We start from the raw sequence: 72,089 nt of genomic DNA, 5'->3' as shown, positions 1-72,089 counted from the left end.
CTAACAGAGAACCAAAAAAAACATTTTTTATATATTTAGCTTCAATAATGATTGCACAATGAAATATTTCCATAATAACTTTCATCCCCCGTTGAATTTTCAAGGACCCTGAAAGACGTATTTTTTACTTGTAATTGAAAATCAAATATAAATTTTCATAGATTTAGCTTTAAAAATGGTTTCGTAGTAAAATATTTTCATAGAAAGTCTCATCCCCTATTTCACCCCCTTAGGGTTGCAATTTCGGAAAATCCCTTCTTAAACAACGCCTAGATCCACAACTTCTCCAAGATCCACAACTTCTCCAAACTGCAGGTTACTATCCTTCGCTGTTTGTGCTGGGCGCTGATGAACCAGTCAGCTAGTCAGTCACGATGTGAACTTTTATATACAGAGATACGGTGACCGCGTGCTCAGCTTAGTCGTGTTTCTGTCCCCAAAAACTGCTTAGGACAAATGAGCCACTGCAGGCGTCTCTCATTAACGTCACTCCACGAGGTAGTCGAGACACTGGCGGTGAATCTGATGGTGCCCTCCTCACAATGATCACTCTAGATTTAGGGTCATCTAACAGAGATGAAAATAACCTTTTACAGTAGAATTCTAACTTTATACGTAAATTGAAAGTGGAGGGGGAGAGAAAGGAAAGGGAGGGGCACACTGCTGTTAGCTGCATCGCGACGTTACGCAGAATCAGCGACGAAGACTGAATATGTGTACTGGACTGGGATTCGAACCTGGGATCTCTTGCTTACTTGGCAGTTGCGTTAAGCACTGCACTGACAGCAGTGATCCGTTCCCTTTCCTATCCTTTCTCCCCCTCTCCACCTTCAGTTTACTTATAATGTATCACGGCTGCTGATTCTGCATGGTGTCTGTTCTTTCGGACATGTCCGAAAGGACATACACCACACGTTCATATAAAGAATTCGAGCCATCCAATTCATGCTCTGCCTTCATGTACGTTACCGCCCTCGGCTACTGAAAAGGATGCTCAGGCAGTTACTTCCCCCCCGTTGTAACGTGTATCAACATACGCTTACCGATTTATCATTGAAAATAATTCTACACCCCTTGTCATTGTTAAACATAAAGAGTTAAAATATTAATATTGAACTGACGAGTTTCACACTCTACAGATCCGACGGTCTTAGGATAGTTTCTGCAACTAGTGGCTTCCTTCACCCATGACAATGGTCTGTATATCCGAAGTGCGATGTTGCGCCGCCATCCTGAGTCAACTTTAAACTGCAAGTCACCCTACAACTGGCCGCATGGATCAGCGCAAAGGCTATCAGAAGACAGCGGCATGTATGTACGTATGTATTAAACCGGGGACACAGAAACGACCGAGATGCTTCGTCACGCCGTAGCCCTCATTGGTTCACAACCTCTCACAGGCCGCAGAAGTCCACCCACCCCATCGCCGCCCCACACCGAACCCAGGGTTATTGTGTGGTTCGGCCGCCAGAGGACACCCCTGGGAACATCTCATTGCAGACGAGTGGAACCCCAAACGTTGCCGTGGTAGAGTAATTATAGTGTACGCGCACGTGGAAACGGTGTTTTTCAGCAATCGCCGACACAGTGCAACTGAGGCGAAATAAGGGGAACCAGCCCGCATGCGCCGAGCTAGATTGAAAAACGCCTTACAAACCATCCACATGCCGGCCGGCACACCGGACCTCGACACTAATCCGCCGGGGGTTCGAGTCCTCCCTCGAGCAAGTGTGTGTGTGTGTGTGTGTGTGTGTGTGTGTGTGTGTGTGTGTGTGTGTGTGCCTGTGTGTGTGTCTCTGTGTGTGTGTGTTCTTAGCACAAGTTAGTGTGTAAGTCTAGGGACCGATGACCTCAGTAGTTTGGTCCCTTAGAAATTCACCCAGATTTAAACATTTGAACATCTGCAGTGCGTCAGACCGCGCGGCTAGCCAGGCGTGCAGATGACGGCTTACCACCCCGATCACTAGAGCGCTTGACAAGGAAAGGGATCCACACTAAACGACATTTCACTGTCTCAAAAGGTACTATACTACACACATCCAAAAAAAGTTTTGCATCATCCCTGTTCCCAGAACTCCTGAAGATGGCTATGGGTATTGTATCACAGAAATATTCCCTTTGACTGTTCAGAGATGTCACAAAAACAGCCCAAAGATGTAAACAACCCTGCATAACCAGCGCCTATTACACGGAGGGGGTCCGACAGCCGATCATTTCCAGTCATTCCACCAGGAAGGAAGTACACGGCTCGTGTTGTCTGTAGATCAACCACGCCTAGACTGTCAATACCGCGGTTCGATCGCGTCCGCATTGTTACTTTGTGGCAGGAAGGGCTCTCAACAAGGGAAGTGTCCAGGCGTCACGGAGTGAACCAAAGCGATGTTGTTCTGACATGGAGGAGACACAGAGAGACAGGAACTGTCGATGAGATGCCTCGCTCAGGCCACCCAAGGGCATTTCTGCAGTGGATGACCGCTACCTACGGATTTTGGCTCGGAGGAACCATGATAGCAACGCCAACGTGTTGAATAATGCTTTTCTTGCAGCCTCAGGACACAGTATTACAACTCCAACTGTGCGCAATAGGCTGCTTGATGCGCAGCTTCAACCCCGATGTCCATGGCGAGGTCGGTCTTTGCAACCACGACGCCATGCAGAGCGGTACAGATGGGCCCAACAACATCCCGAATGGACCGCTCGGGATTTTCTTCACGGTCTCTTCACCGATGAGGGTCGCGTACGCTTTCAACCAGACATTCGTCGGAGACGTGTTTGGAGGCAACCCGGTCAGGCTGAAAGCCTTGCACACACTGTCCAGCGAGTGCGGCAAGGTGGAGGTACCCTGCTGTTTTGGGGTGGCATTACATGGGCCCGACGTAGCCCCTGGTGATTGTGGAAGGCGCCGTAACGGCTGTACGATACATGAATAGGGTCCTCCGACCGATAGTGCAACCATATCGGCAGCATATTGGCGAGGCATTCGTCTTCATGGACGACAATTCGCGCCCCAATCGTGCGCATCTTGTGAGTGACTTCCTTCAGGGTAACGATATCGGTCGACTAGAGTGACCAGCATGTTCTCCAGACCTGAAACCTATCGAATATGCCTGGAATTGATTGTAAATGGATATTTATGGACGACGTGACCCACCAACCACTCTGAGGGATCTACGCCTAATCGCCGTTGAGGTGTGGGACAATCTAGACCAATAGTGCCTTGATGAACTTGTGGATGCAAAACATTTTTTGATATGTGTATGTCGGTGATTACAAAATCGATTGAAAATTTACAAAGAACTTGGCAGTATGAGCTTACTTTGCACTATAACGTTGCGCACACTTGGACTTGGGTGCGTGTTCTGATTCGGTTGGGAAGGTTGACATAAGGCTGTTCTACAGTATCCTGAGTCAACGTGGCGCACAACTATTGTAACTAGTCATTGACATCTGTCAGTTTGAGAACATTTCTCTTGGAGAACAGCGGTTTTCCTGACTATTTTAAAATGAACATAGCACAGTATCGACCGCAAGGAACCTTTAGGTTGGGGGTTACCGGTTTCGGTTAGTTATTGACCATCTTCAGACAGCATACCATGTTGGTAGCGGACCATGAGTACGAAACGGGGGCGGTCATGTGGTTAGCGTTCAGGCTCCGTAACATATTGATCACTAATTTATATTTCTTTGAACGCTAGTCACATTATTCGATATACATTGTATTTGAAAAATAAAATGATGAAAAAGTACGTGTATTTGCACGAAATTTTATTGGATATCGACTGTTATTTGGTCGTTTGTTAATTTGTATTACCTTAACAAATATTACATTCATAACTAACGAAAAGTAAACGACCAAACGCAAAAGTTTTCCCGGAAATGTATGCATGTCGTGATTTCCGAAATTCCTTATACCTCCTATTGGGTAGGGTGGCGAGAACTACTTTGCACCAGGTCGCTTCCATTTGCAGCCGTAAGTATTAATCCAAGTCCATTTCAATCCCTATTCAATGGCAACCTTTTAAAGGAGGACGCCGGGCGAAATATGAACAAACCATGTAATTCGTGAGATATAAATTTTTGACCGAAATGATTCATGTTATTGTTACAAGGAACTAATGAAACTTTCATTGTATTTGTTACATGTCCGCGAGATTGGGAATGGTAAAACCACTGAAGGAGCAAATTAAGGGGGGAAGGAAAAAAGCTTTTGTTACACTTTCGTATTTTTATCTCATTGTAAAATTTGCAAATTTCCGAATAAAGAAATGCACATATCACTTATAAACTCACATGATAAGTATTTAAAATATTTTTTTAAACATTATCTACACCAGTTGAAAACGGTAAAATTTTTACGTGCATTACTTCGAGATCTAATGAAATCGGTTAATTTTTTATATAGAAGTCTGTGGCTTGCTGTGTTAACAAAGGTTAACAGTATTTGTCATGTCCAGAAGGGGACGGCCACCAGGTTGAGGAAGCTGAAACAAAATTTGAGAGACAAGAAACTTTTAGATGGTAAAACCATAAGAATCAGGTTAACAGATAAAATGACTGATGAACTACAGCAGTAATGTGGTATAGCCATTTGAAATAATACTGAGGATTTGTTGAAAATGAAGCAGGCAGTATGGGCTACCTTCATGTACAGACTGTCAAGTGATGAAAAACCAGTACACCACCTTTGCCCTCCTGGACCTGATTCATGGTGCAATTACCACAATGCCGAGTATTCAAACAGTTCATGCAGCCATAAACATTCAATCCCAGCAGCAGACATGGATATCATGAAACCTGTTCACAGATACCTGTCAAATCCTGAATCACTGAAGAAGTGTCTGCATAATAAGACGCAAAATCACAATGAGTCGTTCAATAATCTCATATGGACTCAATTACAAAAATGTGTTTGTTGGAATGAAGACACTAAAGTGGAGGTCAGTGATGTTGTTATTTCTCTTAAGGATGGCAACACTGTTAGGGTGCAAGTATTACAGCGTATCGTAATTAATCCGGTAGCAAATTGTATCAAAGAACTTGAAAGGATGTTCAAGGATCGCATGGATAAATCCCACCTAATCCAATTAATAATTAATCCCATCTGGTAAGGATCCCACAACGCGCAGCAATATTCTAACAGAGGACGAACGAGTGTAGTGTAAGCTGTCTCTTTAGTGGACTTGTTGCATCTTCTAAGTGTCCTGCCAATGAAACGCAACCTTTGGCCCGCCCTCCCCACAGTATTATCTATGTGGTCTTTCCAACTGAAGTTGTTCGTGATTTTATCACCCAGGTACTTAGTTGAGTTGACAGCCTTGAGAATTGTACTATTTATCGAGTAATCTAATTCCAACAGATTTCTTTTGGAACTCGTGTGGATCACCTCACACTTTTCGTTATTTAGCGTCAACTGCCACCTGCCACACCATACAGCAATCTTTTCTAAATAGCTTTGCAACTGATACTGGTCTTCGGATGACCTTACTAGTCGGTAAATTACAGCATCATCTGCGAACAACCTAAGAGAACTGCTCAGATTGTCACCCAGGTCATTTATATAGATCAGGAACAGCAGAGATCCCAGGACGCTTCCCTGGGGAACACCTGATATCACTTCAGTTTTACTCGATGATTTGCCGTCTGTTACTACGAATTGCGACCTTCCTGACAGGAAATCACGAATCCAGTCGCACAACTGAGACGATACCCCACAGGCCCGCAGCTTGATTAGAAGTCGCTTGTGAGGAACGGTGCCAAAAGCTTTCCGGAAATCTAGAAATACGGAATCGACTTGAGATCCCCTGTCGATAGCGGTCATTACTTCGTGCGAATAAAGAGCTAGCTGCGTTGCACAGGTCGATGTTTTCTGAAACCATGCTGATTACGTATCAATAGATCGTTCCCTTCGAGGTGATTCATAATGTCTGAATACAGTATATGCTCCAGAACCCTACTGCAAACCGACGTCAATGATATAGGTTTGTAGTTCGATGGATTACTCCTACTACCCTTCTTAAACACTGGTGCTACCTGCGCAATTTTCCAATCTGTTGGTACAGATTTTGCTGACGCTGGAAGGTTGCTAGTCCTGTTGACATGAGTATTCAGAGAAGAGTTGCAGGCATTCAGATGAAGCAACAGGGTACTGGTACTGCCACCACAGAAAGCTAATAAATGTTCCAATGTGTGTGAAATCCTATGGGACTTAACTGCTAAGGTCATCAGTCCCTAAACTTACACACTACTTAACCTAAATTATCCTAAAGACAAAAACACACACCCATGCCCGAGGGAGGACTCGAACCTCCGCCGGAACCAGCCAAACAGTGTATGACTGCAGCGCCTAAGACCACTCGGCTAATCCCGCTCGGCAGAAAGCTAATAACTTACGGGAGGCACTACACTCTGCGTAGCCTACTGATTTATTTTCACAATCTTCAATCTGTGTAACGTTTTGCCATACCACGCTATCTCCTAATTTCTTCCAACGATTGTAGGCTCCCTCCACCAGTATCAAGAAAACTTGTTTCTTCTCTTCCTCACGTTTTCTAATTTTTGGACTTTGGGAGGATATTTCCTGTTCGGTATGTTTTTCTGACATAATAATGATAATGTTTTTAAAAAACCAATAAGCTCTATCAAGATGACCACGACAATTACGATGTTCTTGCGCCCTGATCACTTCAGTGTCTTGCGCCGAACTGCGTGCATCCCCCTATTCCCGGCGCCGTCCGTGCCGCTGTTGCTGCGGGCCCTGTTGACTCTCCGGGCTCGCCGGGTACCCCGGTGCAGTAGAGCTCGACTAGAGCGGTGCGGGCAACAGCAGGTGAGCTCGGGCGGGTAAATGTGGCGCGGTGCACGGCTCTGGTCGCAGGTTCGAATCCTGCCCCGGGTATGGGTGTGTGATGTTCTTAGGTTAGTTAGGTTTAAGTAGTTCTAAGTCTAGGGAACTGATGACCTTAGATATTAAGTCCCATAGGGCTCAGAGCCATTTGAACCTTCTGAAAAGTAGCGATAGAGACAAAATTTCAAGTTTGAAAAGTTTTGTTCATAAATTTGTGAAAAACTATTCACAATGGCGTCAAAGGAAATGGTCATTGTTGAAAATTCATTACAAAATGCAGTATGCCAAGACATCGGAAATCCAAGCTTGGCAACGGTTGCAGGTAACGCGCCAAATTGTGAACTGGCTGATGGCAACCAAAATAACGAGGTTGCCGCCCCACTATTAATAAATGATGACACTCGTAATATAACTAATTATGATGTCATTTTTATGACGCTCGATGAGACAATTTCTCAGTTTTCACCGGCACACGGTTTTTCAAATACTGAAATTGAAGGGCGCGACAGCGAAAATTCATTTGATTACTTGCTCACGACACCGTGAACACAAGAACGCGAAACAGTTCGTAAAAACAGCGTAAATACTAACGAGACACACAATTTGACAAAACTCATGCAACAAATAACACAAGTTTACAAAACAACAGAGATTTCAGGGAAGTGTAACGCTACTACTCCATCATTTGGCAACGTCAAAAGCTGACCTGTCGCTTTTTCCTGCATTACTTAAACGTTCTTAATTACTTTTTGATATCATCTCTTAATTACTTACCCTCTCCTGCCACTGATAGCCGGCCGCGGTGGTCTAGCGGTTCTAGGCGCTCAGTCCGGAACCGCGCGACTGCTACGGTCGCTGGTTCGAATCCTGCCTCGGGCATGGATGTGTGTGATATCCTTGGGTTATTTAGGTTTAAGTAGTTCTAAGTTCTAGGGGACTGATGACCACAGATGTTAAGTCCCATAGTGCTCAGAGCCATTAGAACCATTTTGAACCGTCACTGATAGATATTGTCAACATATCTCTTGAGGTTCTCTACACATTGAAACGTTTCCTCGCAATCAAGATGTGCTGTATTATGCTACAAATACAGTCGGACAGCTGCACGTGCGTAATAACGTACTTCGCCCACATACAACTTTATCTAAGTGGGAGACGAATGTTCTCTTCGATTGCATTTCTGTGGTACTTAAAGAAATAATTGTTTTAATAAGTCATCTGTCTCCAGATTAAACTCTGGTGTCGTTTCCCGTACGTCGTGTTTCAAACTTCCTTCTCTTGAGAGGTTCGTACTGGCATGGGCCAGCAGCTCTGTTCGATTGTTATATGGTGTATCCTTACACTTCAAGAGACTTCAGCCCACGTATGTCCGGAAATGATCAGTCAGTGGAGATTCATCAATAAAATATCTTGCGCAATGCAAGCAATAAAAATCTGTGCTTTTCTAGGTTTATCCAAATCTATATTTTGATTTAGTAGCCGTCTTGCATTCTTTTCTTCGATATCCCCATCAAACTCGTCAAAGACTTTCGTTCGGTGCTTAGTTCTCGAATCCTTCTTAAAACATCTATCGCCTTTATGATGTTTTTTTTTCCCTATATCATTCTTTGGCGTAGGAACGCTTCAGTATGTCTGACGATATAACAAAAATTCACAAAATTGCTATCGAGGTGTCAATTACGACCAGGATTCCCCCCACCCCTCCCCCACGAAAGATTCTATTTTGACTATATGACTCTCCTATTTTCCATACTACCCACCTGCGTGCCTCCCTGGACGAGAACTCTTGAAAGAAAGGATCGGTAACCGGCAAGGAAATTCCATAGCAGCGCCGCCACTGCCACAAGTAAATGATCCAATATGGAAACAATCCTTAGGACGAGACAAAGCCATTCACTGGGATATTCTTTCTTTGAGGAAGTCGAGTGAGTTATGCGTAAGAGCTTTAGTGAAATCTGAGAAGCAGGAGATACAGTAAGTAAACAGGCAGAATACGGCGCTGCGGTCGACAACGCCTTTATAAGACAAGTGTCTCGCGCTGTTGTTGGATCAGTTACTGCTGCTACAATGGCAGGTTATCAAGATTTAAGCGAGCTGGAACGTGATGTTATAGTCGGTGCACGAGCGATGGAACAAACCATCTCCCAGGTAGCGATGAAGTGGGGATTTTCCCGTACAACCATTTCACGAGTGAACCGTGAATATCAGGATTCCGGTAAAACATTAAATCGCCGACACCGCTGCAGCCGGTAAGGGGTGCTGCAAGAACGGGACCAACGATGACTGAAGAGAATCGTTCAACGTGACATCAATGCAACACTTCGGTAAATTGCTACAGCTTTCAATGCTGGGTCATCAACAACTGTCAGCGAGCGAACCATTCAACGAAACATCATTGATACGGGCTTTCGGAGTTGAAGGCCCACATGCGTACCTTTGATGACTGTACAACACATAGCTTCAGACTCACCTGGGTCTGTCAACACCGACACTGGACTGTTGATGAGTGGAAACATGTTGCCTCGTCGGATGAGTCTCGTTTCAAATTATATCGAGCGGATCGACGTGTACGGTGTGGAGTCAACCTCGTGAATCCATGGTCCCTGTATGTCGGCAGGGGACTGTACAAGTTCGTAAAGGCTCTATAATGGTGTGGGACGTGTGTAGTTGGAGTGATATTGGACCCCCGATACAGCTGGATACGACTTTGACAGATGACACGCAAGTAAGCATCCTGTCTGATCACCTGCATCCATTCATGTCCATTGTGCATTCTGACGGACCTGCTCAAGTCCAGCAGGACAATGTGTCACCCCAAAAGTCGAGAATTGCCACAGAGTGCCTCCAGGAACACTCTTCTGAGTTTTAACACTTCCGCTAGCAACAAACTCCCCAGACATGAACATTATTGAACATATCTGGGATGCCTTGCAAGGTGCTGTTTAGAAGAGATCTCCACCCCCTCGTACTCTTACGGACTTATGAGCAACCCTGCAGCATTCATGATGTCAGTTCCCTCCAACACTACTTTAGACATGAGTCGAATTCATGTCACATCGTGTTGCGGCACTTCAGCCTGCTTACGGAAGCCTTACACGATATTAGACAAGTGTACCAGTTTCTTTGGTTATTCAGTGTATAATTACTTTCAGTTTCGTCAGGTAAATCAAGGAAACCTAATACTTTTATAGTATTACTGCTCTAAAGAAGAAATTAATGTTTTTCAAGCTGGTAATATTATCTCGTTGTTATTAAACGTGTGTGTGTAGTGTCTCTGTTTGTATCTCTGTGAAGGACAATATCCCAAACAGTGTTGACTTCTCCCACAGCATACGTAATTTCGTACACGTAGACAAGTTAATCTTGTGGGGGAGGAGCAGCTGCCGACACCGACGGTTGCCTGTAAAATTCTTTGAAATGCAACAGACTGTATTCTGACCGTTACTAAACTCCACATTAACATTACATGTCGCTTGTGCACCTCAAAAAACACCAATTATACAATATGGTGGCTAACAATTACTGTTTCATTGCACACACTCCTACGTGTCCTCTCGATACGCTGCTCGTAACGAAGCGCGGTCAGATTCCGATTTTATTACTATTCTTCGCTCGCCATGGAGCAACGCAAAGTCAAGGAACAAATATTTCTCTCGACCACGCTAAGCCAACCAACTGGCGATATATATTAGCTTTGAATCGTGATGGGAAGGTTGTTGTTCGATTTACGATTTATACCGACCAGTACGGGCAAACGGGTTTTATTCTTGACTGTTAATCCCGCTTGTTCAAATGGCTCTGAGCACTATGCGACTTAACTTCTGAGGTCATCAGTCGCCTAGAACTTAGAACTAATTAAACCTAACTAACTTAAGGACATCACACACATCCATGCCCGAGGCAGGATTCGAACCTGCGACCGTAGCGGTCAAGCGGTTCCAGACTGAAGCGCCTTTAACCGCACGGCCACACCGGCCGGCAATCCCGCTTGTAATAAGGAAGTACCGCACTAGCGTGTTACGAATACTTTCAAGTCCATATGGTCTGAAACATTTGTACATACACAGATAACTTTCACACACGTACACTTTTCTTCAAAATACTTTTGAATTAGTTTGTAACTGCATTCCATCGAAAGGTCTCTATATATATCTTGTCTGTCGCCGTGAGCAACGGGAACTATGCCGTTACATATATATTGCATCGTACTTCAAGAAGTGTCACATTTCTTTTGCAAAAAAAGGGACATATTTTGCAACTTTTTGGAGAGTTCACAAATTAGCTTTTTTTAACGACCGCGGCATTGCTAAGAAAACAAAGAAATATTTTAGCCACACTGCATGAAACACACTAACAGAAGTTAGCAAAGTCGCGTCATTGCACGCAGTAATTAAAAAGCTGAGAATTGCCACTACTGGCGCTTTTTGATCCTAATCAACAGTCGTATTTTTGCTTTATGGGCATCAGTGGATCAGATGTCTCTAGCAACAGAAGACGAAACGTCACGCCGAGTGCTAATGACTTTCACCGAGGACGCGAAAGACCGTGCATGGTAAGAATGGTGCCTGTTGTATTATATCCCGATGCAATTTCTGTGATTCGTCGTCAATGTGAAGATCCAAAAGATACAGTAAACGTGCAGTGGTACATGTGAAACAACTACTGGACTCCCAGAAAAGGTACAAAGCAGATACGGTGTGAAGCGTTACTCACCTGGACGGAAGTCGGCATGTTGCCTGTTGTATTCAATACCAATGCTATTTCTCTGTTTCCTCGTCAATGTGAAGGACCAAGGGTTACAGTAAACCTCCAGTGGTCCATCGAAAACAACTATTGGACTCCCAGAAAAGGTTCCAAGCAGATACCGTTGGAAGCGTTACTCCACTGGACAGAAGCCGGCATGGTGACTGTTGTATTCAATTCCGATGCTATATCTGTGTTTCGTCGTCGATGTGAAGGTCCAAGATTTACACTAAACTTGCAGTGGTGCGTCGGAAACATCTACTGGACTCCCAGAAACGTTCCAAACACAGAACGTTTGAAGCGTTACTCACCTGGACAATAGTCGGCATGGTGCCTGTTGTATTCAATCCCGATGGAATTTCTGTGTTTCGTCATCAAAGTGAAGGTCTAAGAGTTACAGTAAACATGCAGTTGAGCATCTGAAACAACTACTGGACACCCAGGAGAGGTTCCAAGCATAGACCGTTTGAAGCGCTACTCACCACCGATGTAATTTCTGTGTTTCGTCGTCAATGTAAAGATCAAAGCGTTACAGTAAAACTACAGTGGTGCATCGGAAACAACTACTGGACTCCCAGAGAGGGTAACAAGCAGATACTGGGTGAAGCGTTACTTGCCTGGCCAAAAGTCAGCATGGTTCCTGTTGCATTCAATCCCGATGCTATTTTTTGTTTCGTCGTCAATTCGAAGGACCAAGGGCTACAGTAAATCTCCAGTGGTGCATCGGAAATAACTACTGGACTCCCAGAAAAAATTCCAAGCAGATACAGTTTGAAGTGTTAAAACCCTGGACACAAGTCGGCCTGGTGCCTGTTCTATTCAACTGATGCAATTTCTGTGTTCCATCGCCAATGTGAAGGTTCAAGGGTTTCAGTCAACCTGCAGTGGTGCATCGGAAACACCTACAGGTCTCCCAGAGAAGGTACCAAGCAGATACCGTGTGAAGCATTTTCCCACTGGACCAAAGTCGGCATGGTGCATGTTATAATCAATCCCGATCCAACTTAAGTGTTTCGTCGTCAATGCGTACGTCCAAGGGTTACAGTTAACCTGCTGTGGTGCATCGGAAACATCTCCCACAAAAGTCCCAAGGACAGAAAGTTGAAGAGTTACTCGCCTGGACTGTATTCGGGCATGCTGCCTGTTATATTCCACCGACACAGTTTCTGTGTTCCATCGTCAATGGGATGGTTCAAGGGTTACAGTCAACCTGCCGTGGTGCATCGGAAACAACTACTGGACTCCCAGAAATGTTTCCATATCACAGACCGTTTGAAGCGTTGCACCCCTGGCGGAAGTCGTCATGATAAGTGTTGTATTCAAACGCGATGCTATATCTCTGAATCATCGCCTTTGGTTGGTCAAAGGGTTACAGCATTCCTGCAGTGGTGCATCGTAAACAACTACTGGACTCCCAGATAATGTTCCAAACAGATACCGTTTCAACCATTACACCCCTGGACAGAAGTCAGCATGGTACCTGTAGTATAAAATTCCGACGCAGTTTCTGCGTTTCATCGTCAATGTGAAGGTCCAAGGAATACAGTAAACCTGAAGTTGTGCATCGGAAACAACTACTGGACTCCCAGGAAAGGATCAAGCACAGACCGTTTGAAGCGTTACTCACCCGGACGGTAGTCTGCATGGCGCAAGTTATAGTCAATCCCGATGCAATTTCGGTGTTTCGCCTTCATTGTGAGGATCCAAGCGGTACAGTAAGACTGCAGTGGTGCTTCGGAAAAAACTACTGGACTCCCAGAAAAGGTAACTAGCAGATATCAGGATAAGCTTTGCTCCCCTGGACAAAAGACGGGATGGTGCCAGTTGTATTCAATCCCGATGAAATTTCTGTCTTTCGTCTTCAATGTGAAGATCCAAGGAGTACAGTAAACAAGCAGTGCTGCATCGGAAACAAGTACTGGACTCCCAGAAAAGGTTCCAGTCAGATACCGCTTGAAGCGTTACTTCCCTGGACGGAAATCGGCATGTTGCCTGTTGTATTCAGTCCCAATGCAATTTCTGTGTTTCGTCGTCAATGTGAAGGTCCAAGGGTTACAGTATACCTGCAGTGGTACTTCGGAAAAACTGCCCGACTCTCAGAAAAGGTTTCAAACAGATACCGTGTGAAGCGTAATTCCTCTGGACAGAAGTCGGCATGGTGCATGTTGTATTCAATGCCGATGCAACTTCTGTCTTCCGTCGTCAATGTGAACGTACAAGGGTTACAGTTAACCTGCAGTTGTGCATCGAAAACAGCTACAGGACTCCTAGACAAGGTTCCTTATTACAGACCGTTTGAAGCGTTGCTCCCCTGGACCGAAATGGGTATGGTGAGTGTTGTATTCAATCCCAATGCAATATCTGTGTTTCGTCGTGAATATGAAGGTCCAAGGGTTGCAGAAAACCGGCAATGGTTCATCGGAAAAAACTACAGGACTCTCATTAAAGGTTCAAAAGAGATACCGTGTGGGGCGTAGTTCCTCTGGTCATTAGTCGACATGGTGCCTATGGTATTCTATCCCGATGCAATTTATCTGTTTCGTCTTCATTGTAAGGTCCATGGGTTACTGCAAAACATCTGTGGTGCATCGGAAACCACTAATTGACTCCCAGAAAAAGTTCCAAGCACATACCGTATGAAGTGTTACTACCCTCGACAGAAGTGGGCATGGTATCTCTTGCATTCAATGCCGTGCAATTTCTGTGTTTCGCTGTCAATGTGAAGGACCAAGGGGTTCAGTGAACCTGCCGTGGTGCATTGGAAATATCTACTGGACTCCCAGAAAAGTTCCAAGCACAGACCGTTCGAGACCTTTTGCGCCTGGACAATACTCGTTATGATGCCTGTTGTATTCAATCCCGATGCGATTTCTGTGTTTTCTCGTCAGTGAGAAGGGTGGCAGTAATCCTGAAGTGGTGCATGGAAAACGACTACTAGACTCCCTGGAAAGGTACTAAGCTCAGACCGTTTGAAGCGTTACTCACCTGGACAGTAGTTTGCATGGTGCCTGTTGTATTCAATCCCGACCCAATTTCTGTGTTTCGTCGAGAATGTGTAGTTTCAAGGGTTACAATAAACCCGCAGTCGTGCATCGGAAACAACTACTGGTCTCCCAGAAAAGGTTCCAAAGAGATACCGTGTGAAGCGTTACTTCCCTGGGTTGAAGTTTGCATGGTTCCTCTTGTTTTCAACGCAGAAGCAATTTCCGTGTTTCTACGCCAATGTCAGGGCCCAAGGGTGACAGGAAAAATGCAGTGGTGCATCGGAAACAACTACTGGACACTCATAAACGGTTCCAAGCAAATACCGTTCGAAACGTTACTGCCCTGGACTGAAGTCGGCATAATGAATTTTGTATTCAACCCCTTTGCTATTTCTGTGTTTCGTCGTAAATGTGGAGGACCAAGGGTTACAGTAAACCTGCAGTTGCGTATCGGAAACAACTACTGGACTCCCAGAAAGAGTTCCAAGTAGATATCGTGTGAAGCGTTTCTCCCCAGGCTAAAAGTCGGCATGGTGCCTCTTCTATTCAATCCCGATGTCATTTCTGGCTAGCGTCGTAAATGTCAAAGTCCAACGGTTACAGTAAACCTGCAGTGGTGCATCGGAAATAAGTACTGCACTCGCAGAAACGGTTCCAAGCAGATGCCGTTTGAAGCGTTACTCCCCTGAACAGAAATCGGCATGCTGCCTGTTGTATTCAATTCCGATGCAATTTCTGTGTTTCGTCGTCATTACGAAGGTACCTGTACTGGTACATCAGAAACAACTACTGTACTCCCAGAAAATGTTCCATGCAGATACCGTATGATGTGTTACCCCCATGATCTTAAGTGTAAAAGGTGCCTGTTGTATTCAATTCCGGTGTAATTTCTATGTTTCGTTGGCAATGTGAAGTTCCCTAGGGTTACAGTGTATCTGCAGTGGTGCATCGGAAACTACTACTGGTCTCCCAGAAAAGGTTCCAACCAGATACCGTTTGAAGCGTTACTCCCCTGGACAGAAGTCTGCATGATACCTGTTGTACTCAATCCCGATGCAATTTCCGTGTTTCGTCGTCAATGTGTACGTCAAAGGTTGGCAATAAACCAGCAGTGGGGCATCGGAAACAACTACTGGACCTCCAGCATAAGTTCGAAAAACAGACCGTTTGAAGCGTTTCTCGCCTGGACAATAGTCGGCATGGTCCCTGATGTACTCCATCCCGATGCTATTTCTGTGTTTCGCCGTCAATGTGTTATTCCAAGGATTGCAGAAAAAATGCAGTGATGCATGGGAAACAACTAATGGGCTCCCAGAAAAGGTTTCAAGCACAGATAATTTGAAGCGTCACTCATCTGGACTGTAGTCGACATGGTGCCTCTTATATTCAATCCCGATGTCATTTCTATGTTTCGTCGTCAATGTGAAGGTCCAACGGTTACAGTAAACCTGCAGTGGTGCATCGGAAATAACTACTGGACTCCCAGAAAAAATTCCAAGCAGATACAGTTTGAAGTGTTAAAACCCTGGACTCAAGTCGGCATGGTGCCTGTTCTATTCAACCGATGCAATTTCTGTGTTCCATCGCCAATGTGAAGGTTCAAGGGTTTCAGTCAACCTGCAGTGGTGCATCGGAAACACCTACAGGTCTCCCAGAGAAGGTACCAAGCAGATACCGTGTGAAGCATTTTCCCACTGGACCAAAGTCGGCATGGTGCATGTTATAATCAATCCCGATCCAACTTAAGTGTTTCGTCGTCAATGCGTACGTCCAAGGGTTACAGTTAACCTGCTGTGGTGCATCGGAAACATCTCCCACAAAAGTCCCAAGGACAGAAAGTTGAAGAGTTACTCGCCTGGACTGTATTCGGGCATGCTGCCTGTTATATTCCACCGACACAGTTTCTGTGTTCCATCGTCAATGGGATGGTTCAAGGGTTACAGTCAACCTGCCGTGGTGCATCGGAAACAACTACTGGACTCCCAGAAATGTTTTCATATCACAGACCGTTTGAAGCGTTGCACCCCTGGCGGAAGTCATCATGGTAAGTGTTGTATTCAAACGCGATGCTGTATCTCTGAATCATCGCCTTTGGTTGGTCAAAGGGTTACAGCATTCCTACAGTGGTGCATCGTAAACAACTACTGGACTCCCAGATAATGTTCCAAACAGATACCGTTTCAACCATTACACCCCTGGACAGAAGTCAGCATGGTACCTGTAGTATAAAATTCCGACGCAGTTTCTGCGTTTCATCGCCAATATGAAGGTCCAAGGAATACAGTAAACCTGAAGTTGTGCATCGGAAACAACTACTGGACTCCCAGGAAAGGATCAAGCACAGACCGTTTGAAGCGTTACTCACCCGGACGGTAGTCTGCATGGCGCAAGTTATAGTCAACCCCGATGCAATTTCGGTGTTTCGCCTTCATTGTGAGGATCCAAGCGGTACAGTAAGACTGCAGTGGTGCTTCGGAAAAAACTACTGGACCCCCAGAAAAGGTAACTAGCAGATATCAGGAGAAGCATTGCTCCCCTGGACAAAAGACGGCATGGTGCCAGTTGTATTCAATCCCGATGAAATTTCTGTCTTTCGTCTTCAATGTGAAGATCCAAGGAGTACAGTAAACAAGCAGTGCTGCATCGGAAACAAGTACTGGACTCCCAGAAAAGGTTCCAGTCAGATACCGCTTGAAGTGTTACTTCCCTGGACGGAAATCGGCATGTTGCCTGTTGTATTCAGTCCCAATGCAATTTCTGTGTTTCGTCGTCAATGTGAAGGTCCAAGGGTTACAGTATACCTGCAGTGGTACTTCGGAAAAACTGCCCGACTCTCAGAAAAGGTTTCAAACAGATACCGTGTGAAGCGTAATTCCTCTGGACAGAAGTCGGCATGGTGCATGTTGTATTCAATGCCGATGCAACTTCTGTCTTCCGTCGTCAATGTGAACGTACAAGGGTTACAGTTAACCTGCAGTTGTGCATCGAAAACAGCTACAGGACTCCTAGACAAGGTTCCTTATTACAGACCGTTTGAAGCGTTGCTCCCCTGGACCGAAATGGGTATGGTGAGTGTTGTATTCAATCCCAATGCAATATCTGTGTTTCGTCGTGAATATGAAGGTCCAAGGGTTGCAGAAAACCGGCAATGGTTCATCGGAAAAAACTACAGGACTCTCATTAAAGGTTCAAAAGAGATACCGTGTGGGGCGTAGTTCCTCTGGTCATTAGTCGACATGGTGCCTATGGTATTCTATCCCGATGCAATTTATCTGTTTCGTCTTCATTGTAAGGTCCATGGGTTACTGCAAAACATCTGTGGTGCATCGGAAACCACTAATTGACTCCCAGAAAAAGTTCCAAGCACATACCGTATGAAGTGTTACTACCCTCGACAGAAGTGGGCATGGTATCTCTTGCATTCAATGCCGTGCAATTTCTGTGTTTCGCTGTCAATGTGAAGGACCAAGGGGTTCAGTGAACCTGCCGTGGTGCATTGGAAATATCTACTGGACTCCCAGAAAAGTTCCAAGCACAGACCGTTCGAGACCTTTTGCGCCTGGACAATACTCGTTATGATGCCTGTTGTATTCAATCCCGATGCGATTTCTGTGTTTTCTCGTCAGTGAGAAGGGTGGCAGTAATCCTGAAGTGGTGCATGGAAAACGACTACTAGACTCCCTGGAAAGGTACTAAGCTCAGACCGTTTGAAGCGTTACTCACCTGGACAGTAGTTTGCATGGTGCCTGTTGTATTCAATCCCGACCCAATTTCTGTGTTTCGTCGAGAATGTGTAGTTTCAAGGGTTACAATAAACCCGCAGTCGTGCATCGGAAACAACTACTGGTCTCCCAGAAAAGGTTCCAAAGAGATACCGTGTGAAGCGTTACTTCCCTGGGTTGAAGTTTGCATGGTTCCTCTTGTTTTCAACGCAGAAGCAATTTCCGTGTTTCTACGCCAATGTCAGGGCCCAAGGGTGACAGGAAAAATGCAGTGGTGCATCGGAAACAACTACTGGACACTCATAAACGGTTCCAAGCAAATACCGTTCGAAACGTTACTGCCCTGGACTGAAGTCGGCATAATGAATTTTGTATTCAACCCCTTTGCTATTTCTGTGTTTCGTCGTAAATGTGGAGGACCAAGGGTTACAGTAAACCTGCAGTTGCGTATCGGAAACAACTACTGGACTCCCAGAAAGAGTTCCAAGTAGATATCGTGTGAAGCGTTTCTCCCCAGGCTAAAAGCCGGCATGGTGCCTCTTCTATTCAATCCCGATGTCAACGGTTACAGTAAACCTGCAGTGGTGCATCGGAAATAAGTACTGCACTCGCAGAAACGGTTCCAAGCAGATGCCGTTTGAAGCGTTACTCCCCTGAACAGAAATCGGCATGCTGCCTGTTGTATTCAATTCCGATGCAATTTCTGTGTTTCGTCGTCATTACGAAGGTACCTGCACTGGTACATCAGAAACAACTACTGTACTCCCAGAAAATGTTCCATGCAGATACCGTATGATGTGTTACCCCCATGATCTTAAGTGTAAAAGGTGCCTGTTGTATTCAATTCCGGTGTAATTTCTATGTTTCGTTGGCAATGTGAAGTTCCCTAGGGTTACAGTGTATCTGCAGTGGTGCATCGGAAACTACTACTGGTCTCCCAGAAAAGGTTCCAACCAGATACCGTTTGAAGCGTTACTCCCCTGGACAGAAGTCTGCATGATACCTGTTGTACTCAATCCCGATGCAATTTCCGTGTTTCGTCGTCAATGTGTACGTCAAAGGTTGGCAATAAACCAGCAGTGGGGCATCGGAAACAACTACTGGACCTCCAGCATAAGTTCGAAAAACAGACCGTTTGAAGCGTTTCTCGCCTGGACAGTAGTCGGCATGGTCCCTGATGTACTCCATCCCGATGCTATTTCTGTGTTTCGCCGTCAATGTGTTATTCCAAGGATTGCAGAAAAAATGCAGTGATGCATGGGAAACAACTAATGGGCTCCCAGAAAAGGTTCCAAGCACAGATAATTTGAAGCGTCACTCGTCTGGACTGTAGTCGACATGGTGCCTGTTATATTCGATCCCGATGTCATTTCTGTTGCAATATCTTTGTTCCATCATCAATGTGAAGGTCCAAGGGTTACAGTAAACCTGCAGTGGTGCATCGGAAATATCTACTGGACTCCCAGAAAAGTTCCAAGCACAGACCGTTTGAAGTGTTACTCCCGTGGACAGAAGTCGGCCTGGTGCCTGTTGTATTCAATCCCGATGCAATTTCTGTGTTTCATTGTCAGTGTGCATCGGTAAGTTCCGCGTGTGTTCGGTTCTCTCTAATTTTTACCTTCGCGGTCTTTTCTCGAGATATATGCATGACGGGGCTATGTATTGGTTGACCCATTGACTTAAGTAAGAAGAAGCTGAAATAGACATGAAATTCGTACTACATGTCTCTGTTGCAATGTCATTAGAATGTTTGAAGTCGATTGAAGAATTTCGCATACACAAGGCGAAAAAACAGAAAATACTTATTAAAAAAATTAACTTCTTAATAAAATATGTAGTTAAAACTTACTATAAAGTATAAAATAAAATCTCCTATTCCTATTCTGATTCCTAATCGCATATCTGTTGTCCTGCAAATCTGTGCTTGTACGTTTTTAATAGCTATGACAATACTTCAAACATTTAAAACGAAAACTGTGAGCCGCATGCTACAGACAACTGATGCATGACTACTTCACCTAGTCACTAACAGTTTTATAGCGCAGCACATGATATAAGCTGTACATGATTTTTCCTAGCGACAAATACTCTCTACACAACTTAATTTCATCTATTGCATATGCCGCACAATTTTCGTTTCAATTTCAGAAGTATTGTCATAGCTATGAAAAATTCACAATTTTCAGGACTGTTTGTACGGTGGTTAGGAATCCAGTGGAATTTCTTTTACATTTTATAGTTCGCTTGAAAGAGGTGTTATATTAAGAAGTTTTTGTTTACATAAATAATTGATAATTCCAGTCTGGGACTCCAACTACCATTTCAGGTTCCCGCAGAATACGAGCTTAGTGAAGAGCGATATGCAGGACAGCCAGGCATCAGAGTGCCAAACGCGTTTGGAAAGTCACGAAGCTTAATGAACATTCGTACTATTATTGATTAACAGCAACGTTTCAGCCGGCCGGGGTGGCAGAGCGGATCTAGCCGCCACAGTATGGAATCGCGCGACCGCTACGGTCGCAGGTTCGAATCCTGCCTCGGGCGTAGATGTGTGTGATGTCCTTAGGTTAGTTATGTTTAAGTAGTTCTAAGTTCTAGGGGACTGATGACCTCAGCTGTTAAGTCCCATAGTGCTCGGAGCCATTCGAACCATTTGAAACAACGTTATTCACAGAGAAAAACGGCGATTGTTTCCGCTGATGAAAGCGATTGTAGGGTGAGGGGTATCATAACACATGTAGTTTACAAATAACATACACAAAATTACACACTAAGGATGTAATCATTTCTCGACGAGGCTGGTCTCAGACAGTAGTTTAAATTTCACCATTTGATGCAGGTGATGATTTGAACACTCTCTATAATACGTGTCTGAGAATTTAGTTCACACATATAGAAAGAGATTAGAATTTATATTGGAAACACGAACTCATACTGGAGATGACATTATAAATATTACTTTCACACAAGGTCCATTACACGCAAATGTAAAGCCAAAGTAAGAACAGATTTAAATCATACAATGGAGTGTCTTCTCCTGATGAAACCACCGCTGTACATCGAACTTGTCTACTTCTATCCTAACTTTTTGTCAACTGCGAAAGAGCAAGCTTATCTTAGTTACTGGCCAGTAATTGCCTTTACAGGCAGGAAGACACCACTTCCGTTGCAGTACATCGAAAGAACCAGAGCATGAAATGAGCTTCATACTCTGTAATGCAAGAGTGGCCGCATAGTGTTACGTCATAGTAGCTTCAGACGTTCAGTATTCTATCCTTATTTTCAAATGGAATTGTCTAAGACGCAGTTCTAACTGCAAATTTTAAATCTTTTAGTTCTGATGGGAGACTCATGATTCATCTGCGGTCACATAACGACTTCGGAAATCCATTGTATTACGCTTCGTCATTTCCAAGTACGATTTTATTATATACTTTCACTGGAATCAACAAAAATGGAGTCCATTGCGAGATTTTCAGAACGTCATTCAGGATAACTATTGGAGATTGGTACAATACCACACAAATCACGACACCACGAATTTTAACAAACATAACTTCATAAGGAACCCAGACGCAGCTGGCCAGGATAGAAAGCAGGGCACATGTTGATACCAGGGTATAAAGTCTTCGCCAATTCCATTCTGTGTACTCAGCTGGACAGTGGACATGCCTCGCAGACAGACGCGTGAATTTTTATGTAGATCTCAGCATTTGAGAGAGGACATGTAGTTGGGCTAAAAGAAGGTCATTGAAGTAATCGGCGAATTGCTCAACATTTAAATAGATGCTATGCCACTATTCGGCGATGTTGGCAGGAATGGGTGAAACGTGGCGGAACACAAAGTCGAGTTAGAAAGACAGCCGGTCGTGAGGACCGGGCAGTCGTCAGAGAGGCACTAAGAACCTCGGATTCATCATTGTCATCGATCCGACGTGCATTTGATGCTTCACGGACTACCAGCACCATTAACAAACAGGTGGCTCACAGAAAGGGTGCCGAGTTGATGGCGCCTGTCGCTCTGACTACCATTGAGTTCTGCACACCAACGAGGCCGTTTGCAGTGTTGTCAGGCCCATTTGGCCTGGAATCTCATTGACTCGTGTAGAATTGTCTTCAGTGATGAATCACCCTCCCAAAAGAGCCCCGATGACTGGCGAAAACGTGTTTGGAGATTCCCCGGACAACTTTGGGATACCAACGTGATTTTCGGCCGCCATACGGCACGAGAACCGGAAGTGATTGTCTGGGGTGTCATTTTATTTCATTGCAGGACACCTCTGGTTGTCTTCCGCAGCACTCGTAAAGCAAAGAGCGACGTGGACGATATTCTACGCCCTTTTTTGTTCTTCATGGAAAGCCAACGTGGGGTTACGTTTGTGAAAGGTGAGGTCCTCCCACACACTGCGAGAGTTTCTACCGCTTGTCTTCGCGCTCGGCAAACATTAAATTGGCCAGCAAAGTCGACAGGTCTCTCCTCAACTGAGAATGTTTGCAGCGCCACGGGTAGGGCCTTTCAATCAGTTGGGAATTTTGATGATGTAACTCGCCAACTGGACATAGTCCGGCACAGAATCCCTGAGGGAGACATCCAATTACATCAATCAATGCCATGCCAAATAATTGCTTGCACAAGGGTAAGAGGTGGACCAACGCGTTATTGACTAGCTCAACTGGTGAAACTCTTTTCTTTGAATACATCGTCCAATTTTTCTGAAACCGTAACCATCTGTTTGTCTGTTCATGTAAATAGCATCTACTGATTTCCACCCTTTTCGAATAATTCTTTCGTGATGCATCATTGTTTTTTTGTCTTATAGTGTATCTCATTGCACACGAATCGTTAAATAATAATTACGATGAATAAAGGCTTTCGTTAATAGTGTGGGTATACAACATATCGATTGCCTACATGCCCCTATCCCACAAAGCTGTATTCTCATTCCGAGGAAGTTAACGCAAAGGTATAGCATTGGACTCGGACTTGGCAGGACTGCAGTTCGTCTAGCAGTCCAACCGAGATCTGATTTCCCTACATCGCTTCAGCCAAATGTAGGAATGCTTACCTTGAAAAGCATTCAGCTTATTTTCTACATTATCCTACCCCAAAAACTCGTAGAAGCCGACCTCGAGGAAGATCAGTTTGGATTACGTAGAAATGTTGGAACACGTGAGGCAATATTGACCCTACGACTTATCTTAGAAGATAGCTTACGGAAAGGCAAACCTACGTTTCTAGTATTTGTAGACTTAGAGAAGGCTTTTGACAATGTTGACTGGAATACTCTCTTTCAAATTCTGAAGGTGGCAGGGGTGAAATACAGCGAGCGAAAGGCTACTTATAATTTGTAAAGAAATCAGATGGCAGTTATAAGAGTCGAGGGGCATAAAAGGGAAGCAGTAGTTAAGAAGGGACTGAGACAGGGTTGTAGCGTATCCCCGATGTTATTCAATCTGTATATTGAGCAAGCAGTAGAGGAAACAAAAGAAAAACTTGGACAGGAATTAAAATCCATGGAGAAGCAATAAAAACTTTGAGGTTCGCCGATGACATTGTAATTCTGTCAGAGACAGCAAAGGACCTGGAAGAGCAGTTAGAAGGAATGGACAGTGTCTTGAAAGTAGGATATAAGATGAACATCAACAAAAGCTAAACGATGATAATGGAATGTAGTCGAATTAAGTCGGGTGATGCTGAGGGAATTAGATTAGAAAATGAGATACTTAAAGTAGTAAATGAGTTTTGCTATTTGGGGAGCAAGATGATGGTCGAAATAGAGAGATATAAAATGTACTGAATAGAATTGGGGAGAAGAGAAATTTATGGTACAACTTGACTATAAGAAGGGATCGGTTGGCAGGACATGTTCTGAGGCATCAAGGGATTACTAATTTAGTACTGGAGGGCAGCATGGAGGGTAAAAATCGTAGAGGGAGCCAAGAGATGAATACAGTAAGCAGATTCAGAACGTTGTAGGTTGCAGTAGGTTCTGGGAGATGGAGAAGCTTGCACAGGATAGAGTAGCATGGAGAGCTGCATCAAATCAGTCTCTGGACTGAAGACCACAACAACAATAACAACAACAACAACCTACCCCAATCCAAGACTGGGATCCATCTGCAACGATCTTCTCTACAACGAAATGTTAAACACTAATGAACATTCCTTTTTATACGATCATCTGGTAAAGATTTTTCTGTATGGTTCTCCCCCACCACATTTATTCTAATGTCGCTACATTCCGTTTTTATCTAAATTTTGATTTCACTTTGTTGTACACTTCTGATATATTTAGTTACCTGTTGCGGAAGTACCCACTGTCTAATTTGCTCCTGCCGCGCGGGGTAGCCGTGCGGTCTCGGGCGCCTCGTCACGGTCAGCTCAGCTCCCCCGTCGGAGGTTCGAGTCGACCCTCGGGCAAAGGTGTGTGTGTTGTCCTTAGCGTTAAGTTAGTTTAATTTGAGTGTTAGCACAGGATCGATGACCTCAGCAGTTTGGTCCAGTAGAACCATACCACAAATTATCTACTTCGTTCCCGGCGTCCAGTTTCGTAAATGCCTCTCTGTCTCTTTTCGTTATCCTTTAAAAACCTAAGTTCACCTGTAGTAATCGTGTACACACTACTTCTCAACGTGTGACACGTAACAAGCCTGCTGTCTACGCATCTGAATTCTTTCACTTTCAATTTCTAGTGCTGATATGATAGAAACTGTTTTAGAGTGCTACGCTTCTGTGTTTTAATTGATTTTGGTTATAAATGACAAGTTCGTCATTTTAATGGTTCTCGTGATGCAGCTATCTTTCAGCAGCAATTTCATTTCAAAATATTATAATTGCTATACGTTTCTCTTCCGTTTACACTGACGTGACGTAAGTCATTGGATAGCGATATGCTTGCGTACTGAAGGCGGTAGTGTGGTGTACACAAGATATAAAAGGGCAGTACTTTGGCGGCAACGACTTTCGAGGTAAACTTCCGGCCACTTGTGGAACCAGTTAACCTGGAGAACGTCCAAACTATCGAGACCAGACTTGCTGCCTTCCTCGATGGAGACCATGGTGACGTCATGATTGTACCGACGTCTGAACGGGAGGTCACTGAACACATTAGACGGTTGCCCCAGAAGAAAGCCCCAGGGCATGAAATTGTTGATGGGAGAGTCCTCCGCTTGCTGCCCAGGCTAGCCATATTGTATGCAGTAGGTCTCATCAACGCCATATTTGAGTAAATGCGTAAAAGCTTGGAAGAAGGCTGTCGTTGTGGCGGTCCCGTAGCCAGGCAAAACCAGGACATTCCAGGCGAATTATCGGCCCATCAGTCTCCTCCCGACGTTGAGCAAAGTGTTTGAGAGAATCCTACTCTCCAGATTCGGCCGGCTGATTCACCACGACAACATCATTCCACGGGAGCCGTTCGGATTTCGTCAGCATCACTCTACTACTCAGACGTTAGTCCGCGTCGTCGAGGAGGCAACACTGGCCTTCAACAACCGGGAGTTTTGCGGCCTTGTCCTGCTTGATGTGTCAAAGGCTTTTGACACCGTATGCCACCAAGGCCTTCTCTATAAGCTGTTCCACCTTGTTCTTGGCCCGATCCTGTACAACGTCTACACCTCTGACCTCCCAGTTTCCCCGACAGACGGTCGCGCCATCTACGCAGATGACACGACACTCTTCTCGCGACATCGGAACGTTGATGCCGTCCTCCGTCGTTTACGAACCGCACTGCAAGACCTCGAGCGTTGGGCTGCCGACTGGAGGATCGGCTTCAACGCCACCAAGATGCAGTGGATAATACTTACCCGCCGTCGCCCACCTGATGCGCAACCAAAGGTTCTTTGTAACCAGCCCATCACCTGGACTACTACTGCCAACTACCTTGGAGTCCTCCTCGACCGCCAGCTGACCTGGAAGGCTCACATCACCGCTGTCCGCCAGAAGACGTCTCAGAGGGCCGGGGCATTACAGCCCATGCTCAGCGCAACCTCCTCGCTCCAAGTCGACAATGGTCTGCGCCTACACCGCACCTGCATCCGCCCAGTCATGGATTATGCGTGTGAAGTCTGGGGTAACGCTGCTCCCTCGGACATGCAGAAGCTCCAACAACTACAAAACAAGATTTGGCGACGCGTCTACCATGTACCAAACGACGTTCCTCACTGTCTCCTTCACGAAGCTGCATAAGAACCGCTAGTGAAGGAGCTATTTCAAGAAACGGCGCGTGGGTTTCACAACCCACTCGTCCAGCAGCAAGGACGACCAAATGACAATGACGACCACTATAGGCGGCCCGTTACCCTGATCAAATAGACAGCTCAACATAGAAGCTTCAACATCACCTACTCCTCTCCGAGACTAACACCATCAAACAAGACGCCACCACCACCTACAATCCACAGCAGTGGTAGGAAATGCCCTTCTGGGTAAACCCTACGTTCCAGATAGACTTGGGCTACAGTCCAGAAGATATGAGGCCGCGCGCGCTGTCATTTGTACTCAGCCGATTCATGTGAATAGGTTTCCGGCGTGGATGTGGCTGAACGACAAGAATTAAGCGACTCTGAATTCGAAATGGTAGTCTGAACTAAACACACGCGACTTTCAACTTATAAATCGTCAGGGAATTCGGTATTCCGGGATCCGCAGTGTCAAGAGTGTGTGGAGAATACCAGATCTCACGCATTGCCTCTCGACCCGGACAACGCAGTGGTCGACGGACTTCACTTAACCACCGAGAGCAGCGACGCTTGTGTACAGTTGTCAGAGCTAACAGATAAGCAACACTGCGTGAAATAACCGCAGAAACCAACGTGGGGCGTGGGCCAGACCTATGTGTCAGCACAGTGCGGCGAAATTTGGCGTTAATAGGTTTGGGCAGTAGACGACCGACGCTAGTGCCTGTGCTAACAGCACGACATCGCCTTCTGCGCCCCTCCGAGCCACGCCACCATGTCGGTTGGACCCTAGACGACTGGCAAACTGTGGTCTGGTCAAACGAGTCCCGATTTCAGTTGGTTAGAGCTGATGGTAGGGTCAGAGTGTGGCGCACACCCCACGGATCCAAGCTGTCAACAAGGCAGTGTGCAAACTGGTGGTGGCTCCATGTTTACGTGGAATGAACTGGGTCTTCTGGTCCATCTGAAATAATCATTGACTGGAAGTATTTATGTCTACATCTACATCTACGTCTACATCCATACTCCGCAAGCCACCTGACGGTGTGTGGCGGGCGGTACCTTGAGTACCTGTATCGGTTCTGCCTTGTATTCCAGTCTCGTGTTTTTCGCGGAAAGAAGGATTGTCGCTATGCCTCTGTGTGAGTTCTAATCTCTCTGATTTTATCCTCATGGTCTCTTCGCGAAATATACGTAGGAGGGAGCAATATACTGCTTGACTCCTCGGTGAAGGTATGTTCTCGAAACTTCAACAAAAGCCTGTACCGAGCTACTGAGCGTCTCTCCTGCAGAGTCTTCCACTGGAGTTTATCATCTCCGCAACGCTTTCGCGATTACTAAATGATCCTGTAACGAAGCGCGCTGCTCTCCGTTGGATCTTCTCTATCTCTTCTATCAACCCAATCTGGTGCGGATCCCACACTGCTGAGCAGTATTCAAGCAGTGGGCGAACGAACGTATTGTAACCTACTTCCTTTGTTTTCGGATTGCATTTCATTAGGATTCTTCCATTGAATCTCAGTCTGGAATCTGCTTTACCGACGATCAACTTTATATGATCATTCCATTTTAAATCACTCCTAATGCGTACTCCCAGATAATTTATGGAATTAACTGCTTCCAGTTGCTGACCTGCTATATTGTAGCTAAATGATAAGGGATCTTCCTTTCTATGTATTCGCAGCACATTACACTTGTCTACATTGAGATTCAATTGCCATTCCCTGCACCATGCGTCAATTCGTTGCAGATCCTCCTGCATTTCAGTACAATTTTCCATTGTTACAACTTCTCGATATACCACAGCGACAGCTACAAAAAGCCCCAGTGAACTTCCGATGTCATCCATAAGGTCATTTACGTATGTTGTGAATAGCAACGGTCCCGCGACACTCCCCTGCGGCACACCTGAAATCACTCTTACTTCGGAAGACTTCTCTCCATTGAGAATGACATGCTGCGTTCTGTTGTCTAGGAACTCTTTAATCCAATCACACAATTGGTCTTATACTCCATATGCTCTTACTTTGTTCATTAAACGACTGTGGGGAACTGTATCGAACGCCTTGCGGAAGTCGAGAAACAGGGCATCTACCTGTGAACCCGTGTCGATGGCCCTCTGAGTCTCGTGGACTATTAGCGCGAGCTGGGTTTCACACGATCGTCTTTTTCGAAACCCATGCTGATTCCATGTTCTGCTAACATGAAGATAATTTGCAAGCATTCATGGACTTCATGTTTCCAAACAACGATGGAATTTTAATTGATGACAATGCGCCATTTCACTGGGCCACAATTGTTCGCGCTTAGTTTGAGATACATTATGGACGATTCGAGCGAATGATTCGGCCACCCACGACGCGAGACATGAATGCCATCCAACATTGATGTGACATAGTCGAGAGATCAGCTCGTGCACAAAATTCTGCACTGACAACACTTTCGCAGTTATGGACGGCTGTAGAGGCAGTATTTCCGCTGCGGACCTCCAACGACGTGTTGAGCCCATGTCAGACTGTGTTACTGCCCTTCGCCGGACAGAAGGAGGTCCGACACTGTGTTAGGGGGTGTCCCATGACATTTTTCACCTCAATGTACATCTTCGTGCGTTATTGATTTCTTCCATACTGTTTTCACGCCAAGGTTAAGTTTGAAAGGAATGGATGGTAATTGAGGCGTAAACGCCTTAAGTAGTAAGTACACGGTCCCAGCAGCAAAAAAGTTTCAGTAAAGACTGGATCTAAAACGCATACCATAGGAGCTATTAGCACTTGTTCAGCTTCTCTACTGTAAAAAAAAGTCTCTTTAACTGTAATATCTTTGCTTCCCATTAGTGGGAAAGAAGTACAGTGGATCAAAACAAGAAAAATATGTCCAATGAACATGGGATCTAGTGTCCACAGCTTAAGAGCTGTGAGCACTTGCGTGGTAGAAGAGATGTGGGTCAAGGAGCAAAGATGAAGTGCTCATCACCGTTAAAGTATTCACTTTAGAGCCCATGTTTGCTGCACTTTTGTTCTTGTTTTGGTCCATACTACCACCAATAAAATTATGGAGATAAGGGATTTTTGCCGTAGAAGAGGTCTGTTTCACATTATCGAAGATGAACAAGTTTTCATAGCTCTTAAGGTATTTGTTTTACACCACATGTTTGGTGACATATTTTTTGCTATTAGAATCGTGTACTTTCGACTGTTTGTGTTGACGACATTAATTAAGATACACTCCGTGCACAAGTTTTGAGTAACTGCAGTAATGTCTCACACAATGGGAACATTCTGTCTTTACGTTCAGCTCCTGTAACCTTGTCTTCTTTCGCTGATATTCTAATGTACTCCTTGTCTTCACCCTTGATCGCAACTCTTCTTGAAATTCCCTGCTCAGTGCTCCAGTTCTCGTTGTCAAAGGCTTTCCCTGAGCCCACAGATTATTTGAAGGTATTCCGATTTCTCTCATACCTTTCCGTCGTTCTGGTAATGCGATACGCACTGGAAATGGAAAGGAGCGTACGGCACTGTGGGCCGGGAGTCCCCCACTCGGGGAAGTTCGGCCGCCAAAGACAAGTATTTATTGCATTCGACGCCACATTGTGTGACTTGCGCATCGGAAATGGAGATGAAATGATAATGAGGACTAGACAACACCCAGTCCCCGAGCGGAGAAAAACTCCTGCCCCAGCCAGGAATCAAACCCGGTCCCCTTGGCGTGACATTCCGCCGCGCTGATCACTCAGCTAACGGGGACGGACGCGATACGCACTGTTTCCAGTGTGCAGTTGAACAACAGATTAGGCACTACTTAAATACAACTGTAAATCAATTTCGTAATGGTCTTCTAAACCGTCTCAGGCTTTGCAGTTCATAGAAGAATATCACGAACCGTCGGACGTATAAATATAAAAAGAACAGTAGAAAACAGTTTACAATCATTCTGTAGCTTCCGAATTAACATACTGATTTATTTCACTTCCATTTCAATTCCATGTAAATATCTATTTAACTACTGTCTATTCAAAGTGATCTTTCGTACCTACTGGTCTTCCCCTTCTAAATTCGAGTGGCGTTCTCTTCTTCGAAAATTCTCATTATGTGGCCAAAGTATACTAGCTACATCGTTAGTATCTCGTCTTCCACAGAAACCTCCGTTGTAATATACTCTAAGGTGCGCCTTGTCAGTACAGTGGTGATTGTTAAAACTGCGACGACGTGACGGTGACATGTAACAAACGTCAAACTGGCAGCTACTGCGACTAGGGCTCTCGCATTTATAGAGCGCATAGAGAGCACCACCATATGCCATGTGACACCGGCTGTGTTACTGTTTCTGGATGACATCATAATTCTCGTTCAAAAATAATCGAGTGCCACTCTGATGGTGCGGTCTCAGTCTCAGGTTCGAACCCCACCACCCTTCAAATTTTGAATAAGACTAATTACCAGTGTCGGCCGAGGACGTCCGGCGTAAGTCGCCCTCATTCTGGCAGAGGCTTTGTCAGAGGGCAGAGGAGCTGGCAGAGGTACAGGGTACTCTCTCGACCTTGGGGTGGTAAAGTACCACTAAATTCGGAAGAAACAGCAACGATCAGTAGTTGCAGAAATCAAAGGAAACCAATGCATTAATGACTGTCAAGAGGGTGGTGACCATGAGGAAAATATTGAGTCCGGGCGTGGAATGTCGGAAGTTGGAACGTGGTAGGAAAGCTAGAAAATCTGAAAAGGGAAACGCAGAGGTTCAATCTTGATATAGTGGGGGTCATTGAAGTGACATGGAAAGAAAACAAGGATATCTGATGAGACGTGTACAAGTAATATCAACAGCAGCAGAAAGTGGTATAAATGTTATAACGGGAGCAGGATTCGTTATGAATAGGAAGGTAGGACATCGAGTGTGTTAATGTGAACTGTTGCGTGATAGGGCTGTTCTCAGCAGGATCGACATCAAACGAACACCGACAACGATAATTCAGGTGTACATCGCGACTTCGGAATCAGAAGATGGGGAGACAAAGTATACGAGGATACTGAACGGGTAATTTATTACGTCAAGGGAGATAAAAATCTAATAGTCATGGAGGAATGGAACGCTGTTGGAAGGGAAGGCGTAGAAGAAAGGGGTATGGGAGAAGATGGGATTGGCAATAGGAATGAGAGAGGAGAAAGTCTAATTGAGTCCTGCAATACATTTTGGCTATTAACAGTGAATGCTCTGTTTAAGAATCACAGAAGGAGAAGGTATACTTCGAAAAGGCCGGGAGATACGAAAATATATCAGTTAGATTTCATCAAGGTCAGAACGAGATTTCAGAATCAGACATTGGATTTTAAGACGCATCTAGGAGTATATATAGACTCAGATCACAATTTAGTAATTATGTAGGGCAGGCCGAAGTTTAAGAGACCCTTCTGGAAGGATCATTCCGCTAAGAAGTGGGATGCGGAAGCTGTGTTACGAAGAAATACGGCCGGCCGCGGTGGTCTCGCGGTTCTAGGCGCGCAGTCCGGAACCGTGCGACTGCTACGGTCGCAGGTTCGAATCCTGTCTCGGGCATGGATGTGTGTGATGTCCATAGGTTAGTTAAGTTGAAGTAGTTCTAAGTTCTAGGGGACTGATGACCACAGCTGTTAAGTCCCATAGTGCTCAGAGCCATTTGAACCATTTGATTTGAAGAAATACGCTTCAAGTTTTCGGAGGCTATAGACTGCGATAATTAATTGCTAAGTAGGCAGTTCCAAGTTTGCGGACGCTGTAGATACTGTGATAATTAATGACTAAGTAGGCAGTTCAATTAAAGACCAATGGGCGGTCACAGAAGTTGGATAAAAACAAAGGTACAAGGAAGGTAACTGCGAAGAAACCACGGGTAACAGAAGAAATACTTCAGCTGACGAGTAAAAGACGGAAGAACAACGATGTTCTGAGAGATTCGGAAATAGAAGGATACAGGTCACTGGACGCAAGGGTGAAGTGGCTGCACGTCAAATGTGAAGGAATCGATAACAATATGATTGCCGAAAGTCCTGACTCAGTATATAGAGAAGTAATAGCAACTTACGATGATATATGCAGCTACAATCAAGGTTATTTAAAAGGGAGGTTGGGCCCGAAGCTAAATCGGCTGTGATTGGCTGGCGCAGTGATGTCACTGTAGGAGCAAAGCGAGGCAGCGGCCAGCGCAGCAAGCGACTCTTACTAAGGACAAGCAACTACTTATAACACCAATAAGTCCTCAGGAAATTATTTAAAATAGTTGATTTACCTGTTTAGATGTTTGCAGTAGAAGAAGAGTGCCACTGTCTTGATTTCCGCTTCTGTGCTGCTGCTGCTTTCTGCATTTTATGCTTCGTATTGAGGAACCGCATACGAATGAAAAGTCGTATTCTGACATACAGTTTTATAGCGTGTGACGAAAATTCCGGATATTTAGTTTGGACAGCAGTGCATATTGTTTTCACTATATATTTTCCTTGGAAATACTATCCAATCCATTAAATTCATTAAAAATTAGTTCAAACTGAGACACCTTATGTAGCCACTCATCTGTTGGAACTGTAAGCCCACCGCGAGATAGAAATTCAATCCAAACATAATTATCATTTGTTGTAGGATTTAAAATATCAGCAGACGGCGTTCCCAGTGTCTTGTTACAGTTCTTTGCACGATATGCAATCCAGCCTGGCAGGTAACGGAATCCTTCTGCAGAGCAGTCACATCCCTCTTTGACAGCAGATTCTTCTGGTGCAGGTTGAACAGGAAAGTTAATATCTCTTAGCTCTTTTTCACCACCTATCATTTGCAGTGCTTCGCTCATGTCAGGCAAAATTCCTGTGAACAGATGTGACGTCAAAAATCCGTCACACTCATCTGCCTCTACTGATGTGTCACTTGACAGAGGAATGTCATGAGCATTGCGTCCCAGCAGTAACAGCCGTAATCGATATTTTACTTCTGTTGGAGAAGGGTTCAAATGGAATTGACCAATTCCTCTGATCTGCGAGAAAAAATTTTCCAATGCATCCTGGTTCAATCTTGCAGTTAAAATATATGTTATGTGTAGTGGCTGAAGATCTGAAAACAGTCCAAATAATGACCGAACAGTTGTCATAATGCCTTTCTGGAATGGGAGCAAGTGATTTGCATTGGCTACGCGCATTTTTTCGGCATACGTATACAGTTCTCTCAATATTCTTTCTTGAACATCCTTATGTATCCGATAACCACATGATAACACATTCTTATTGTACCTCCGAGCATTCAGAATGTCAAATGCGTCGTTTGCTAACTGAAAAAAAATTTGCTGCTTCCTCCTCTTCAGGCTTTAGGTACTTTATGGCTTTAGCTGGGGTACTCGAAAAAAGTTGCATTGCCAAATAAACCCTTTGACGCTCTCTCCCCTTGACACTGAGATGAAGCTGTGACAGTTTAGGACACAACTTCATTTCACACCTGTCTAATGCGAGCAGTCTTTCTACAATAGATTTATTAACAATTTTCTCACTTGGAAGCTTTAGTCCGTCATCCAGAAAGTGGTTCCTCTTTAATTTAAACAAATGCGGAACATCGGAAATCACCCAGATTCGTTTATTTTCATACTGCGGATTGTAAAAGCAGGAATTTGTTTCTGTCACATTAAAATCTTTCCACACAGATCGATTTTTTGTTCCAAGGTCGCACACTACCGCAACAACATCGTAACCAACATCTTGTACAGAGCAGATAATACTGTTTAACCGATCAGCTGTTATTTGTGTGTCAAAATCATAGTAAATGGCTTGCTTCCATCCAGAAAACAAACCACGTACCGTAACAAATAGCACGTTACTGTGTGGCCCTGCAACACGATCTTCAACAGGATCATAAATAATATTGCTGTCTACATTCATTTCGTCGAATGATAGCACACACACACGTTCAGTTTTTGTCAATACAGATGAGTGGGCTTTCATTAGTTGCAAAACGTCTGTCGGCACACCAGGAAAGCTTCTGAAAGAGCGTGACGTCCATCTCTTAAGTGTTGACAGTCCTGGAAGTGGGAAACCGACCTGATTTCTTAAAAACAAATAACACTTCCTAGACACAGTACGAAGTGTAACCGCTTTACAAATATCTTCCCTTTGCCATTTTGCTCGTTTCTTTCCACTCAACAAGCAGTTTAACTGTGTTTTTGAAAACAATTTGCCTAATATTTGAGTCACTTTCTCCTGCACGTGCTTCTTTTGACACTTTTGTTGATATTTTATTTTCTCACCACAAGCTTTCACTTTCAGTTTCAAGCGCTTCTCACTACATCTGAGATTTGCACACATAGCTGTCAGTCTGCGGTTCCTGTATTCTAATTCTTCTATACGTTTACAGAGTTTGCTGATCTGTTTACTATCAGTGTCACAGTTATCTGTCGCTGTTGACTGGTCTATTTTCCTTTTTTTTCGGAGACACACTAGCCAGGTGCTCAATTGCATTTTTCATTGTCTTTCTTGCCTGCAAACCTGTCTGCCCTATTTGGAGAAACTGTGTCATCAGGGCATGAATTTCCACTAACACTGGGAACACTTCCTGGTATATTCACACTCGGCACTGCGTCTGGTTTAAGTGTTTTCTTCGGCGGTAGATTGAGAAGTTCTGCTCGCAAGTCACGTAGATAATCATCGGATGTGAAATGCAACGAACAAACAGTTGACGTCGTGATCTTTTCGGTGGCACTTCATAATCCAGGCCTTCTGCACTTTAACGTCTTTTGGGAACGACTGATAAATTATATCCGTGCCTTCTGTCTTTCGGCTGTACGACAGACACCCTGTTACAGCACACCCAGGCATTTTAACTCAACACTTTTACAAAGCACCGCAACAACACCACAAACTAAAGCAAAACAACAACACCGGTAAAACAGCTCTTTTGGCGCCTCGACATAACGTGCTCCTATGCTGACGTCATGCGCAGAACGACGAAATATTCGCCGATCTGCGCAGGCCATTTGGGCCCCCCCTGGCTACAATTTACGGACCAGATCTACATGTGGTTTCACCGCCAGACACCACACTTCCTAGGTGGTAGTCTTTAAATCGGCCGCGGTCCGTTAGTATACGTCGGACCCGCGTGTCGCCACTATTAGTGATAGCAGACCGAGCGCCGCCACACGGCAGGTCTAGAGAGACTTCCGAGCACTCGCACCAGTTGTACAGCCGACTTTGCTGACAAAATACGCTCTCATTTGCCGAGACGATTACCAGTTACTATTGATGCTGTAAAGCATGTACCGTCGAGAGCGATGTTCACCATTTATGGATTAAAGTCTAATTTCCTTGACCTGTTCCAGAGCTCACGCCAGCCTGCATGAGCTAAAGCGCGTGCCTCGCGCCTTCCTCTCATACCGGGTACAACAGATAAAATACGTCGAGTCAGCGCGTTTCGCCTGCGGGAGGGATACGTTTATTCGGAGAAATTGTATTGCTTCGTGGCGCGCGGTCAGATATAGTAAAACATTTTTGCGCTCAGGAAAAAGACAGGCCACAGGGAAGTGGTAATTTATGAGCCTATTGGACTGAGATGTGCGTAACTGTCGATTGTAGAGCACCATGTTGTAAAAAATAAACTGTTACAGAGTGGTATAGAGAGAGAGAGAGAGAGAGAGAGAGAGAGAGATCTGTTATTTTATCATTATTAATCTATGCGAGAATATATGAAAATTCTGTAAAAGGTAATTCAATCCGTCACAGTTAATTTCTGAAGTGAATTTTGAGAAAGTAAATTGTGCTAAGCTTCTATAGGAACTTGGGACATTTGGCTGAAGATGTTTGTTGGCAGATCTGCAAGCATGGTCAAGCGAATGTAGAAGTGCTTACTGTTATTAATAGATATCCGCGAACGGCTGCGCATCATATAACCAAATGTGGACTGAGTCGTACAGAATCAGTATCCGAGGATCGTATACGAGTTCCTATTCATAAACAGTAAAAGTCTTGTAAGCGACCGAAGGGTATGGGCAGCTGCCTCCTCATTACGAGATCAACAAGGTTTAATAACTACACATTTAATATTCTTTCTAGGTTAAAATCTTATCGCCGGACATTTTTTGACGAATGCTAAATGATATACGCTCATGTTCTGTAAGACTGTAGAGGTACAATACGAACAGTAATACGTGCTCTAGTAACTTTAAGCATTAGTTAAGAGAGTTCATGCTTATTCGCGATACAAATATTCTCAGCGTAGAGCACTAGACACAGATCCAGACATTGCTGGAAATATATTAGCTTCAAGTTATAATTACTTCCAGTATTACGACATACATGTTGTAGTGTAACGACGTAAGTTTTTATAAATGGTTTTCTTTTGATATATGACCATGTGCAGACTTCGTCACCTACGTCAGTTACAACCCACTTCAAAATTATTTATATTCTTCTTAAATTATCTCAGAATGGTTCTTGAACGAAACTGTAAAACATCATTTGTGTCGTATGCGCAGAATTACGTCACTCGGGTCAATTGGTTTGCGAAAACTTTTTTTCAAATTTAGATGTCGTTTGTTTCTCCTCAGAAATTATATAGATACACTTTATCTTGATTTAATCCATATCAGAATCACATTAAATAAACTTTTGAGATTCAAAGTCGCGATGAACACTGTCAAAATTCAATAATCTCGTCAAATATATTATTAATTCATTCACTTGATTCTTCATAAATAAATCCTCAGAACACGTATTTCAACTTTAATAGCATCCACCAGTTTATTATCTTCCTACATACAGACGTGAACCCGAGCCTTGACGAGACAAAACTAACATTTTCAATAAGATTAAACTTCCTATGATATCATTGTTGTACAAAACATTACAAATTTTCATTTATTTTATTTTTTATAAGCACGACGCAACAACTCGGTTCCAGGATCTTCTGTCGCTCTTTGGCTGTCGACCCGCGACGTATAGTGGCCAGCAATTTTCTCTCTGGTCGCGGCAGCGAAGATGCTGTCTCCGTTCGTTGCGCCGCCCTCTCCGTACATGAAACATAAAAAAAATACAAAAACTTCAGACAATTCACAACCATTACAAAATATTACAAAAATACATAAACAAACTAAATTAAACTTATATTCACCTGCAAACTGGGCTGACACTGGTGGATGGGTGACGCTTCAATTTCGTCCCACTACAATATCCGCACATACTTAAATAAAGTGATATACCGTAAGGCATGGGCGTCAACATTAAGAGTGCAATGGGAATTCCTCTGTTATAAATACAGGGGTGAGAGCGGATAGGTGGAAAGAGTGTATTGAGAGCCTCTGTAAGGGGGAGGACTTATATGATGCCGGCCGTTGTGACCGAGTGGTTCTGGACAATTCAGTCTGGAACCGCGCGACCGCTACGGTCGCAGGTTCGAATCCGGCCTCGGGCATGGATGTGTGTGATGTCCTTAGGTTAGTTAGGTTTAAGTAGTTCTAAGTTCCAGGGGACTGATGACCTCAGATGTTAAGTCCCATAGTGCTAAGAGCCATTTGAACCATTTATTTGAACTTACATGATGACGTGGTAGAAGAGGAAAGAGAAGTCGTCATGGAAGAGATAGGGGTTTTAGTATTAGACTTATCATTTAAAAGTACTTTGGAAGACTTAAGATCAAATAAGGCTGAAAGACAGATAATATTCCATCAGAATTTCTTGAATCATTATGGGAAGTGGCAAAAAAAAAAGATTGTTTACGTTCGTATGCAAAATGTTTGAGAGTGGCGATACACTATCTGAGCCGCTCGGAGTGGCCGCGCGGTTTGGGGCGTCATGTCACGGACTGCGCGGCCACTCCCGCAGGAGGTTCGAGTCCTCCCTCGGGCATGGGTGTGTGTTGTTTTTAACGAAAGTTAGTTTATGTTAGTCTAAGTAGTGTGTACGTCTATTGACCGATGACCTAAGCCGTTTGGCCCCTTAGGAATTCACACACATTTGAACATTTGAACACTATCTTACATTCAGAAAAACGTTATCCACGCAATGCCAAAGGCGGTAAGAGCTGACAGATGCGAGAATTATCGCAGTCAGCTTAAGAGCTCATGCATACAAGTTGCTGAAAACAATAATACACACCAGAGTAGAAAAGAAAATTGGGGATCTGTTAGATGACGTTCAATGTGGCTTTAGTAAAGGTAAAGGCAAAAGAGACACAGTTCTGACGGTGCCGTTAATAATGGAAGCAAGACTAAAGAAAAATCAGGACACATCCATAGATTTATCGACCGGGTAAAAGGGTTCTACAATGTCAAATGGTGCAAAATATTTAAAATTCTGAGGAAAAATTGGGTAAACTATAGGGAAAGACAGCTAATATACAACATGTACAAGATCCAAGAAAGAATAATAAGAGTAGAAGGCCAAGAACGTAGTGCTCGGATTAAAAAGATGTAAGACGGGAGTGTGGGCTTTCACTTCTACTGTTCCATCTACACGTCGAAGAAGCAATGATGGAAATAAAAGAAAGATTCAAGAGTGTAATCGAAATTCAAGGTGAAAGGATCTCAACGATAAGATTCTCTGATGACATTGTTGCCCTCAGTCAGAGTGAAGTAGATTTACAGAGTGGTATCTGTACAGATATCATTGGTAATCTAGCAACTCTCGAAGAATGAAGTTATAGTGAAATCTAGACATTTCGCTGCTTACAGGCGTTGGTAAGTATCAACGGGGACAGATGAAAATGTGTGCTCCGATCGGGACTCGAACCCGAGACCTCCCGCTTACATTTCAGACGCTCTACCTGACTGAGCCACCGAGTTTGCTGAATAGAAAAACAGTGCAATGAGTGCAGATTATGAACTGAGAATAAATCGAACAAAGACGAAGGTACCGAGAATTAGCTGAAATGGCATCAACGAGGAAACGCCAGGATTGATGGTCACGAAGTAGATGAAGTTACGGGATTCTGCTCCTAGGCAGCAAAATAATGCATGAAGGATCGAGTAAGGAGAGCATCAAAAGCAGACGCGAAGTGGAAAAACGCGCATTCCTGGCCAAGTATCAAGTATCTAGTATCAATCATAGGCATCAATTTGAGGAAGAAATTTCTGAGAATGTGTTGTATTGTAGTGAAACGTGAACTGTGGAAAAGCCGGAACAGAAAGAATCGAAGCGTTTGACAGGTGGAGCTACTGGCGAATGTTAAAAATCCAGCGGACTGATAGGGTAAGGAATGAGGAGATTCTGCACAGGATATGAGGGGGAAGGAATACATATGAAAAACAAGACAAGAAGAATGAACATGGTGATAGGAAATCTGTTAGGGCATCAGTCATTAACTTCCACGATACTGGAGGTTGTTGTAGAGGATAAAATCTATAGCGGAAGACAGATATTGGAATACATTTAGGAAATAATTAAGTACGTAGCAATACTCAAAGGAATATGTGACAGGTCGCGTCAAACGAGTCAGAGGAATGAAGACAAAAAAAAAAAAAGATAATGCAGTGTCCTTCCTAAAACTCATGTCTCATGTCTCGCTGAATTTTATTTCGTGGATCTTATCTCGAAACATGTTCTGCTACCGCACGATTCTTCGGTATTTCGCAGACGACAGTTCCTTTTTTGTTCGGCTATCGAACGTTGACATTTCTTTTCATTGTACCAATCTACACATGTCTGCAACTGCACAGAATTTCACGTAACCTGGATGTCACTGGAGGGTGCCATTCGCTTTTTGCCACTCTTAAACATTCATTAATTTCTTGGTGGGTCTAAAGATCGCTTCAACATCATATCTGACGAAACCTTCCACAATGCGATACGCAATTTTTTTTAATGAACGGGAGAAAACCTTTGCAGACGGTGGCCGTTATTGCTCAGTACTTCCGGCGTCCTCTCTTCTTTGACGGAGTGCTGGTTCAGTCTCCTTACTATCACATTCATTTTTCTTTAAGGCTGATGGTAATTGAGTTAATTCATCCTGCAAACAAAGCGGCTCCCAAATTTTTCGCTCTGTCCATCTATGTTTTAATGACACCCCTTTTTCGTTTAGTATGATGGTTTGATTTCTTGTGGAGGTATCGATCAGTGTGTGTGGCCTTTCTGCATACCTCATGGCCCAGAGTCTCGTCCACCCATTTGAATACAGTTACATTCACAAAAATAAGTTTATTATTGCTCTCGTTCTCCATCGTAAACTGTATCTTTTGGTAAATACAACTGAGATGCTTCAGTAAGACACGTAGCTCTTCTTCACCGAGAGCCAATACTACAAGGGTATCGTCCACATAGCAGTACCACTCTTTTACTGGCCGTCTGCAGCGACTGCTGTTCGAAGAACTCTCTCGCGTCCGTCGGCCGTCGTAATTTAATATATTATTATTTTTTTTTAATTTTTGATTGTTGCCAACTTACGTGGTGGGCATTAATAAAAATGATATTTCATTCAATTTTGATTCACGATTAAATGCTTTTGTCAAATTCTCCTTTTTAACAATTTTAATCTTAAATTATTTGTTACGTTAATGAATGTTAGACTCGCTGAATCTTAAGATTTGAGGATATAAGTTGAACAATGGAATAAACTTTTCATATTAATTTCCTCGGCTAGTCAGTTCACTTTAAATCAAAAAATCTTCAGTTATTAATTACAATTGCGTCCCACACACGGGCGAGAGTATTTTTTCTTACCTCCGTTAACCATTGCATTGTAGTCGGAGTCCTGCCTCTGCCTCTCGGCTGTTGTACTGAAAATACGAATCTTAAAGCTACGTATTTTCTGCAACGTCGGGCGGTTGTGGAGAAAAATGTATATTATGTTAATAGCGGGCGAGTATTTCGCTTCTGCTAAATTTTATAAGTTAATATCGCCACGTAATGGCGTCGTTGGCTGCATCGTCCGCTGCGATTGTTGAACTGTAAATTACTCGAATGCATGTTAATTCAAGGAAAGCGGACATGAAATCGGGATCACCTCTTACAAATTAAAAGTGAACAATGATATTAAATCAATATATTATCTGCTTAATCAGTACAAATATGCTTACATTTCCCAGCACACGCAATATGTCCGTCTACACGCAATCAAGACAAGAGAAGAAGTGAAGACGACTAAGAAGTTGACAAAAGAGCGTATCTTGTCGTCTCTTTAGATCATTTTGTTATATTTCCTTGCCCTCGAAACTTACACAGACAAATTTTTATAATACAGATACATGAGAAATATGTATATTATTCAATTTTTAAATGTCTCTTCTTTATAAGTACTGTCTTTTAAATCCTTCCTTATTACACTCCTGGAAATTGAAATAAGAACACCGTGAATTCATTGTCCCAGGAAGGGGAAACTTTATTGACACATTCCTGGGGTCAGATACATCACATGATCACACTGACAGAACCACAGGCACATAGACACAGGCAACAGAGCATGCACAATGTCGGCACTAGTACAGTGTATATCCACCTCTCGCCGCAATGCAGGCTGCTATTCTCCCATGGAGACGATCGTAGAGATGCTGGATGTAGTCCTGTGGAACGGCTTGCCATGCCATTTCCACCTGGCACCTCAGTTGGACCAGCGTTCGTGCTGGACGTGCAGACCGCATGAGATGACGCTTCATCCAGTCCCAAACATGCTCAATGGGGGACAGATCCGGAGATCTTGCTGGCCAGGGTAGTTGACTTACACCTTCTAGAGCATGGTGGGTGGCACGGGATACATGCGGACGTGCATTGTCCTGTTGGAACAGCAAGTTCCCTTGCCGGTCTAGGAATGGTAGAACGATGGGTTCGATGACGGTTTGGATGTACCGTGCACTATTCAGTGTCCCCTCGACGATCACCAGTGGTGTACGGCCAGTGTAGGAGATCGCTCCCCACACCATGATGCCGGGTGTTGGCCCTGTGTGCCTCGGTCGTATGCAGTCCTGATTGTGGCGCTCACCTGCACGGCGCCAAACACGCATACGACCATCATTGGCACCAAGGCAGAAGCGACTCTCATCGCTGAAGATGACACGTCTCCATTCGTCCCTCCATTCACGCCTGTCGCGACACCACTGGAGGCGGGCTGCACGATGTTGGGGCGTGAGCGGAAGACGGCCTAACGGTGTGCGGGACCGTAGCCCAGCTTCATGGAGACGGTTGCGAATGGTCCTCGCCGATACCCCAGGAGCAACAGTGTCCCTAATTTGCTGGGAAGTGGCGGTGCGGTCCCCTACGGCACTGCGTAGGATCCTACGGTCTTGGCGTGCATCCGTGCGTCGCTGCGGTCCGCTCCCAGGTCGACGGGCACGTGCACCTTCCGCCGACCACTGGCGACAACATCGATGTACTGTGGAGACCTCACGCCCCACGTGTTGAGCAATTCGGCGGTACGTCCACCCGGCCTCCCGCATGCCCACTATACGCCCTCGCTCAAAGTCCGTCAACTGCACATACGGTTCACGTCCACGCTGTCGCGGCATGCTACCAGTGTTAAAGACTGCGATGGAGCTCCGTATGCCACGGCAAACTGGCTGACACTGACGGCGGCGGTGCACAAATGCTGCGCAGCTAGCGCCATTCGACGGCCAACACCGCGGTTCCTGGTGTGTCCGCTGTGCCGTGCGTGTGATCATTGCTTGTACAGCCCTCTCGCAGTGTCCGGAGCAAGTAGGTGGGTCTGACACACCGGTGTCAATGTGTTCTTTTTTCCATTTCCAGGAGTGTATTTCGCTGGGGACTCTATAACTCCAGAAATAAATTGGCAACGGCTGGACTAAGAAAGCTACCCCTCGTATTTGTCGGTAAAATTGTATGTTGTTTATTCGTGAGAATATGATGTACCTACTCTCTCTCTCTCTCTCTCTTTGAGTCGTTTGGCAGATCGCCGCTGAGTGAAATTCCTTTTAGGTGAAGCCATTTAGGCGACCTGCGCGTCAGTGATGATGAAATGATGATGAGACAACAGAACACCCATTCCCCTAGCGGAAGAATTCCCCGACCTGGCCAGTAATCGAATATGAGTGTCTTCGTTTGGCATCCAGCCACACTGCCTCGCAGCTACGGAGGCGAACGTGAGACGTGGTGTAAGAAGGAGAAACGTCTGCCGGCACGTGCTGGACCCCGACACTGCCAGGACGGTGCCCTGCCAAGGCTGGAGATTATCGTTGCACGATATACTGTTCCTCCTAGGGGACTGATGACCATAGATGTTAAGTCGCATAGTGCTCAGAGCCATTTGAATTTTTTTTAGAAAGCTTTTGACAGTATTGATTGAAGTGCACTCTTTGAAATTCCGGAGCTGTCACGGATATAATACAGATAGTGAAAGGTTATTAACAATTTGTACAGAGACATGACTGCAATTATAGATGCCGAAGGACATGAAAAGGAGTTATGGGTTCAGAAAGGAATAAGACAGGGTTGTAGCCTCTTCAGTCGGTACGTTGATCAGCCCGTCAAAGAAACGAAAGCGAAATTTGGAGTGAAACAAAATATTCAGTGAGGAGAAATGAAAACATTGACGTTTGACGATGACAAAGTGATGTCTCAGAGACACCACAGGTCTTCGAAGAACAGATGAACTGAATGGATAACGTCATGAAAATAGATTACGGAATGTGAGGCGATGCTGAATTAATTATATTAGGAAATGCGAGACTAAAAGTAATAGGTGAGTTTTGCTATTTGTACAGCAAAACATCCGATGACAGCCGCAGAAGCTGGCCTTCAACAGACTGCCTACAGCGCGAAAAGTATTTCTGTCAAAGAGAAAACTGATAATAGGTAATCGTAAATTGAGGTGTTAGGAAGCCTTTTCAGAAGGTATTTTCCTCAAGTGTAGCCTTGTACGGAAGTGAAACGTTGAGACAAGAGGAAGTTCAAATTTAGTGCTTCAGAAGAATGCTGAAAATTGAATGGGAAGGTCAAGTAACTAATGAGGAAGTACTGAACTGATTTGGGGAAAAATAAATTTGAACACAGCTAGACTAAACGAAAGGATCGTTGTCGTATTAGTAACAGAAGGAAATTTGGGGAACGGGTGGGTGCGGCGGTAATAATGGTAGACATAGACCATGTAGCAGTATGTAGTTTCAAGTGGATGTAGGTTGCTGTAGTTATTCGGAGATTGCTCAAGATAGAGCAGTTTGTAGAATTACATCAAACCAAACTTGAGACTGGAGGCAGCAGGACGCACCAATGACAGGTCATGTTCCTTGTATGCTACTGTAAAAACAGTGGCTACATTACCTTCGTTGTAAGAATATTACAAGCTATGTGCTGTGGTTATGGCAGATACTTCTTCTGTAAACAGAGCAATATTTATATACGACTTCATTAGCTCATAAAAGCATTTATAACGAAAAATAAGTATTTATCTTTAGTAATATATACTGAAGAGCCGAAGAAACTGGTACACCTACCTAATATGGTGTAGGGCTCCCGTGAGCACGCGGAAGTGCCGCAACACGACGTCACAATGACTCGACTAATGTCCGAAATAGTGCTGGAGGGAACTGACACCATGAAGCCTGTAGGGCTGTCCATAAATCCGTAAGTGTACGACAGGGTGGAGATCTCTTCTGAACAGCACGTTGCAGCCTTTCTATATACGCTCAATAATGTTCATGTCTGGGGAGTTTGGTGGCCAGTGGAAGTATTTAAACTCAGAAGAGTGTTCCTGGAGCCACTCTGTGGCAATTCTGGACATGTGGGGTGTCGCATTTTCCTGTTTGAATTGCCCAAAAAATGGTTCAAATGGGTCTGATCACTATGCGACTTAACTTCTGAGGTCATCAGTCGCCTAGAACTTAGAACTAATTAAACCTAACTAACCTAAGGACATCACACACATCCATGCCCGAGGCAGGATTCGAACCTGCGACCGTTGCGGTCGCTCGGCTCCAGACTGTAGCGCCTAGAACCGCACGGCCACTCCGGCCGGCTTGAATTGCCCAAGTCCGTGGGAATGCACAATGGACATGAATGGATGCAGGTGATCAGACAGGATGCTTATATATGTGTCACCTGTCAGAGTCGTATGTAGACTTATCTGGGGTCCCATATCACTCCAAGTGCACACGACCCACACCATTACAGAGCCCACACCAGTTTGAACAGTCCCCTGCTGACATGCAGTGTCCATGGATTCATGAGGTTGTCTCCGTACCCGTACACGCCCATCCACTCGATACAATTTGAAACCAGACTCGTCCGATGTCGGTGTTGACGAGCCCAGGTGAGACGTAAACCTTTGTGTCTTGCAGTCAGCAACTGTACACGAGTGGGCCTTCGGTTCCAAAAGCCCATATCGATGATGTTACGTTGACTGGTTCGCAAGCTGACATTTGTTGATGGCCCAGCATTGAAATCTGTAGCAATCTGCGGAAGGATTGCATTTGTGTCACGCTGAACGATTCTCGTCAGTTGTCGTTGGTCCCGTTCTTGCAGGATCTTTTTCCGGTCTCAGTGATGTCGGAGATTTGCTGTTTTACTGGATTCCTGGTAGTCACGGAACACTCGTGAAATGGTCGTACGGGAAAATCCCCACTACATTGCTACCTCCGATATGCTGTGTCCCATCGCTCTTGCGCCGATTATAACACCACGTCCAAACTCACTTAAATCATGATAACCTGCCGTTGAAGCAGCAGTAACCGATCTAACAACTGCGCCAGACACTTGTCGCATTGTATAGGCGTTGCTGACCATAGCGCCGTATTCTGGCCGTTTACATATCTCTGTATTTGAATACGCATGTCTGTACTAGCTTCTTTGGTGCTTCAGTGTATTAGAATACGCAATTTGCGCCTTTTTCTCAGTGTGAAATGTAGCGGCATGGCCATGTGTCAATGACTTTCAGCACCTTGTCCCCTCGGCTCTTGGTGTGAGCTAATGGCTACTTGCCACGAGATACTATTCTGCCGCCAGCTTCTTCGACCTCACGATCTGGTCCGTCAGTCGCTTTAGGGCCTCCATCACCGAGATTGAAACGTTCTTGTGTACGAACTTACCGATAAGCACCAACCAGAGGCTGCAGTCCTCCAGCCACGAAGACAAGTTGCTGGCGGTATCCGACCCACACCCATCATACACGAGGCGGATCACGTCGATGAGAAAATTCCTGATGACGTCTGGCTACTAAGACAGGATACGATGTTCATCAAGGTAGCCACACAGAGGAGGAAAACACACCGTGATTGCGTATACAGATCGTGTCCGCCGTGTGTTGTATGATGCATACAAATGGAGAGGGATGGTGGAGCGGCACTGTGAACATGTGTGGCGCTGACCTGCACGTAGACCTGCGTATGATCTCTGCCCTCACGTCCAGAACCACCTCAGAACATTCTGGTACATCTGCGAAGATAATCGGAACGTTATAGTCGTACATGTTGAGAATATACTCATCTGAGAAGGCAAAAGGGAAAAAAAATCCCTGCTTACAAGACATTCAAAAACTTGTCATTGACCCAAGAATTAATTTTAAGAATGAAAAGTATTGTGACAGTGTAAAAGCTGAATACTGCACTTGACCGCCTCCCCCACAACATGGGACATAATTGCCTGAGATATCACCCTTACGCTACATTTATCAGTGATGTCTAAACTGGAAGTCGAGCTGTAGCTGTCTAGCTGTTTCCATCCTAAACGTGGTGTTCGTGAAGTAGTACTATTGCAAAAGATTATAATTTTTGGTTCTGCGCCCACATGAGCCACTGGCAATGAATGTTCCACATTTCTGGGGAAGAATGAAATGTCGTTTCTCATCTATTATCAAAAACAGTAACATTTCTGCTGATCGGCACAATGACACGTTGGTGAGCAATTCAGTCTCACGGTAAGTAGCAAATTTGATAAATTAGACACAAATGCAGCAACATTTTTAAGAATTCCTAAGGTCAAATGTCGAAAAACGATCCCTACGCTTCTCAAGCATTCATTGTTTGCTCCTACACTAAGTGATTAAAAGCATCCACACACCCCTATGCAATGCGGGAATGACCGCTAGATGTCACAAGAGGTGGACTCCCCCAGCATAAAACTATATGTTGTCAGCAGGCAAGCAGTCCTCCTGTACTGGCGGACAGGGACCGCCGAGCATAGCGGGGGGTTGTTGTATGAAGTCACGTGGAGTGGGCGGAAGGAAGCACTCGTGAGTTCCAAAGTGCTACCAGCAGTACACCGAGCACAGTGGCTACGCAGAGGGAGTTAAAAAGAATGGGGTACTCTGGTCGAGCAGTTCTTCATAATCATTTTTTTTTTGTCATCAGTCTACTGACTGGTTTGATGCAGTCTGCCACGAATTCCTTTCCTGTGCTAACCTCTTCATCTCAGAGTAGCACTTGCAACTACGTCCTCAATTATTTGCTTGACGTATTCCAATCTCTGTCTTCCTCTACACTTTTTGCCTTCTACAGCTCCCTCTAGTTCCATGGAAGTCATTCCCTCATGTCTTAGCAGATGTCCTATCATCCTGTCCCTTCTCCTTATCAGTGTTTTCCACATATTCCTTTCCTCTCCGATTCTGCGTAGAACCTCCTCATTCCTTACCTTATCAGTCCACCTAATTTTCAACATTCGTCTATAGCACCACATCTCAAATGCTTCGATTCTCTTCTGTTCCGGTTTTCCCACAATCCATGTTTCACTACCATAGAATGCTGTACTCCAGACGTACATCCTCAGAAATTTCTTCCTCAAATTAAGGCCGGTATTTGATATTAGCAGACTTCTCTTGGCCAGAAATGCCTTTTTTGTCATAGCGAGTCTGCTTTTGATGTCCTCCTTGCTCCGTCCGTCATTGGTTATTTTACTGCCTAGGTAGCAGAATTCCTTAACTTCATTGACTTCGTGACCATCAATCCTGATGTTAAGTTTCTCGCTGTTCTCATTTCTACTACTTCTCATTACCTTCGTCTTTCTCCGATTTACTCACAAACCACGCTGTGTACTCATTAGACTGTTCATTCCGTTCAGCAGATCATTTAATTCTTCTTCACTCAGGATAGCAATGTCATCAGCGAATCGTATCATTGATATCCTTTCACCTTGTATTTTAATTCCACTCCTGAACCTTTCTTTTATTTACATCATTGCTTCCTCGACGTACAGATTGAAGAGTAGGGGCGAAAGGCTACAGCCTTGTCTTACACCCTTCTTAATACGAGCACTTCGTTCTTGATCGTATACTCTTATTATTCCCTCTTGGTTGTTGTACATATTGTATATGACCCCTCTCTCCCTATAGCTTACCCCTACTTTTTTCAGAATCTCGAACAGCTTGCACCATTTTATATTGTCGAACGCTTTTTCCAGGTTGACAAATCCTATGAAAGTGTCTTCATTTTTCTTTAGCCTTGCTTCCATTATTAGCCGTAACGTCAGAATAGCCTCTCTCGTCCCTTTACTTTTCCTAAAGCCAAACTGATCGTCACCTAGCGCATTCTCAATTTTCTTTTCCATTCTTCTGTATATTATTCTTGTAAGCAGCTTTGATGCATGAGCTGTTAAGCTGATTGCCGGCCGGAGTGGCCGAGCGGTTAAAGGCGCTACAGTCTGGGACCGCACGACCGCTACGGTCGCAGGTTCGAATCCTGCCTTGGGCATGGATGTGGGTGATGTCCTTAGGTTAGTTAGGTTTAAGTAGTTCTAAGTTCTAGGGGACTTATGACCACAGCAGTTGAGTCCCATAGTGCTCAGAGCCATTTGAACCATTTGTTAAGCTGATTGTGCGATAATTCTCGCCCTTGTCAGCTCTTGCCGTCTTCGGAATTGTGTGGATGATGCTTTTCCGAAAGTCAGATGGTATATCGCCAGACTCATATATTCTACACACCAACGTGAATAGTCGTTTTGTTGCCACTTCCCCCAATGATTTTAGATATTCTGATGGAATGTTATCTATCCCTTCTGCCTTATTTGTCCTCCAAAGCTCTTTTAAATTCCGATTCTAATACTGGATCCCCTATCTCTACTAAATAGACTCCTGTATCTTATTCTATCACATCAGACAAATCTTCACCCTCATAGAGGCTTTCAATGTATTCTTTCCACCTATCTGCTCTCTTCTCTGCATTTAACAGTGGAATTCCCGTTGCACTCTTAATGTTACCACCGTTGCTTTTAATGTCACCAAAGATTGTTTTGACTTTCCTGTATGCTGAGTCTGTCCTTCCGACAATCATATCTTTTTCGATGTCTTCACATTTTTCCTGCAGCCATTTCGTCTTAGCTTCTCTGCACTTCCTATTGACACTCCTGGAAATTGAAATAAGAACACCGTGAATTCATTGTCCCAGGAAGGGGAAACTTTATTGACACATTCCTGGGGTCAGATACATCACATGATCACACTGACAGAACCACAGGCACATAGACACAGGCAACAGAGCATGCACAATGTCGGCACTAGTACAGTGTATATCCACATTTCGCAGCAATGCAGGCTGCTATTCTCCCATGGAGACGATCGTAGAGATGCTGGATGTAGTCCTGTGGAACGGCTTGCCATGCCATTTCCACCTGGCACCTCAGTTGGACCAGCGTTCGTGCTGGACGTGCAGACCGCGTGAGACGACGCTTCATCCAGTCCCAAACATGCTCAATGGGGGGACAGATCCGGAGATCTTGCTGGCCAGGGTAGTTGACTTACACCTTCTAGAGCACATTGGGTGGCACGGGATACATGCGGACGTGCATTGTCCTGTTGGAACAGCAAGTTACCTTGCCGGTCTAGGAATGGTAGAACGATGGGTTTGATGACGGTTTGAATGTACCGTGCACTATTCAGTGTCCCCTCGACGATCACCAGTGGTGTACGGCCAGTGTAGGAGATCGCTCCCCACACCATGATGCCGGGTGTTGGCCCTGTGTGCGTCGGTCGTATGCAGTCCTGATTGTGGCGCTCACCTGCACGGCGCCAAACACGCATACGACCATCATTGGCACCAAGGCAGAAGCAACTCTCATCGCTGAAGACGACACATCTCCATTCGTCCCTCCATTCACGCCTGTCGCGACACCACTGGAGGCGGGCTGCACGATGTTGGGGCGTGAGCGGAAGACGGCCTAACGGTGTGCGGGACCGTAGCCCAGCTTCATGGAGACGGTTGCGAATGGTCCTCGCCGATACCCCAGGAGCAACAGTGTCCCTAATTTGCTGGGAAGTGGCGGTGCGGTCCCCTACGGCACTGCGTAGGATCCTACGGTCTTGGCGTGCATCCGTGCGTCACTGCGGTCCGGTCCCAGGTCGACGGGCACGTGCACCTTCCGCCGACCACTGGCGACAACATAGATGTACTGTGGAGACCTCACGCCCCACGTGTTGAGCAATTCGGCGGTATGTCCACCCGGCCTCCCGCATGCCCACTATACGCCCTCGCTCAAAGTCCGTCAACTGCACATACGGTTCACGTCCACGCTGTCGCGGCATGCTACCAGTGTTAAAGACTGCGATGGAGCTCCGTATGCCACGGCAAACTGGCTGACACTGACGGCGGCAGTGCACAAATGCTGCGCAGCTAGCGCCATTCGACGGCCAACACCGCGGTTCCTGGTGTGTCCGCTGTGCCGTGCGTGTGATCATTGCTTGTACAGCCCTTTCGCAGTGTCCGGAGCAAGTATGGTGGGTCTGACACACCGGTGTCAGTGTGTTCTTTTTTCCATTTCCAGGAGTGTATTTCATTCCTCAGCGACTTGTATTTCTGTATTCCTGATTTTCCCGGAACATGTTTGTACTTCCTCCTTTCATCAATCAACTGAAGTATTTCTTCTGTTACCCATGGTTTTTTCGCAGCTACCTTTTTTGTACCTATGTTTTCCTTCCCAACTTTTGTGTTGGTCCTTTTTAGAGATGTCCATTCCTCTTCAGCTGTACTGCCTACTGCACTATTTCTTATTGCTGTATCTATAGCGTTAGAGAACTTCAAACGTATCTCGTCATTCCTTAGTACATCCGTATCCCACTTCTTTGCGTATTGATTCTTCCTGACTAATGTCTTGAACTTCAGCCTACTCTTCATCACTACTATATTGTGATCTGAGTCTATATCTGCTCCTGGGTACGCCTTACAATCGAGTATCTGATTTCGGAATCTCTGTCTGACCATGATGTAATCTAATTGAAATCTTCCCGTATCTCCCGGCCTTTTCCAAGTATACCTCCTCCTCTTGTGATTCTTGAACAGGGTATTCGCTATTACTAGCTGAAACTTGTTACAGAACTCAATTAGTCTTTCTCCTCTTTCATTCCTTGTCCCAAGCCCATATTCTCTGGTAACCTTTTCTTCTACTCCTTCCCCTACAACTGCATTCCAGTCGCCCATGACTATTAGATTTTCGTCCCCCTTTACATACTGCATTACCCTTTCAATATCCTCATACACTTTCTCTATCTGTTCATCTTGAGCTTGCGACGTCGGCATGTATACCTGAACTATCGTTGTCGGTGTTGGTCTGCTGTCGATTCTGATTAGAACAACCCGGTCACTGAACTGTTCCCAGTAACACACCCTCTGCCCTACCTTCCTATTCATAACGAATCCTACACCTGTTATACCATTTTCTGCTGCTGTTGATATTACCCGATACTCATCTGACCAGAAATCCTTGTCTTCCTTCCACTTCACTTCACTGACCCCTACTATATCTAGATTGAGCCTTTGCATTTCCCTTTTCAGATTTTCTAGTCTCCCTACCACGTTCAAGCTTCTGAAATTCCACGCCCCGACTCGTAGAACGTTATCCTTTCGTAGATTATTCAATCTTTTTCTCATGGTAACCTCCCCCTTGGCAGTCCCCTCCCAGAGATCCGAATGGGGGACTATACCGGAATCTTTTGCCAATGGAGAGATCATCATGACACTTCTTCAATTACAGGTCACATGTCCTGTGGATACACGTTACGTGTCTTTAATGAAGTGGTTTCCATTGCCTTCTGCATCCTCATGTCGTTGATCATTGCTGATTCTTCCGCCTTTAGGGGCAATTTCCCACCCCTAGGACAAGAGAGTGCCCTGAACCTCTATCCGCTCCTCCGCCCTCTTTGACAAGGCCGTTGGCAGAATGAGGCTGACTTCTTATGCCGGAAGTCTTTGGCCGCCAATGCTGATTATTTATCGAAATTTAGGCAGTGGCGGGGATCGAACGCGGGACCGAAGACGTTTTGATTATGAACCGAAGACGCTACCCCTAGACCACGGGTAACCTCCTTCATAATCTACGACTACATAAATATTCCGCTAATCACCCTACGGTGCGTGGTGCAGGGTACCCTGTACCACCATCAGCCATTTTCCTTCCGGTTCCACTCGCAAAGAGAGTGAGGGAAAAAAGACTATCTATATGCCTCCTTATGAGCCCTAATTTCTCCTATGGTCCTTACGCGCAATGTATGTTTGCTGCATTCGAATCGTTTGCAGTCAGCTTCAGTTGCCGATTCATTGAATTCTCTCAATAGTGTTTCTCGAAAAGCACGTCGCCTTTCCTCCTGGGATTCCCATTTGAGTTCCCAAAGCTTCTCCGTAACACCTGCGTGTTATTCGAACTTACCAGTAATAAATATAGCAGCCCGCCTCTGAACTGCTTCGATGGCTTCCTTGAATCCGACCTGGATCCCAAACACTCGAGCAGTACTGAAGAATAAGTGACACCAGCGTCCTATATGCGGTCTCCTTTACAGGTGAACCACTCTTTCATAAAATTCTCCCAATAAACCGAAGTCAACCATTCTCCTTCCCTACCATATTTCTCACATGTTTGTTCCATTTCATATCGCTCTGCGATGTTAGGCCCGTATATTTAAACGACTCGACTGTTTCAGACAGGACACTGTACCCGAACATTACAAGTTTGTCTTTACTACTCATCTTCATTAACTTACATTTTTCCATATTTAGAGCTAGCTGCCATTTATCACACCAACCAGAAATTTTATCAAAGTCATCTTGTGTTCTTCTACACTCACTCAACTCTGACCCTTGACGGTACATCTGCAAACTACCACAGAAAGCTGCCCACAGTGTCCCCCAGCTGTATACAGAGAACAACAGCGGTCCTGCTACACTTCCCTGGGGCACTCCTGACACTACCCTTGCCTCTGATGAACACACCAGACATTTCTATAGTCAATGCTAAGCGACGCTGGGGGGAGTGTAAAGAGCGAGGCCACTTTTCAGTACACGGCTGTAAACAACATTTGTAGCGACGAATCACACTATACCCTGTGGCAATCCGATGGAAGAGTTTGCATTTGCTTATGCTTGGAGAACGTTATTCTCAAAAAATTGTACAAATGGCTCTGAGCACTATGGAACTTAACTTCTGAGGTCATCAGTCCGCTAGACTTAGAACTACTTAAACCTAAGTAACCTAAGGACATCACACACACCCATACTTTCTCGCCACCAACCCTACCAATCAGACTCAACCAAAGACCAATATTGAACCTTGCCTAACTCAGTTCACTCATCTATACAACCGTGAGCCACCCCCACTGCCTCCGAACCACCCCCTGTTAACTTCCTAGAATTTCTTAACCTCGAACCTTGCCTCACCATCACTCCCCAAATCTCTCAACATGCAAACTAACCTTACATCCACAGAAAGAACCGCAGAAAACTGATCCCGAACTTATAATTCTACATGCAGACAAAGGCTCCTCCAATGTTGTTTTGACCTGCAAGGATTACGTGGCAGAAGGACTCCGTCAGCTGTCACATACTGCCACCTACAAACCATGCCACAGTAATCCCATTCCAGTACTCCAGCACGATCTCCAGTCACTACTCAAATCCTTTGGCCTGTCCCAGAACCTCTCCCCAGAGTCCATCTCTTTACTTACCCCTACCACTCACCACACTCCCACCTTCCACATGCTTCCCAAAGTCTATAAACCCAACCACTCAGAACGCCCCATTGTGGATGGTTAATGTGCCCCCACTGACAGAATATCTGCTCTCATAGACCAACACCTTCAACATATTACCCAGAACCTATCCTTCTATGTAAAAGATACCAACCATTTCCTCAATCAACTCTCCACAATTCCTGTCCCTTTACCACATGGTGCCCTGCCCGTCACTATTGATGCCACCTCCCTGTACACTAACATTCCTAATGCCCATGGCCTTACTGCTATTGAACTCTATCTTTCCAGACGCAATATTCATTCCAGACCAACAACCTCCTTCCTAGTCTCCATGACCAACTATATCCTCACCCACAATTACTTCTCCTTTGGAGGCATTACCTACAAGTACAGCTATGGGCACCCACATGGCACCATCCTATGCTAACCTATTCATGGGCAATCTAGAGGTATCCTTCCTAAAAACCCAGAATCCTAAACCCCACACCTGGTTCATATTCATTGATGACATCTTTGCAATCTGCATCGAGAATGACACCCTATCCACATTCCTCCAGCACCTCAACAACTTGTTCCCCATTTGCTTCACCTGGTCCTACTGAACCCAACAAGCCACCTTCCTAGATGCTGACCTTCACCTCAGAGATGGCTACATCAGTCCCTCCATCCATATCAAACCTACTAACCGCCAGCAATACCTCCACTTCGACAGTTACCACCCATTCCATTCCAAGAAGTCCTGTCCATACAGCCTGTCCACCCATGGTCGTCACATCTATAGTGACGAGCAGTCCCTCTCAAAATATACCGAGGGTCTCACTGAAACCTTGACTGATCGTAATTATCCTCCAATTCGTGTACAAAAACAGATCTCCTGTGTCTTATCTTTCCAGTCTCCCACCACCTCCCAAAGTCCCACAGTCCGGCCACAGAGGAGCATTCACCTTGTAACTAAGTACCATCTGGGACTTGAGCAACTGAATTGCATTCTCTGCCAGGGTTTCGATTACCTCTCGTCGTGCCCTGAAACGAGAAATGTCCTGCCCACTATCCTTCTAAGCTCTCGATCTGTGGTATTCCACATTCCCCTGAATCTACACAATATACTCGTCCATCCCTACACAACCCCTGCTCCCAATCCCTTACCTCATTGTTCATAGCCCTGTAACAGACCTAGATGGAAGACCTGTCCTACACATCCTCCTACCACTACCTACTCCAGTCCAGTCACTAACATCACCTATCCCATCAACGGCAGAGCTACCTGTATAACCAGTCATGTGACTTACAAGCTAAGCTGCAACCACTGTGCTGCATTCTATGTAGGCATGACAACCAACAAGCTGTCTGTCCACATGAATGGCCACCGACAAACTGTGGCCAAAAAACAAGTGGATTTCCCTGCTGCTGAACACGCTGCCAAACATTATATCCCTCATCTCAATGACTGCTTCACAGCCTGTGCCATATGGATACTTCCCACTGAATTGTGCAGGTGGAAACTTCCCCTGCAATACGTCCTGCGTTCCTGTAACCCTCCTGGCCTCGACCTTCATGAGTTACTGTCCTCACCCATCCAGCCCCCTCCCTGTTCCCATTCCGGCACTAGACTGCCGTCATTTCACCTCCACATCCAGTCTTTTAATTTCTTTTTATTTCTCTCCTTTCCGCTACTTACCCCCTCCACACCCCCTCTCCTGCCCTCTGTCTAAACTGCAACACTTCAGTGTCCGCTACTCCCACCATACTATGCCTCCCCCACCCTGCCCCAGTTTCCTCCAAAAAATGGTTCAAATGGCTCTGAGCACTATGGGACTTAACTTCTAAGGTCATCAGTCCCCTAGAACTTAGAACTACTTAAACCTAACTAACTTAAGGACATCACACACATCCATGCCCGAGGCAGGATTCGAACCTGCGACCGTAGCGGCCGCGCGGTTCCAGACTGTAGCGCCTTTAACCGCTTGGCCACAACGGCCGGCTCCAGCTTCCTCCTTACCCCCACCCAGTCGCCACTCCATTCATGCACTGGTGCTGCTGCTCGCAGTGTGGTTTCAGTTCTCTGAGACGGCAAGCGTGTGTGCAAGTTGCGTTCGCGTGTGTGCGTGTGTGTATGTGTGTGTGTCTACTGCTGACAAAGGCCTTAATGGCCGAATGCTATAATTGTGTAAATCTTTTTTGTGTGCCTGTCGCGATTCAGCATCTCCGCTATATGGTGAGTAGCAACTTTCCTTCTCTGGTATTGTTATATACACTGTGGTCCACTGATCGTGACCGGGCCAAATATCTCACGAAATAACGGTAAAACGAAAAAATTACAAAGAACGAAACTTGTCTAGCTTGAGGAGGGAAACCAGATGGCGCTATGGTTTGCCAACTACATGGCGCTACCATAGGTCAAACGGATATCAACAGCGTTTCTTTAAATAGGAACCCTTTTTTTTATTAAATATTCGTGAAATACATAAAGAAATATAAATGTTTTAGTTGGACCACTTTTTTCGCTTTGTGGTAGATGGTGCTGTAATTGTCACAAACGTATAGGTACGTGGTATTACGTATCATTCCGCCAGTGCGGACGGTATTTGCTTCGTGATACATTACCCGTGTTAAAATGGACCGTTTACCAATTGCGGAAAAGGTCGGTATCGTGTTGATGTATGGCTATTGTGATCAAAATGCCCAACAGACGTGTGCTGTGTATGCTGTTCAGTATCCTGGACATCATCCATGCGTCCAGACAGTTCTCCGGATAGTTACGTTATTTAAGGAAACAGGAAGTGGTCAGCCATATATATATATATATATATATATATATATATATATATAGGGTGTACCAGCTATCTTGTCCACCCAAAATATCTCTGGAACAATAACAGCTATTGGAAAACGACTTGCAACGGTATCAATGTAGGGCTGGGGCCCATGAATGTAAATATTTGGAAACATTCTAAAACGAAAGCATATGTGTTTTTTAACACAAACTTATGTTTTTTTAAATGGACCTCCTATATTTTTTCTTCAGCAATCCATAGCATGACAAAGCACATACACAATGGCGTTGATTGCATCGCAATATTCCCATTACATCCCGAGATATTGAGACGCCAAGTTGACGCCTGAAACAGCCTACATGCGCTGCTAGCGCACGTCCTGAGGCTCAGGCGTGAACCCCATGCTGCCCGTAATCGCGATGTGATTGACATGTGTAATCACACCTCCATACTTATCAAGAGGTCCGAAACGAATAATACGGTCTGCTGCCATCCTGCATTAACGTCGTCCATTCCAGCAGGTATTTATCCCATAGGCGGTGATGCGGTTATGTAACGTATCTGTGTACCGCGACGTTAGTCACAAAGTTAACTTCGCTTATTGTTAATCCGTTACTAAAAAGGTAATGCCGTTCAACGTTAAAACTTTACTTTACTATAGATCTAGCGCAAGTGACAGTTAATCATTCACTCGTAATAGTAAAATTCATGATGATGGTTTTAGTGAAACGAGCAAGTGGACTAAAAGTTTTACCGTTGTTTAGGTAAAAATGTTTTGATTTGGGAAGTTCAGGTAGGACATAGAAGATGAATGTCTCAATATCTCGGGATGTAATGGGAATATTGCGATGCAATTAACGCCATTGTGTATGTGCTTTGTCATGCTATGGATTGCTGAAGAAAAAATATAGGAGGTCCATTTAAAAAAACATAAGTTTGTGTTAAAAAACACATATGCTTTCGTTTCAGAATGTTTCCAAATATGTACATTCATGGGCACCAGCCCTACATTGATACCGGCGAAAGTCGTTTTCCAATAGCTGTTATTGTTCCAGAGATATTTTGGGTGGACAAGATAGCTGGGACACCCTATGGCATGTACAGGGTTATTACAAATGATTGAAGCGATTTCACAGCTCTACAATAACTTTATTATTTGAGATATTTTCACAATGCTTCGCACACACATACAAAAACTCAAAAAGTTTTTCTAGGCGTTCACAAATGTTCGATATGTGCCCATTTAGTGATTCGGCAGACATCAAGCCGATAATCAAGTTCCTCCCACACTCGGCGCAGCATGTCCCCATCAATGAGTTCGAAAGCATCGTTGATGCGAGCTCGCAGTTCTCGCACGTTTCTTGGTAGAGTGAGTTTAAACATTGAATCTTTCACATAACCCCACAGAAAGAAATCGCGTGGGGTTAAGTCGGGAGAGCGTGGAGGCCATGACATGAACTGCTGATCATGATCTCCATCACGACCGACTCATCGGTTTTCCAATCTCCTGTTTAAGAAATGCCGAACATCATGACGGAAGTGCAGTGGAACACCATCCTGTTGAAAGATGAAGTCGGCGCTGTCGGTCTCCAGTTGTGGCATGAGCCAATTTTCCAGCATGTCCAGATACACGTGTCCTGTAACTTTTTTTTCGCAGAAGAAAAAGGGGCCGTGAGATTGTACAAAACACGTTAACTTTTCGTGAATTGCGAATTTGCTGCACGAATGCATGAGGATTCTCTACCGCCCAGATTCGCACATTGTGTCTGTTCACCTCACCATTAAGAAAAAATGTTGCTTCATCACTGAAAACAAGTTTCGCACTGAACGCATCCTCTTCCATGAGCTGTTGCAACCGCGCCGAAAATTCAAAGCGTTCGACTTTGTCATCGGGTGTCAGGGCTTGTAGCAATTGTAAACGGTAAGGCTTCTGCTTTAGCCTTTTCCGTAAGATTTTCCAAACCGTCGGCTGTGGTATGTTTAGCTCCCTGCTTGCTTTATTCATCGACTTCCGCGGGCTACGCGTGAAACTTGCCCGCACGCGTTCAACTGTTTCTTCGCTCACTGCAGGCCGACCCGTTGATTTCCCCTTACAGAGGCATCCAGAAGCTTTAAACTGCGCATACCATTACTGAATGGAGTTAGCAGTTGGTGGATCTTTGTTGAACTTCGTCCTGAAGTGTCGTTGCACTGTTATGACTGACTGATGTGAGTGCATTTCAAGCACGACATACGCTTTCTCGGCTCCTGTCACCATTTTGTCTCACTGCGCTCTCGAGCGCTCTGGCGGCAGAAACCTGAAGTGCGGCTTCAGCCGAACAAAACTTTATGAGTTTTTCTACGTATCTGTAGTGTGTCGTGACCATATGTCAATGAATGGAGCTACAGTGAATTTATGAAATCGCTTCAATCATTTGTAATAGCCCTATATATATATATATATATATATATATATATATATATGTGTGTGTGTGTGTGTGTGTGTGTGTGTGTGAGTGAGTGACTTTTGACTCTAATTTATATCACCAAATGGCTGAATTAACTAACTACCTGTTGCAATGATATTTAGCCAATGTTTCTCAGAGGCCACAAAAATGATTTTCAGTATTCTCTTCCTACTTTCTCTTTCTTTTCCACCTGTTAACTACCGCTCTCCGTCTTCACCAGTCTCCAACCCATCCCCATCCTTCCCCCTGTCCTTGTGTAGCATGTTCACCTTCTTCTCTCTCCCCATCTCCTCCACCTCTCTCTCTTCTCTTCCCCACTCTGTCCCTCTCCTCCCCTCCCCCTCTCTGCCCTCTTCTCCTCCCTCTCTTCCTTTTCCACCTGCCCTCTACCCATCTAACCTATCTCCCACACCTCACCATTTCCCCCTTCTCTCAGCCAATCTCATCCCCAGTCTCTCTCTAACCACCTCCTACTCCACCCTCTCTCCCTGTACACATCCTTCTACCCCTCTCTCTATTCATTTCATATCTAATATCGCTCCCCCAACCTCCTTTTTACTTCCTCCATCCATCTCCTACCTCCCTCTTTTGGCGGTCCATCATCTCGTTCCCTCCTCCTCCTCTCTCCCTATCTTCTCATGGCCCCTCCCACTATCCTTCTCCACCTTCCTATCCCTCAGCTCACATGTGACCATCTGCACATACATCTCCTTGTACATGTTCTGATACTATCTATGCAACACACCAGTTGTACAGGTTAGCCAAGATGTCAGGCATTACACGTTTCCACCTACTCATCGACCCCTGTGGGAGATTGGTGGTTCTTATACCCACAGTACTTATATTCAGACAATAAGTGTTGTGCAGTTAGGCATACCAAGTTTGGTTGGAATCGCACAGTGGTTTAGAAGAAGCAGATGTGAAAGATACACACACACATCCAGCTATATTATATATGTATATTACGATACAATGTGATATCATTTTGCAGTTTTTGCACTTTCCCATTATTAGTACACCTTACGCAAGAAGCATTTCTAAAACATCTGATGTATACTGAGGAACATTCCATGTATTTTAGATGCAACAGGTTGCCGTGGAAGGAGAAAATCTTGTTTATACCTGTTTGCATTTTTGTCGCATGTCGCAGATTGCTCTTAAAGGCAGTTTCCTACGTAAGTGTCATAAACGATCAACAGCGCGTGATGTATGGCGATAAAGGAAGGCTGCGGAAGAAATTTACCAAAGGAGGAATCTTCACAGAGAATTTCAGTATTTATATCATCGGCTACGAATGTCACCCAGACAAATTATTGGAATATAGGGAAATGAGCAGAGAAGCGTTCGACTACCTCATCAAAAATTATAGACGAGTGTTTGTTACGTGACCAAGAACTTTCAGTAGCCGATAAGTGCAAAAGAATGACGGAGTAATTTCAAATAACTATAAGCAGTTTTGCAGGAGGTGTCCGTGGTATCTGGTTCGCCGAGAGTGCTGGTTTTGATCCCAGTTGCTTTTAATATTTTAAATGACTGAAATACAATCCTTACATCTGTTATGTATAGTAAGTTTTATGAATACTCTTTATGCTGCATCTCTAAATATTTTTAAGGATTTACCAAAATGCTTGATCTTTAGGTGGATTCACACAAATCTCAGTATATGACACCCATTAAATTCCTAATAAAACAGAAAAGTTTGACATATACGTAAATGTGATTTAGTTAATGTAAACAGTCAATCGGTGTTTACAATATTCATATACACGATGTCCTTTTCTGGACATACGATGGCATTATGCTTCTATGGAGAAGGTATTGGTATCTGTTAAGCCGATACTAAGATTCCAAAGATGACTGATTAGTGAAATGGTTTTCCTAAAAATAAGAAACAAAACAGGTTACAGAAGCATTTGATGAGCCTCATTTGCTCTACATTATTTTGAGCGTCATTGAGTTGAACGTCAGATGTTTCTCTGGTCTGTTTTATTACTTTCATTATTTTTATTTTCAAGTTTCATTTAGAGAGCATGACACTGACACCTCGTTAACCTTCCTAGCGTTTTCTGCTCTCGAAAATCGCAGGCACAAAGCGCCAACTCGATAGCGTGACATGCGCTGCGATTGAGAAGAGTAGAGGAAAGCATCGCCTTTTCTCGATTGCTCACTGACGTTTGTGGATAGTGCGTTTTTTATACAGGCTGGATGTCCTGATAACGACCTACTAATGGCAAAACTAGGACATCTAGTTCATATTATTTTGAAGAGGTCCCACTGCTACGAATTAAACCGTAAACGTATGTGCTGTTGTTATCGGAGAGTCTACTCGTTAGTTACCATGTTTGGCCATATGCTTCCATTCATTGCTAAATAAGTTTAGAGTGATCTCTACAACTTGGTAAACAATTATGGTGCTTTAAGAAAGCTGAAATGTGCACTAAAATTGAATTCTGTTGAATGTGTACCTCAATAACCTCGAAAGTTGCATCCAGCCATAGTCATATCTTAAGCATGAATCATTACGAAGTCATATCTTAATTGTGACATGTTGGTTACATTTTGACTTGAACAACACGGGTTTTGCTGCTATTATTTTTTTTTATTTCGTAAATTTTAGCTGCATACAAACAATCAGAAATTAGGGCGAAACATGTAGTCAGTATGTGTGGTAAAATCAATTTAGTAGACAGTCTCACAAAAAATTGTCTTTTAAAACATCTTACCTCTCCATCTGCTCAATCTTCCTTTTCACAACGCCTTTTTGCCACTTCCTAGATTCTGAGGAGTGGTCCCCTACACGTACAACTCCTTCCATGTCAGGCATATTTTTCACGAACAGCAAGCTCCCACATAAACAAGATACTGGCCAACCAATCTGTTTCATGTGACAATGCACTGGCTCCTACAATAACTGGTACGGGTATACAACAGACACATTGTAGTGAAGTTTTAAAACGCATTCTACCTTGGCGCCACAGCTTTTATTTGTCTTATTGAAAAAAAACTTTCGTTTGCAGTCGGCAGTAAATGGACTTATGGAAGTCTGAACCAATCTCACTGATGACCGTTTTGCACTTTGAACCGAAAGTCAAATTTTGCACCTGATTTAAACGGTTAAAAATATCGTTTTAAATGAAAAAAAAAACACCAGAGCTTAATACAACACACCTTGTAATTTTTGACCACGAGTGGACTTATCGTGTTTTGAAACGTCACTTCTCGACTGATCTCCCTCTGCATCCTTACATAACCCCTGCTTGCACTCATCCATGTAACATACACACTAGACAACACTGGGAGCTCCACATACTGTACGACTGCAATAACACAGAACCCACATATTACAGTAAAGGAAACATAACAAAGCAACTCCTATCACATCGAAAACATGCAAGTAAATTGAGTAATACGCGAAAAACGCACACCAAAGTGCCTCACGCATTAGGTAAATAATTGTACTTTCGATCTGTCCAGCTAGTTACATCTGTGTATTTTACAGTTGTTACCATTACTCGTGTCTTTGCTAGTGGGACGGAAGCAAATTTCCATATATTTCCCCATGTGTCTTTAGTGTTACAGTAGTAACACGGATTTCCTGACAGAAGAACTCTGCAGTAATTACAATAGTATCGAACTATTGTATTGCATGTACATATGCTGCAAACTGCACTCTTCCACCCCAGGGACAAGGAAGATAGGCAACTTGCACCAAGGACCTCATAGTTAAAGCATTGATTTAACAATGTGAGAAATCTAAAAAAGAATTCGGGTGAGATATAATTATTTCGGGAATTTTTGGCTGTCTTCAAAAATTTGTGTAGTAGTACTTCTAATGTTACCCAGAGCAGTGTGAGATGCACTGGTCTATGAACATGCCATGTGATCTAAGCAGGGCAGGGCATGGGCAGGGACCAGAGAGGCACTGATATATCACCTTCAAATTTGTCTGTGAAACCTGATAGTAGTCCACTCTGCATTTCGTTTGTCTAGATTGCACGAGGACTGATACTTTTATGAATGATTTATAACACTTAAGAAAGACCATGTATGATTAAAAAATTTATTCAAGAAGCCCACATGCCTCGTAGTAGGGAAAAAAATTATTAATAGCTCCATTACCCCAGATCCATAAACCTATACTTTTTGTTATTATTAACACATACTCACTGATGACCAATCGATCAGAAAAATGGGATTCCTGTTTTTGAAGTATTTCGTTTTCAGTAAGTGTAGCGTAATATACAGTGCCTCTTACTGTCATATCATCCTTCCCATGTAGGAGAAATATCAGATTCACCTTGACACCCTGTTTCAAAAAAATGAAATGAGATAACTTGTCCCAATGTAACGCAATGAAAATCGCGGAATCATAGATTTCTGCAAGTGCTGTAATGTGTGGTTATTCATGATTGGTCTTTACAGTAAATGGTGCTATTTTGTATTCCCCAGTCACACCCGAATTTTCTATTAATTGTGTTTAAAGTTATATTGAGCCTGGCTTGGACGTCTGCAATGGCCTGTTATTTTACATGCAGCAGTTTATATTCATCTACCATGGCAATTGTTTTTGTCGTATGTGCCTATTCTCGGTTTCTCGATAAGGACCTGTCCGATTCCTAAGGCCTTCTTTCGTACACATAACAAGTTAACTGCAACGAAAGCCATCACTTCGTTAATAGGGTCTTGGCTAAGTCCATTCATACATTGATCCTTTTCCTCAGGATTTATGGGATAACATTATATGCAGAAACCACTTCTGGAAACAAATGGATTGTACAGTGTATTTTACTAACTCCACGAAATGATATGTGTGTGTTTATAATGCAATGTTAATTATGCAGGATATAGTAATGTGTACTTACCTTCAATATTCCCTATATCAAAATTCCCATCTAACTTAGTTTGTACTACTATATGTCACATTACTATCACATTTTATTAGGAGAACACTTAGAATGTCTACCAAATCTACTAAAGAGATTGCATGAACTATGCTTACTGTGATGTGTATACTTTCACCTGCTACACCATTACTGCCAGTGCATGGGACTTGTGTATTTTGTACTGCATTAGAACTATTATATTAAGACAATAGTGATACTTGTTTGTTTTATACTCGAAATCTTACATATTTCGATAAATAATAAAGATAATTTTTATTTTTAATCACGTGATAGAATTTTTTTCCTTTCATGACCAGAGGTCTATAACCACATTCCTGTGTTATGGCAAACAACATGCATGTGTATTTATATGCATAGTGTTACACTACACTCCATAATGCCTTTGTATACAGGAAGTTTGGTGGTGCATATTTATAAAAGTAACGGCCTCTGTGGCGTTGTAATTCAAGGTATCACACCCATCCTCCCAAGAATACTGTATGGGACAAGAAAATAAAAAAAACACATGGTAGTGCCAAAAAACTATTAATGTCAGAAGTTACTCTAGCATGGAGTGTCGCTACAGTGTATTTGTGACTGGTATCAGTTTCAGCAGAGTTAAGGTGGGTTTCTTTACAAAATAATATGGACAGTTTAGACTTTGGTGCAAAGATCAGAGATATGTAAACGTATGTGTGTATCGATAAGCATCATGTATGTGTCTTGTAGCCATACTGTTATGCGTTACCCATCAAAAAAGTCTAATTAAGGGGATATGTGAGACTATAAATTTACTGAAGTACACAAAAAATTACGATACTTAAAAATTTATTTGTTCTCGATACTTTTAGCTTACACAGACACTGGTTAACAACTTCTTCTATTATGTGGAACTAGATGACAGTGTACAACAGCTTTCTAAATTTAGGTGATGCAATGAGAAGTTATGTGAGGATCACATGAATGGTCGAACCCAACATATTAAATCTTTAGAGTAAGGGTTGGTAGCCGCTGCTGATCAGTATTCTGCGGTAGCAGAAACTGTTGACATGCCTCACTCAGCTAGTACAGAGGAAGAACAGACAAACTGAAGAGCACTTTTGTGCATGGTTATTATTAGAGAACCAGGAAAATCTCATTACTGGCATTGGTATGATTAATTAAAACGAAAATGGCACTCCTTAGCAAAAAGAACTTAAATGTGCTTATGTCTATTACAGAAACGTTTTGTGACAGTACTATTTTGGTTGAAATCTGTGATAAAGTGAAATATCAAGAACAGTTGGATAATGAGTGGTCAGTAATGTTAAAGAAGGAAGTTTGTGGTGCATTTAACTGTTATGTATGTGGAAAATCTGAAAATCTGTTTGTGCCGGACTTTGTGCTAAAGCTGATCTACCATTTCTCCTACAACATAGGTTCAGCAGGAAGCTTTGATGGATGCAGTTGATCAATATTCTGTGTTATCAAGACACAAAACAGTGAAAAACAATGGGTGTCACTTTTGTTAGTTATTTAGCGATATTCTTAAAGAGTCACTAAGTGTAAATCTGTTACATACATCTTGGATCTTTATTTTAAACATAAATTTTTCACTGCTGCAGTTGATCAGTGTTTTGTGTTCTTAACATATGAGAAATTAAAAGTTGCTGCCGCCATTGTTAGATGTTCATGGAGCTAAACTTTGTAAGAATAAGTACACATAAAGCTTTATTTAAGAAAGCTGAAGTCAACACATCTTCCCACAGTACGCTACCAAACATTGCAGCACAGTCAGTCTCCACCACAACCCATGTATCTGTACTGTATACGAGGGTGACTTTGAATGTTAGCGTTGTGTTGATGGGTATTTTTCTCGACAGATATTTGGAATAAGAAGAAGAAGAAGAAGAGCAAGAAGAAGAAAAAGATATCCTGCAAGAATGTTGTGAATGCTGTAGCTGGGTTGGTGAATCCGAAAAAGAGTTGTATACTAAAGAAACTAATCCCATTGGATAGGGTAGCGAATAAGAACATAAGAATATTCTTGAACCAAATCTTTATTATTTTTTACATATACATTTACACACGGAAGACAATTCTTCCTTTATTATTGACTGGTGTAGTTCTGATAGCATTTAGGTTAAATTTGTGAGTTATAGGTAAGAATCTACCTCTTGTAATGTAGTCATTATTTTATGTAGTACTGTATAAATATACCCACCCTATTTTGCAGTTTTATTTAAAGGATCCAATAGTAGTTTTAACAATAATAATAACGTAATGACTTCGCCCAAATTTAAATCAAAGTAAGGGGATCTGAAATAATATGTTTTAGCTATCAATCAAAGGGAATGTAAATTAGAGCATGCAGAAAGCAGTGGGCAGGCATACATCAAACGATCCGTGCAGAAGGTTCTGAGTTATCTTGACCGGGAAGGCGCACTGATTTACATGACTGGATGTAGATGGGAGTACCAGTTGCGCGGGAAAACGATAGGTTTCTATTTCCTTCTACAGCAATTTCAGCGTAGTAATACCGTTCCAGTATCAGAAAGCGAGCTGGATTGTGAATACTGAGACGAACCTCTACTGTAGAACTTCGGTGGCCATATTGCGAGATACCAGAGTCGAGAGAAAATAGTGCCACTTGTTCTTAACGCTTCAGGTCAAGAAAAATATATTTTAAAGGTAATCTAAGGCACGTAATTGAGGCGAGGGCTTATGAAAACGATCTCCACTCTTACATATTATTTTCTTTCATTAGTTTAAAAATGAGGTACGACGTGATTACTATTCGGCGCGGAGGTACGGATAAAGGGAAAGGAGCGCTAGTTCTGACGTTGGCCCTTTCGCTCTAGAGAGTCCGTCTGGGTCCCTCATGATGGACAGACCCATATCTGACCACTCCGATGAAATGCTAACTTTATTCGGACACTAAGTACTTTTACAGAACAAATGGCTCCCCAGGCACTTCTCCTAGTGTCTGGAACAGCTGTTGAGTAGCAACGGCACATTCCGCAGTTTAATACGCCAGTTTTAGCACATGCGAGGCAGTGATTTTGATTGTGTGATACGAAGTCTCATTGGAACTGTGATGAACTTTAGAACAACGGTAGAACAGCGTATCGCAATCTAGATGCAGTTTCATAACCATGGGTAAGTGATTTCTTGCATGGCTCAGCGCTGGTGTGAATTTCCGATAAGTCTTAAAAGGTTTTGCTGTATGCAGCATGGCCATACAGTTGATTGCAGTTAAACGAATCTAAATTCATTGTGTAGTATGGTTATGTTTAGGCGAGCGAGTGCTTGTTGTAGTTGCATCATTAGAGTTCCCGTGTGGCAGTGCAAAATTAATTGTTTAACTCTCAGTGAAACCGGTATCTAAATACCATGCACATAAAGAGATGGCAAATAGTTCTAGAAGCGGCTAACGTATATTGCATTGTTCTGAAGGACAATGTGCCATCATAAGGCGAGTAAAGGAAGATGTTAGTCTGATACTCTGTCATTTGTGTGCTCTCGCATTGGCTACAGGTGCCAAACGTTATTATAATAGCAAAACCTCTTGCAGTTGCAACATGTGATTATTGGACAACACTGCGCCTCTGAATTATAGTTTATTTATCATGGTAGGTCCATGTTCTTATTTGCTGCAAAACCCTTTTTTCATTACCATATTACTTTGTTGATTTGTTGCTGCCCAAGATTGCTTACAATTAGTAGCATCGAGAGCGGGAGAGCAGGACTATCTTTGAGAGCCAAACATCTTCGATAAATATAAAGGTCGTGGTAACAAACGTTGGATGGACGTTGGCCCCGTGTACGCCCAATGTAATACAATATAGTTGGCGTCAAGGCTCTCAAGTGACTACCCACTGGTACCGATACATCAATAACAGTATGCAACTCATGTTATATCACGTTTCAGCATTCGCGTTAGTCATAATGGTAGTCAGGTGGAATGAATCTCAAAGTAATAAACTTATCCACCGACCCTGTTAACTTCCAATCTGGATCACGTACTTATTTTTACAACCAGTAACTTGACATGTATAAAGAAGTTACGCTTTCGAATTCTAATATGTATTAAATTTTTTTCCTGTAAACTGTCTCCTTTATGGCTTTAACAATTATCTATTTTCTGCTACAACTCTTTTAGCTGAACTCGTTCTGGAAATTTAATTTTGTCTCTTGTTTCCTGCATTACACTATTACTAAAGAATTTCACATGGGAGCTTCTTTTACTCCATAGTCTTACAGATCTCCCACATCACACATTAAGTTAAAAATTTTTGCAAATGAATTACCAATAAGTGTTGTCATTCCATCAGTTTTAAACTCTTCAAACGACTGTTCTGTTGCTAGATGCACAATCCAGTCCACCACATATAGATACAATATAATCATCCTCCTAAAGTGGATCCAAATGGGTCTGGATGTCTATAAAAAAATCTTGTATAGTTTAACATAAGAAACATCCTTGATTACACCAATTTACGCATGCTCTCCAACGTATGGTCACTTCCAATGGTATTTACATTAAATGCCAATACTTGTATTCCCCATTCGTATACAGACCTTTCCGTCATTTTTATCTGTTTTCCATCTTTCCTTTAGTTGCTCTAGACTCCTGGATAGACGGTAAATACCTCCACGAACAGACCTTTTCATTCACTGCATTTAAAGTAATAAGTATATAAATCTGCAACGACTTCTTTTTCGGAAAATTGTTTACATCCCTCCTTTTCGAAAGTTGCTTTCGTCATGCTTTGTTGCTGCTCTATTATTTTCGTAGTTTTGACTAAGATAAACTGATGCTCCATTGTTCGTCTTCGGGAGTCAGTGTCGAAGTTGTCACTGAAACAGCTGCACGTTTATTTATATATAAAAGCCGCCTTCCGAAATTTCCTTTGTGTGAGACAGCGTGTGCCAGATTCTGCGGCCGATTAGAAATTCTGGGTTCTGTTTCTTTACTGTTAATGTTGATTCTGCACTATCTGTCATGACTGCATGCGTTTTCATGTGATTTGTGAAATTCGAACATTTGCAAGTACTGCGATAAACTCTTACAATTGCAGTCGATTTCAAGCCTAAAGTTAAATTGTGCTCTTTTAGGAAAGTTTGACAACAGCAGACCCATCCGCATTCAAAAGCAATCGTTCCCTAATTTTATTTCCCTATAATTACGTGAGTAATGGTAATTATTCAAATGTAATTCTTCAAGCTTTCCCGGCGAGGAGAAAAGATTGTAACAACTACAGAGGTATCTCTTTAATCACCGTTGTGGGTAAAATCTTCTCAGGTATTGTTGAAAGGAAAGTGCGAGTAGCCGCGCGGGATTAGCCGAGCTGTCTGGGGCGCTGCAGTCATGGACTGTGCGGTTGGTCCCGGCGGAGGTTCGAGTCCTCCCTCAGGCATGGGTGTGTGTGTTTGTCCTTAGGATAATTTAGGTTAGGTAGTGTGTAAGCTTAGGGACTGATGACCTTAGCAGTTAAGTCCCATAAGATTTCACACACATTTGAACAAAGCGCGAGTATTAGTTGAGGACAAATTGGATGCTTACGGCCAATAATGGAGAAGTGTTACGAGTGGAACAGGGAATTTATCTATCCTTTATAGATCTAGAAAAGGCATATGACGGGGTTCCTAGGAGGAAGTTATTGTCTGTTCTACGAGATTATGGAATAGGAGGCAAACTTTTGCAAGCAATTAAAGGTCTTTACATAGATAGTCAGTCAGTTAGAGTTGACGGTAAATTGAGTTCATGGTTCAGAGTAGTTTCATGGGTAAGACAAGGCTGCAACCTGTCTCCACTGTTGTTCATATTATTTATGGATCATATGTTGAAAACAATAGACTGGCTTGGTGAGATTAATATATGTGAACACAAAATAAGCAGTCTCACATATGCGGATGGCTTAGTTGTGATGGCAGATTCGATTGAAAGTTTGCAGAGTAATATTTCAGAGCTAGATCAGAAATGTAAGGACTATGGTATGAAGATTAGCATCTCCAAAACGAAAGTAATGTCAGTGGGAAAGAAATATAAACGGACTGAGTGCCAAATAAGAGGAACAAAGTTAGAACAGGTGGACAGTTTCAAGTACTTAGGATGCATGTTCTCACAGGATGGCAACATAGTGAAAGAACTGGAAGCGAGGTGTAGCAAACCTAATGTAGTGAGCGCTCAGCTACGATCTACTCTCTTCTGCAAGAAGGAAGTCAGTACCAAGACTAAGTTATCTGTGCACCGTTCAATCTTTCGACCAACTTTGTTGTATGGGAGCGAAAGCTGGGTGGATTCAGGTTACCTTATCAATAAGGTGGAGGTTACGGATACGAATGCAGCTAGGATGATTGCAGGTAGTAGTAGATGGGAACAATGGCAGGAGGGTGTCCACAATGAGGAAATCAAAGAAAAACTGGGAATGAACTCTATAGATGTAGCAGTCAGGGTGAACAGGCTTAGACGCCTGTATATAATAAGGGTAGAAAAATACAGACGAATCTCCTTAACATCGGTTTGTTGCAAGATTCTCGAACATATTCTCAGTTCGAATATAATGAATTTCCTTGAGACAGAGAAGTTGCTGTCGATGCATCAGCACGGCTTTAAAAAGCATCGGTCCTGCGAAACGCAACTCGCCCTTTTTTCACATGATATCTTGCGAACCATGGATGAAGGGTATCAGACGGATGCCATATTCCTTGACTCCCGGAAAGTGTTTGACTCGGTGCCCCACTGCAGACTCCTAACTAAGGTACGAGCATATGGGATTGGTTCCCAAGTATGTGAGTGGCTCGAAGACTTCTTAAGTAATAGAACCCAGTACGTTGTCCTCGATGGTGAGTGTTCATCGGAGGTGAGGATATCATCTGGAGTGCCCCATGGAAGTGTGGTAGGTCCGCTGTTGTTTTCTATCTACACAAAAGATCTTTTGGATACGGTGGATAGCAATGTGCGGCTGTTTGCTGATGATGCTGTGGTGTACGGGAAGGTGTCGTTGAGTGACTGTAGGAGGATACAAGATGACTTGGACAGGATTTGTGATTGGTGTAAAGAATGGCAGCTAACTCTAAATATAGAGAAATGTAAATTAATGCAGATGAATAGGAAAAAGAATCCTGTAATGTTTGAAGCTTGACACAGTTACATTGATTAAATATTTGGGCGTAACATTGCAGAGCGATATGAAGTGGGACAAGCATGTAATGGCAGTTGTGGGGAAGGCGGATAGTCGTCTTCGGTTCATTGGTAGAATTTTGGGAAGATGTGGTTCATCTGTAAAGGAGACCGCTTATAAAACACTAATACAACCTATTCTTGAGTACTGCTCGAGCGTTTGGGATCCCTATTGAAGCTTGACACAGTCACATCGATTAAATATTTGGGCGTAACATTGCAGAGCGATATGAAGTGGGACAAGCATGTAATGGCAGTTGTGGGGAAGGCGGATAGTTCATTGGTAGAATTTTGGGAAGATGTGGTTCATCTGTAAAGGAGACCGCTTATAAAAGACTAATACGACCTATTCTTGAGTACTGCTCGAGCGTTTGGGATCCCTATCAGGTCGGATTGAGGGAGGACATAGAAGCAATTCAGAGGCAGGCTGCTAGATTTGTTACTGGTAGGTTTGGTCATCACGCGAGTGTTACGGAAATGCTTCAGGAACTCTGGTGGGAGTCTCTAGAGGAAAGGAGGCGTTCTTTTCGCGAATCGCTACTGAG

Source organism: Schistocerca cancellata, chromosome 5 (genome assembly GCF_023864275.1).
Source record: "Schistocerca cancellata isolate TAMUIC-IGC-003103 chromosome 5, iqSchCanc2.1, whole genome shotgun sequence".
In the NCBI taxonomy this organism is placed as follows: domain Eukaryota; kingdom Metazoa; phylum Arthropoda; class Insecta; order Orthoptera; family Acrididae; genus Schistocerca; species Schistocerca cancellata.
This window is presented reverse-complemented; position numbering follows the sequence as displayed.